Here is a 72089-nt window from a genome sequence, read left to right as displayed (position 1 = left end):
GTGCTTCAGCCACAACTTGAATCCCAACCAGCCTGACTACAAAGGCCTCTCTCATGAGTGAAATAATTTGGGGACAAGATATGATCATTACAGCCTCCAATTACTAAGCATCTAATACCATATAGCTTGACAGTTACATAGTGCTTAGCACAGCTCCTACTATCCTCCAGGCAGTCAATATTTGTTGAATGAATATTTACTTCCTACTTCCAAAAAGCATTTCCTTATATTTTTCTTAACTATTCAGCACAGTGGTGTGGCTAGCCCAGGGTACCTTCCCACCTAGATAAAATGAAGGCCGCAGTGACCAAGGTATTCTTCCTTGGCTCTCCTGGTTCTAGGCTTTATGCAGACCACTCACTGCCCATTTCTTCTGCCAGTGCATTGCTGCAGCAGTATTCTGTTTGGGTGAGTTACAACTTTCTTCACATTAATTACTCTGATTAACTCCTACAAAAGTTGTACTTGTAGTATAGCTCCTCTGACTACACTAGGAAGTCCCCTTCTCCTCAACAAGAATGTAAGTGGCCCTTTCTTGGGGTGGGCTATCTTTACCCTTCCCTGCTCTGACCCATTTATGATGATTCTTTAATTTCAGAGGATTGGCCTCATCCTTAAATCCAAACTATAACCCTTATATGGAGCCTCTAGCCCACTGTAATGGTCTGGGTTTGTTGGTTTTTTTTCTTTTCCTTTCCTTTTTCAAGAATTGGGGTGAGGCTTAGTCATTTACTTTTAAAGACTTAGTAAGTTAGTAAAGTAAAATGGGTGAATTAGTAAATATTAGAGAGAAACACCTAATTTTAAGCAAAGCAGATGACATACAACTATTCTAAAAGAAAAACAAGCAGAGCTGTGGAAAAGAAGGAAATTTAAAAATAGAGAAAGAGGAAGAAGACCAGCAAGAGCCTAAAGAAGTGAAATCTGTGAAACCTAAAAAGGAAAAGTTTTTACGTATTTTTCTTTCTGAAGAAAACCAGGGATTGTGTTTAAAGCCAGACTTTCAAGATGTTTCTGATATACTAAAGAACAAGTAAGAATGGAAAGGAGGCCGGGCATGGTGGCTCATGCCTGTAATCCCAGCGGTTTTGGGGGCTGAGGCAGGTGGATCACAAGGTCAGGAAATCAAGAACATCTTGGCCAACATGGTGAAACCCCGTCTCCTCTACTAAAAATACAAAAATTAGTCCAGCATGGTGGCACACACCTGTAATCCTAGTTACTCAGGAGGCTGAGGTAGGAGAATCACTTGAACCCAGGAGGCAGAGGTTGCAGTGAGCGAAGATCATGCCATTGCACACCAGCCTGGGTGACGAGAGCGAAACTCCATTTCAAAAAAAAAAGGATGGAAAGGAATGGCCAGGCGCGGTGGCTCACGCCTGTAATCCCAGCATTTTAGGGGGCCAACGCAGGTGGATTACCTGAGGTCAGGAGATCGAGACCATCATGGCTAACACGGTGAAACTCCCTCTCTACTAAAAACACAAAAATTAGCCAGGTATGGTGGCACGCAACTGTAGTCCCACTTACATAGGAGACTGAGGCAGGAGAATCACTTGAACCCAAGAGGCAAAGGTTGCAGAGGTTGTTTTGTATGAAAACAAAACAAAACAAAACAAAAAAAGGAAAGGAAATAGAAAAATAGCAGTCTTATCAAAATATAGAAGGCTCGGCCGGGCGCGGTGGCTCATGCCTGTAATCCCAGCACTTTGGGAGGCCAAGGCGGGCAGATCACAAGGTCAGGAGATCGAAACCATCTTGGCTAACATGGTGAAACCCATCTCTACTAAAAATACAAAAAATTAGCCGGGCGTGGTGGCGGGCGCCTGTAGTCCCAGCTACTCGGGAGGCTGAGGCAGGAGAATGGCGTGAACCCAGGAGGCGGAGTTTACAGTGAGCCGAGATCACGCCACTTCACTCCAGCCTGGGCGACAGAGTGAAACTCTGTCTCAAAAAAAAAAAAAAAAAAAAAAAATATATATATATATATACACACACACACACACACACACACACACACGTGTATATATGTATATAGAAGGCTCAGCAGCTGTGTACACCTGTTGAGCTGATGGGAACTGGAACCCTAAATTATTGCAACAGTTAATTCTACTTTTGTATCTTTTTATATCTTTGTCATGGGAAATGAGTTAATGTATATTTTATTTACTTTATTCCCAGATACTTCAATATCATGATATATTTTTCTTCTTAAAGATATCTTATGGCCAGGTGCAGTGGCTCATACCTGCAATCCTAGCACTTTGGGAGGCCGAGGCAGGAGGACTGCTTGAGGCCAGGAGTTCGAGACCACTCGGAAATATAGTAAAACCCCATCTCTACAAAAATAAAAATTTTAATTAGCCAGATGTAGCCAGGCATAGTGGCAGGCGCCTGTAATCCCAGCTACTCGGGAGACTGAGTCAGGAGAATAGCTTAAACCTGGGAGGCAGAGGTTGCAGTGAGCCAAGATCTCGCCACTGCACTCCAGCCTGGGTGACAGAGCAAGACTCTGTCTCAAAAAAAAAAAAAAAACAAAACAAAAAAGAAAATTAGCCAGATGTTGTGGTACGTGCCGGTAGTCCCAGCTACTCAGGAGGCTAAGGTGGGAGGATCACTTGAGCTAGGAAGTTGAGGTGGTTGAGCCATGACTGCGCCACTGCACTCCAGCCTGGGTGACACATTGAGATCCTGTTTCTAAAAATATATACAGATATTTTATTTTAAACGTGTGTGTGTGTGTGTGTGTGTGTGTGCTCTAAACCATTTTTTTTTTGTTTTTTATTTTAGTAATATATTTTTTTCATTTTTACTTTGCAGGAGCAAGATCTAAACCATTTCTAATAAATGAAGCTGAAGAAGACTGTGATTTTTATGCCAAACTCCATTTATCCCTCTTCTTGGGAACTGTCTGGATGGTATTTTCCAGTTGGATGTGCTGCACACGACATGTTCTGGAGACAGCAGAAGTGACAGACGCCACCTCAGCATGGGCACTCTGCTCCCTCTCATCACTTGCAGACCAGACATGACTGCAGACTGTCATTATGCAGATGGTGACAGTCCCTGGGGAGCAGAGCTGCCCTTCTGACTGGACTGCTCCCGTTGGAAGAGTTAAGTGAGAAAGAAAGAAACTTTTTGTTATAGCAGCTTGGCCTAACACAACTATACTGTCTATTCTTGCAAGGTCACATTGCCTTCCAAATCAGTAGAGCCATCGCTACAAATCACATTCTGAGCAGCACTAGCTTCTGCCAACAGTCACGATCAAGAAAATGAACAGGGACCAGGTGGGGTGGCTCACACCTGGAATCCCAACTTTGGAAGGCCGAGTTAGACAGATTACTGGAGGTCAGGTGTCCCAGACCAGATTGGCCAACATGATGAAACTTTATCTCTGCTAAAAGTACACACACACACACACACCACACACACACCCCACACACACACAGAGAAATTAGACGGGTGTGTTGGCAGACGCTTGTAATCCCAGCTACTTGGGAGGCTGAGGCAAAAGAATCGCTTGAACCCGGGAGGCAAAGGTTTCAGTGACCCAAAATTGCACCACTGCACTCCAGCCTGGGCAACAGAGAGCCTACATCTCAAAAATTTAAAAAAAGACAGAAAGAAAAAGAAAAAAGAAAATGAACCGGTAATGAAAAATCAGTCAGAGAATGACTTCATATTGACAAGTTTCACATACATCTTAAATCTCGCTCTTCTTTGACCTAGAATTCTGTGTAAGCAGTTACTGAGGTTTCTGCATCTACTGTTTATGGAGACATGAGCATTGAGATTTAGTAAACAGCAAAAGCATTCACTGTTTACTCCCTTTAGGTCTTGTCAGTGCTTTTCAGCAAGGTGGCAAAGGTAGCCAAGTGACAGCTAAGAAAGAATTTCCTGACCGCAGTTGTCCACTTAACTGTGGCATTTCCATCTTCTTTCATTCCTATTACATCACTAGTGTAGCTCGTATTTCACTGTGAGAAACAAAAAGCGCGAATGTTTCCTGTTTGCCATCAGAACTGAAAGCTTTATTTGAGTTTATTTTACAAATTGACTGAAGTGTCACGACACATTGGTATAAATTCCCTTCACGAGTACCTATTTTGCACACCAGCTTTTTGTACCTATAAGCTAAGAAATACAACCACATTGTCCATCCCTAAAATTATTCAAATAGACAACCACTAATCTATGTGGAACATTTGTTTAGACTCAATTACTACTTCAAGCATATATCATTAAAGCTAAATCTGTGTACACTGACATTCTATTTGCATCCTCACTTGCTAAAATAATTCCAGTTTCAAGTATAAAATGTCCTGTGTGTGCAGGTTTTTTCCCCTACTTTAACTGCTTTAAAATATAAAATTCATAGACCCCACAAGAATTAATTCATTCTTTGCTTTTTTCAAATTGTCAAAATCTACTTGTCAGCATATTAATGCAGGGTATTTACTGAATCTATTAAACACTAATCAATATGAGAAAAAATCTTTTACTCTAATGAAAAAGGAAGTTCAGGAGGAAGACTAACTTTCTTACCTATGTAGATGTAAGGTAATACACATTAAAGAAGTATTAGGGAGAGGAAATTCAAAGAGAACTGTCATATCTGTACTGGACCCATCTGTGCACGCTTTGATTTGGAGTCTGCATGAGGACATAATATTTGAATTCCCTCGTAATTACCGCAGCTTTGTGGACCAGAAAACTAACACCAAAATGTATAAACAAGCTAGGTGTGGTGGCTCACACCTGTAATTCCAGTGACTTGGTAGGCTGAGGTGGGAGGATTGCTTGAGGTCAGGAGTTTAAGACCAGCCTGGGCAACACAGTGAGACCCTGTCTCTATATTTAAATGTATATATGTCAGACATGGTGGCTCATGCCTGTAATCCCAACACTTTGGGAAGTCAAGGTGGGTGGACTGCTTGAGGCCAGGAGTTCAAAACTAGCCAGGACAACGTAGTGAGACCCCATCTCTACAAAATAAAAAAAAATTAGCCAGATGTGGTGGCCCACACCTGTGGTCCCAGTTATTCCAGTGGCTGAGGTAGGATGATTGCTTGGTCCCAGGAGGTCGAGGCTGCAATGAACTGTGACTGCACCACTGCACTCCATCCTGGGTGACACAGAGAAAGACCCCATCTCAAAAATGACGTAATTAAAAATTTATAAACAGGCTAGGAACAGTGGCTCATGCCTAATCCCAGTAACTCAGGAGGCCCAGATAGGAAGATTGCTTGAGCCCAGGAGTTCAAGACAGTATGGGTAACACAATGCCAGCTACTCAAGAGGCTGAATCAGGACAACTGCTTAAGCCCAGGAGTTCAAGGCTGCAGTGAGCTATGATCATGCCACCGCACTCCAGCCCAGGTGACAGGTCAAGACCCTAGCCCTACAAGAAAATGAAAAAAAAGTACAAATAGAAGAAAGACAATGGCAGGGACACACTATGAAGGATTATATATGATAGAGAGGAAACAAAATATTAACTAGGCCATGACAAATCAGCTCCAATCTTGAGATTTAATATAGCCAACCCGTTTGTTTTCTGAGTATGTCACTGTACACACACTCAGAGATCCCTTAATCAGACAAATCCAGGATACCACTAAACAATGAAAAAAGAAGACAATGCAAGCAGCAAATAAGCACTCTGGTTGACCAAACACTAAAGCTTAAACACATTACTCAGAGCAGAGTATCACGGTTCTGAATTAGAAACTCATTTCTAGTACGACAGGTTGTGTTATTTAAAAAAGAGAAACCCATTTCTTATGATTTTAGAGTCAATTCAGACAAGCACATTGATTAGTGTCTCTAACTGAACACAGAAAATCATAGTGGGAATTGAGGTTGGAAAGTGACAATGGTAAGAGCTTTTATAATGCGAGGAAGTAAACAGGAAAAGTATAATCACAAAGATAAAATTCCCAGCACTAGCTGGGCATGGTGGCTGAGGTCAGTAAACCAAGCACTTTGGGAGGCTGAAGGGGGAGGATTCCTTGAGCTCAGGAGTTTGAGACCCCATCTCTACCAAAAATATTAATTAAAAAATGAGCCAGAGAGAGGCATGGGACAGTGGCATGCACCTGTGGTTCCAGCTACTCAGGACGTTGAGATGGAAGGATCACTTGAGCCAGGGAATTCAAGTCTGCAGTGAGCCATGATCATGCCACTGCACTCCAGCCTGGGCAACAGAGTGAGATCCCATCTCGAAACAAATTAATAAAAAAAAAAAAAAGTCCAAACACTCTGAGATCCCTTTAAGTACAAATGAACTGTCACATTTCAGTCATCTGCAAGTACTAAAGTATTAAACCATATTCAGTTTTTTGTGTTTGTTTGTTTGTTTGTTTTTTGAGACAGAGTCTCACCCTGTTGCCCAGACTGGAGTGTAGTGGCACTATCGCGGCTCACTGCAGCCTCCGCCTCCTGAGTTCCAGCAATTCTCCTGCCTCAGCCTCCCGAGTAGCTGGGACTACAGGTGCGCACCACCACGCCCAGCTAATTTTTGTATTTTTAAGTAGAGGCAGGGTTTCACCATATTGGCCAGGCTGGTCTCGAACTCCTGACCTCATGATCTGCCCACCTTCGCCTCCCAAAGTGCTAGGATTACAGGCGTGAGCCACCGTGCCTGGCCTCATATTCATAATACAAGGCCAGGCACAGTTATTTTATAAAGAAAAATCAGTACACCATAAATTACTTTTTTTTTTTTTTTTTTTTTGAGATGGAGTTTCGCTCGTTACCCAGGCTGGAGTGCAATGCTGTGATCTCAGCTCACTGCAACCTCCGCCTCCTGGGTTCAAGCGATTCTCCTGCCTCTGCCCCCCAGTAACTGGAATTACAGGTGCCCAAGACCACAACCAGCTGATTTTTTGTATTTTTATTAGAGACGAAGTTTCACCATGTTGGCCAGGCTGGTCTCGAACTCCTGACCTCAGGTGATCCACTGCCTCAGCCTCCCAAAGGGCTGGGATTACAGGTGTGAGCCACCACGCCTGGCCCATGAATTACTTCTTAAAGGATTTCATCAAATACAGTTATTTTGCTTTTTGTTTCATATTTTACACAAAAAGGAACTGTTCAAATATTTAGAAAATTCAATTGTGAGAAACAAGGCTAGATAAGGTCTTACTGTAAGTTAACTGATGACAGTGAACTCTCTCTGACCTTTACTCATAGAATCATTGTCATTCACCTAATTTACAACAGGAAGAAATACATTTTTTTCCAACAGCTGTTCTGATCTGATTTACACTACCTGCCCTGGTCCCACTGACCAGTGACATAAGCCTGCAGCCACTATTATTGAACACAACAGTCCTAACTGATGCTTGAAATCTGTTCAACATTTCCTTCTCAACCAGGCTACAGAGAAAACAATCATCAAACTAGGAATTGCTAGAGACTGGATGTGGGATGGCAGTAACCCGAAAGCAAAACACAGCAAGTCATTTTGGAGAAGGCAGTATCTTCAAGATCACAGCAGATTAGTGAAGTTCTATTTTTAACTAGTTACAGTTGACCTGGTTTCTCAAGATGTTTTGAAGATGACACATAAAATCAATGAATTCTCATTTTTGGTTTCAAAAACCATTTTGTCAGTCATAGAATTCAATACTGCAATATCTTTCTCTATTATTTTAGTTTAAAATGCGCATAATTACTTTGTTATTAATAATTCCCAGTACCTTTAGAGTCAAGTTATTTTCATTTAATTTCATATCCTCCAACTAAGTATTTTCCAAAGCTCCATTTCTCTCCAATTAATTCCTTCATTCAAAAATTTGGCAGGGCGTGGTGACTCATGCCTGTAATCCTAGCACTTTGGGAGGCCAAGGTGGATGGATCACTCAAGGTCAGTAGTTCGAGACCAGCCTGGCCAACATGGCAAAACCTCATCTCTATAAAAAATACAAGGCCAGGAACAGTGGCTCACGTCTGTAATCCCAGCACTTTGGGAGGCCGAGGCAGGTGGATCACGAGGTCAGGGGATTGAGACCATCCTGACTAACATGGTAAAACCCTGTTGCTACTAAAAATACAAAAAAAAAATTAGCTGGGCGTGGTGGCACGCACGAGTAGTCCCAGCTATTCAGGAGGCTGAGGCAGGAGAATTGCTTGAACCTGGGAGGTGGAGTTTTCAGTGAGCCGAGATCATGCCACTGCACTCCAGCCTCGGTGACAGAGCAAGACTCCATCTCAAAAAAACAAATAATAAATATACAAAAAATTACTTGGGTGTGGTGGTGGGCACCTGTAATCCCAGCTACTTGGGAGGCTGAGGCAGGAGAACTGCTTGAACCCGGGAGGCGGAGGCCGCACTGAGCCAAGACCACACAATTGCACACCAGGTTGGGTGACAAAGCAAGACTCTGTCTCAAAAAAAAAAAAAAAAAAGCAATTTACTGAGCACACACTCTGCTAGGTACTTGGGTTGGAACCCAGAGATTCAACAGGGAATGTGCCTATTGAGCTGAGTACATTTGGGGAATCAAACTGAATTAAATGTCATCTAGTTTCTCAGTGCCTCTTTGAGATAGCTGTAGACACTCTAGAGATGTACAAAAAAAAATGAGGTCTGAACTTAGGATGTAACAAATAACTGTCTATTTAATGTGAACATGCTACATACTTGAATTTATCCAGTACATTTACCTACATATCAAATTATCAAATGTCCAAAGGATTACAATCTATTTTTCTCCCCAAATGCCTTTCTTCCACATGAGCACTAAATGTCATGGTAAAGTGCTAATGATTCTCAAAATGCAAAACTTGGGGAAAAAATTGTAAAAGATTAACTTTCTTTTAGGAAAAGAAAAAGGACATAAGATAAACTTGAACAAAGTAATGAAATTATCTCCAGATTTTTTTTTTCAAGGCTGAGTGTGGTGATTCACACCTGTAATCCCAGTACTTTGGGAGGCTGAGGTGGGAGGATTGCCTGAGGCCAGGAGTTCAAGACCAGCCTAGGCAACATAGGGAGATCCTCCCCTGCCCCCGATCTCTATGCAAAATAAAAAATTAGCTGAGCATGGTGGTACATGCCTATAGTTCCAGCTACTCAGTAGCCAAGGTGAGAGGATAACTTGAGACCAGAAGGTAGAGGCTGCAGTGAGCCATGATTGTGCCACTGCACTCCAGCCTGGGGGACATGACAACACCCTGTCTCAAAAATAATAAACAAAATTTTAAAATTAAATTTGAAAACAGTTCTGGGCATGGTGACTTAAGTCTGTAATCGCAGCACTTTGGGAGGCTGAGGCAGGAGGATCAGTTAAGCTCCGGAATTTAAGACCAGCCTGGGCAACATAGTGAGACTACATCTCTACTAAAAATTTAAAGAAAAAAAAAAATTAGCTGGGTGTGATAGTGAACGACTACTGTAGTACCAGTTACTTAGAAGGCTGAGGTGGGAGAATCACTTGAGCCCTGAGGTTGAGGCTGCAGTGAGCCATGACTGTGCCATCGCACTCCAGCCTGGGTGACAGAGGGTGACCCTGTCTCAATAAAAACATAATAAAAAAGAAAAAAAAAATCAGGACTTGGAATCCTAATTTGAAAATGAAACAGAACACAGAAGAACCTATCTAAAACAGTAATAGGCTGACAGAAGCCTTTTTAGGAATTCTTGTGTATTCTACTCACACTTGTATAAAATTGTAAGCATCTCCAAATGTTATACAGCTCTAAATAAAGTGGAGAAAAGGGGTAGCCAGGTAATTCAAATAACAGAAATTTTTTCTTCCCAAATTACTTACTGAAGCCATGAAGCAAAACTTACCTACACAAAAATCTAGAGATCTGTGATTAGTAAACATTTAAACCGTTGACAAATTCTTTCCTTGATACTCAACGGCATCCTTCCAAGAATGTGGTTAACCAATGAACTCAATCAAGTTCAGTTGTGTCTATGACTGTGCTGTCTAAATGACTAACTGAAAAGTAAAATATCCAAAATAGCTGCTTTTCTTATGCAGTAAACATACCCCAACACTATGCACACAGGTGCGCCAAATTAGTCTATTTGTGCTGCTGCAACAAAATACCTGTAATTTATAAAGAACAGAAATTTATATTTCTCACAGTCTGGAGGCTGGCAAGTCCAAGATCAAGGCGCTTGCAGGTTCCACATCAGGTGAAGGCCCCTTCTTCACAGATGACACCATCTAGGTGTCCTCCTGTGGCAGAACAAGAGAAGAGCAAAACGGGCCTAAGCTAGTTCCTTCCAGCCCTTTATAGAAAAGGCACTAATTCGTTCATGAAGACAGGGTGCTCATGTCTTGAATCACTTCCCCAAAAGCCCAACCTCTTAATACCACCATAATGGGGATTAACACATGAATTTGGGGTGGTAGGACACATATATTCAAACTATAGCATGTACTTTCCAACATCTTAAAACAGATTCCCGTGATCTCAAGAGGCCAGACTAGACAAAAATTAGGGTATATCTTTGGTTAATCTTTAAAACGTTAAACTCTATATTGAGAGTGAGTGGAATACACAAGTATGACATTAAATTAGACATTCTGCTGACACAAAACTCGCACTTCCTTTTTCATTAGCCAATAGGTACAGCTATAATTGTAGACAGAAATTATAATTAGAAATAATGAGAGCAATTTCTTGGATTCTCCACCTTTAAATTATATTTTATTCAGACTTATCCTTTGAAATTACTCATGATTAGCCTATCTTCTTTATGTGAGAATTTAGGAAACCTATTGCTGTGGCATCTTTACGGAAAAAAAAATGCATCTTTACATGCATACGTGTAAGAAAGTTTCCTACAAACACTACAATTTAAAAACCACTCTATCCAAAAGACATTGTAAAAGTATAATTTTGCATTTTATTCATTCATTCCATCAGCTGGGAATTGCTCTATTGTACAAATACAGTTTTGTACAAAAAAATCACAAAATGTTACAAAATAAAAAAAGTACAAACTGCATTACTTAATAAATATGACTAAAAGTAGTTAAAGTGGCAATGAGATAGATTTTAAGTTGGAAACATTGTTTGACCCAGCAAACCATACAAGCTCTGTTTACAGACATTTCTACATTAATACAGGGCAATCCTATTTCACCTTCTGAAAGAATGTAAAAGAAATATTAAGACAGTGTTCTCCTGCTCTAACTGCCAAGGGTGGCTCCAGACATTTATGCCATTAGTTTATAAATCTCTTAGTTGGATCCAAGAAGTTAAAGCAGGAGGCTTATCTTGTCACAGAGTTTTATACCATATTAACATTCTCTTTATAACAAAATAACAAATGTCAATAAAAACAATTGAGAGCACCAGACGATCTACTCTACATATCAACCAGGGTACAGAATAACCATTCTGCCATCAGCAAATATCAGACTTTCATTCAAGTAAGACCTGGTACTATCCCTTAAAACAGGAAAAAAAAGAAAAAAAACACCTTCCCACAACCTTCCATTAGATAATTTTCTTTAAAAGATTCACCATTTCTAGAAAAATAATGATTTCCAAAACAACAGCTCTGTTTCATCAAAATGGAATGGGCCAAACATCTGGTAACAAGAATGTTTCAATATCCATTTGAAATAATTATCTAAGAATTGTGAAATTCAAATTTCAACAACATAAAATAACTACCAAATCACAAATTCTGTTCAAAATAATACATTTCATATAAAGCACTTCTCTGGATTTATGCCTGAACACATCATAGATGAAGGTACACCAGTTTTTAAAAATGTTGTGCAAAAATACATTTTTATAGAAAATAGACTACCAGGAATGAACAAATTTACACTGTGAGAAATCAGCTTGCAAATTAAGTAGTGCTCACTTTATACAGCAAATTATAAATAGCAATAAAATCACCCAAAGCTATCATGAAACATCATTTAGGTGGCCCAGCAACCTTCAGCTCCGAGAAAACATTCAAAAAGATGATTAAGGCATTACACCTACAATAAAATCTACTAGCAAGTTTGAAAGTGCTATTACCCTGATTAGAGTTCATGTGATTCTCCAAACACAAGTTATGTATGCAATTATTCCCAGGGTGTAAGGTTTTGAGACATTTCAAGAGCATGCATTTTGTTCAATATACATTTTGGATAGGGATATGGCCATAGATTTGGCAAGTTCTTCGTCGCGTTTCCTTTGCACTTGAGTTTGTTTGCACCAGTTGTCGTACTCTGGGTTAGGATAGGAGTGATCAAATACAGCATCATAGTGTCCGTTACTGAGCCAACTGAGCCAAATACTAGGCCTCAGGGAATCCTCTGGGCCCAAATAATGAATCATAGTAGACACCGTGGGGCTCTCCAGCCTCCCTCCAGTAGTTAAGTGGATATTCACATTCAGCATCTGCCCCATGGCCAGCAATTCCGGGTACCCAGCCCATGCCCCGTCTTGGGCAGCAGCGATGATAAACTCCCCCACGTCGCCCTCAATCAGGGGGCTGAAGTGGTCGAGATGGTCGGCGATATAGTGCACCGTCTGCTCCCTCAGCTCCCGGTGCAGGCTCTGGTCCCCATACACCGTCTTGCTGACAGCTCGGTAGAGGCAGTTGCCGTCGGGAATGATGTGGAATCGGTACTTATTCCTCTGCCGCAAGTACTTGTCCTGCTTCTCCACCTCGGCCAGGTACAGGGCCAGCTTCTCGTCTCTGGGATCTGACCTGGAGACGATCACCGGCTCCGCCGCGCTGCTCGGGGCGGTCTCGATGCTCCGGGCTGGGGGTGCCTCGGCCTCTGGGTCGGGCCTCCGCGCCGCGTCCCCACCGGGAGCGTCGCAGCGGTCGCCGCCCCTCTCCCAGCCCCTAGGGCCCCTTTCCACCAAATGCTCTTCGCCCCACGGACCGGGGTCGGGGCTCCCCGGGGTCGGCGCGGGGCCTCGGTGCTTGGCGGCGGCCAAGGCCTGGCGGTGCTCGCTCAGTCGGAAGTTCCGATCGGGCCCCTCCCGTGTCGCGTCCAAGCCCGCGGACTCGGGGCAGTCGGGCCGCAGCAGCTCCTCCAGGAGCCAGGCCGAGGAGCCCCGCCGCGGCGGGACCGGGGCTGCGGGCGCTGGGGCCAGCAGGAGGCAGCGGCCGCGCGGGGCAGCGGCGGAGCCCGCGGTGCCGGGAGCGGGCTCGGGCCCGTGCAGCAGGAGCCTGTCGGCGCCCAGGGCCCGCACGGTGATCTGCGCGGTGGACGTGTAGTGCGGCGGCAGCGGCGGCTTGCAGGACGCGCCAGGCGGGCCGGCGGCGGCAGAGGCGGGCGCGGCGGCCCCGGACACCACCTCGAAGCAGGAGGAGAAGGCGGGCATCTTGGCGGCGGGGACAGCGGCGGCTTCACGGTGCTCGGCGGCCGCGGCGGGCTGGCACTCACCGGTCTCGGGCTCGGGCGCGGCGCCGGCGGCTCCCGGGGGCTGCAGCGAGACCTTGAAGGTGGGGGCGGCGGCGGCGGGTGGCGCGGGGGCGGCGGCCGTGGGACCCGGTGACCCGGAGGGGTAGTGGGTGCAGACGCTGCTGTAGAGCTGCATGTCCCTGCCCGCCGCTCGGCCCCTTATAGGCGCGGCGAGCCCCGGAGCGGGGGACACACCCTCCGGGCCCGGGGGAGGGGGCCGGCGGAGCGCGGTGACCCAACGGCCCCAGAATAGAGATGAGCGCAAGGCCGCTGGCCGCCGCGCGTCAGCAGCCGCGAATAGCGCCCGGGTCCCGGCCAAATTCCTGCTGCGCCACAGCGTGGGGGGGGCGGGGACGGGACGCGAGCTCGACTCCTGCCGGTGCGCTCAGCCCGCAGACCCGGGGCGTCGCGCCCGCTGCAGCTGCTCCGGCCTGCGGCGGCCGCTGGGGACTCACGGAGGAAGCCGCCCGCCTCGTTGGAGCGCGTCCTGCCGGCGAGGAGGAGCGCGGTGCGCGCGGAGGCCCGGGAGGCGGGGCCGCGGTTGTTTACCTCAGGCCTCGCGGCCGCGTCACGTGGACTCGCTGGAATGCGCGGCTTGTCTCGGCGCCCGATTCAGCCGCGTCGGCTCGCCCCGCCCACTCCGGCCCGCGCCCCGCCCCCTGCTCCGCTCCGCCGACGTCACGGGCGTGGCCCTCGTCGCGCGCGCGGGCGGGGCGAGGCCGGGGGCTCGGAGGCCTGAGCAGTCCGGGAATTCCTGGCTGGGCCTCCCGCCCACGTGACTCCCGCAGACCGCTTCCCCGACCTGGGCACGGGTTTCTGCGCTGCACCACTCTCCGCAGCGGCTGCAGTGGGTGCTGCGGGATGGGCGCTTCTTGGAGCGAGTTAGCATGCTCGGAAAGCTTGCTTGGCAGGAAAGCTTCTGGCATGGGTGTGGAGAACAGAATGCTGTTTGGCCTCTGCATGGTCATGGGCTACCATCCCTCCTTGCATCCACTACTGCCTCTTTTATCTTTTTAGAGATGAGGGTCTCACCTATCTCCAAAGCTGGAGTGTAGTGGCGCAGTCCATAGCTCACTGAAGCTTTGACCTCCCGGACTCAAGCGATCCGCCCACCTCAACCCAGGTGTGCACCACCGCCCCCGGCTAATTTTTTTTTTTTTTTTTTAAGGCGAGGGTCTCACTATTACAGTTGCCCAGTCTGGTATCGAACTACTGGCCTCAAGTTGTTTCCCGCCTTGACCTCCCAAAGTGTTGGGATTACAGGCCCTAGCCACCAATCCTGGCACCACGAGTCTTTTCCTCTTTTTTTTTTTTTTTCTTTTCCTTTTTAAGGCAAGGTCTTGCTCTGCCTTCCAGGCTGACTGCAGTGGCGCCATCATGCCCCACTGCGACCTCCACCTCCGAGGTCCAAGCGATCCCCCTTCCTCAGCCTTGCCTTGGGCAGGGATTACAGGTGCCCAGCTAGTTTTACCACTGCGTCTTTTCTATGCACTTCCTTGGACCCACCTGTTAAGGGTGAGTCCTCTAGTGGATTCTCCTGCCCTGCGAAGACAAAACCAACTTTTCTGCACCTCTGACCTATGTCACTTGGCAAATACCTGCTTGGGCGAAAGCAAGGAAGCCTTTTAGCCCTTTATAAACAGCCTTTCTCAGAATACCAAATGCAGTATCACCTAGGGCCTTTTGAAAATAGATGCGATTGCTAGCCAGAGGTCAAAAGCGGTAGAGAAAGTCGTGACCTGCCTTCTGGGGCAAGATAGGCTATAGAAAATACTTCTACCGAGCCTTTTTGTAATACCCACCTTTGTAAGGGAAAGCCAGAGGTAGTGGGAGACTTTTGCTGTATTCTGAGCTTTGATCAAATGCTAAATTAACAGGCTCCAAACATTCAAATTGAACCTAGAGGTTGTCCTAACATTTTAGAGATAGGGAGACTGAACCTGTAGGTGATGTAGGCTGTAATCCGGTCCCCAACCTTTCCAGTAGAATGTGAATTCCATGAATTGAGAGACTTGGGTCTTGCTCTTAAATTTCCATTCCCTAACACAGTACCTGGCACGTAATTGGACCTAATTAATATTTACTAAGTGAATGAGTAGATGGAAAGCGAGTTCCCAAGGTTCGTCAGATAGTGGTGAAGCCAAGATTACTATCCAGGTCCCTTGACCGTAGCCAGGGCTTTTAATTATTTTTGGGCGGTATGACTGGCAGGGTCCCAGCTCAGGTCACTCCAGCCGGTTAGGTAAATTAACTCAGAAGAAGGTAAATGACTGTCTAACTTTTCAAATTCTGGTAACTACTCCTTTGGGAGCTTGAAGCGCTCATGGCTAATTAGGAAAAGGAAATTACCATGCTTGGATTTCATCACTGATTTGTTGAGCATCTATTGCTCTGTGCATGAAGCACTTCACGCTTAACTCTTTCATTAGCTGGTGTTCTGAAACGGAAGACAAGACTATTGGCAAGGCCATCATCAAATAACATTTACCATACCCACTGTGTGCCTAGCAGGGCTAGCATAACTGGAGCCTGAAGGGAGATAAGGAAGATATTATCATTTAAATCCTAAAGCAAGAATAGATTTTAACAGGTTGGGGTAAATGCAGAAAACAACACTAACAACAACAAAAAAAAAAACACTAGGTCCACAGAAGACACACTACCTCTGATGTACCAAGTTAGCAACAGACTAAAACAAAGAGGTGAAGATTTGAAACATTAACATATGAATGCATTTTTAAAAATCTTTTTAGTTGGTCTGGGGGCAGTGGACTATGCAAGACTGCGTATTGACAGTAGGAATCCTTGTCCACCCTGTATCTCAATATGGAAAGACTTCCTAGAGGGGGTGATACTTCAGGAAACCTTCACAGCAGAGATGATGGCAGCTTTGGAACTGGATGTTGTTTTTGGCCCTTGGAAGCTAAGAGAAGACAAGGCCTTGCAGGTGACAGCAAAGAGATTAGGGAGGCAAATCTGATTTCTCGTGAGTTCACATAATTATCTATAATGTAATTAATTAAAATTAATATGCAGGAAAATTGCTACATGATCAGAACGATTGAAGAGTATAAGCTTTCAGGAGGTGAGTTGTTTTTATTCTGATGGTTTACATGACTGTTTTCCCTTCCTCAACTATAAACTCCTCAAAAGGGTCCCAAAACTTAACACAGAATAACTGGTAAAGTTTTTGCTATATACAGTACATTAAAACGTGGGAAGACTATAGATGTGATTTTTTAAAAAACTGTGCAAAGAAGCTGAATCCTGTGTCTTTAGATAAACATTAAATACATCCAATTAAGCTAGAAAAAAATTTCCTAGACTAGGAGCCATGGCTCATGCATATAATCCCAGCACTTCGGGAGGCTGAGGCAGGAGGATCACTTGATCCCAGGAGTTTAAGAGCAGCTGAGGCAACATAGCAAGACCCTGTGTCTGCACAAAATTAAGAAAAAAATTAGCCTGGCATGGTGCCACATACCTGTAGTCCCAGCTACTTGGGAGGCGGAGGGGGAAGAATTGCTTGAGCTCAAAAGTTTGAGGTTGCAGAGAGCCATGACCACACCATTGCACTTCAGCCTGGGTGACAGAACGAGGCCCTGTATCAAGGCGAGGGGGAAAAAAAGACAGCAAGTAGCAAGTGTTGGACAAAATGTGAAGAAGTTAAAATCCTCATATGTTCCCTGTGGGATTGTGAAATGATGCAAATACTTTTTAAACAGCTTAGCTGTTCCTCAAAATGTTACACATAGAGTTACCATATGATCCAGGTAATTCCACTCTTAGGTGTATATAACCAAGAAAAATAAGAACATATCTCCATACAAAAACTTGTATATCACTGTTCATAGTAGTAGTATTCATAATATCCAAAGGGTGAAAACTATCCACATGTCCATCAAATGATGAATGGATAAACCAAGTGTGATATATTCAGACAATGGAATATTATTCAGCCATGAACAAAATGAAGACACATGCTACAACATGGATGAATCTTCAAAACATGCTAAATGAAGAAAGCCAGATACAAAAGGCCACACACTGTATTATTCCAGTTATATGAAATGTCTAGAATAGACAGTAGGCTGAGATGAGGAGGGAATGTGGAGTGACTACTAATGGGCATGGGGTTTTTTTTGGAGTGATGAAAATGGTTTGAAGATAGCTTATGGCTAGTCGAGGGGCTCATGCTTATAATCCCAGCACTTTGGAAGGCCAAGGTGGATAGATCACTTGAGTGCAGGAGTTTGAGACGAGCCTGGGGAACATGGCAAAACCCTGTCCCTACACAAAATACAAAAATTAGCCAGTCATGGTGGCACACGCCTGTAATCCCAGATGCTTGGGAGGCTGAGGTGGGAGGATCCATTGATCCTGGGAGTTCGAGGCTGCATTGAGCTGTGATTGTGCCGCTGCACTCCAGCCTGGGTGACAGAGGAGACCCTATCTCAACAACAACAAAAAAAAAACAGAAAGAGAAAGGAAAATGGGTTATGGCAGGGCAAGGTGGTTCGTGCTTGTAATGCCAGCACTTTGGGAGGCTGAGGCAGGAGAATCACTTGAGTCCAGGAGTTTGAGACCAGCCTGGGCAACATTCAAGACTTCATCTCTACCAATAATAATAATAATAAATCAGTTGAGCGTGGTAGTGTGCACTTGTAGTCCCAACTATTCAAGAGGCTGAGGCTGGAGGACCACTTGAGCCCAGGACTTTGAGACTTTGAGATTGCAGTGATCCTGCCACTGCCTTCCAGCCCAGGTGACAGAGCAAGACCTTGTCTCTGAAAAATAAAAAAGAAAGAAAATTATGGTGATCATTGCACAACTCTGTGGATATACTAAAAACTACTGAATTATGCATTTGAAGGATGAATGATTCCTATGGTATGTAAATCATATCTAAATAAAAGCTGTTTTCAAAAACCGTACCATGAGCCAGGTACTATGCTCATTGCTTGAGATAAAAAGATAATTATGTTTTAACCATAAATGTCTCAGCAGCAACAATACTTACTTTGTGATATTATTGCATATATCATGGACAACATTTTATATATCTTAATTATTTTTTCTGATGAATTCACAGTACTCTGTATGATAGCTTAAATGTAATTGTTTAAATGGTATAAATGAGCTGAGGCCTACTAAAGCCAAATCATTCATGCCCAGATGAAACGAATATTTAGCGCTCTAGACTAGTAGAAATGCTATTTGAATTTATAATTGTTTAATAAACTTTTTGTGTAATCTTCATGATATAAAAAATACTTTTACATTTTGTAAAGTAAACATGTGTTGAGCATTTCACAAAGCATATGGGAATTGTACACAGATATGTCATATTTTTAGTTTTGTTGGTTCTGTGTATGGCTCTGTGAGATTCTGAAAAGCGCCCAGAACGTAGCAGCCTCTCAATATTTTCTGAATGTTGTCAAATAAAAATGATACCTCAGCAATAAAGGCAGGCGTCTTGGAAAGTGATGTGTGGAGTTGATATATATTCATTCTTTGTGTTCTATTGAACTGACAATTTAAAGTGAAAAAATAAATAAATAAAGAGCATCATGTCGTGCACACATAACTCAGTATTCTTTCTCCAGCTCATCTACCAAGGCTGACACGTCACCAGCTGGAAGTGAAATTACCAGGCAGAAGTGAAAACTACCCTTAATTATTTAAACCTATGGCTCTTCTGAAATTGTGTTTATGTATTACTTGCATAACTTGAACATTATACTAAAGAAAAGAATCACTGAAAATTCTATTACGTAAAGACCTCTTAACTCCAGAAACTTTAAATCAATATATGATAACAAGATCAAATAATCAGTAGGTGTTTGGTTTGTTTGTTTGTTTGTTTTTACATATATGTGTGTATATATATATAGAGAGAGAGCTGCTTTTTTTTTTTTTCCCGAGACAGTGTTTCACTCTTGTCGCCCAGGCTGGAGTGCAGTGGCACGATCTCAGTTCACTTCAACCTCTGCCTCCTGAGTTCAAGCGATTCTCCTGCCTGAGCCTCCCAAGTAGCTGGGATTACAGGCACCCACCACCACGTCCAACTAATTTTTGTATTTTTAGTAGAGACAGGGTTTCACCATGTTGACCATGTTGGCTCTCAAACTCCTGACCTCAGGTGATCAGCTTGCCTCGGCCTCCCAAAATGTTGGGATTACAGGTGTGAGCCACCGTACCCAGCCTATAATTTCTTATTTATTTTCTTTCTTTCTTTCTTCTTCTTATTTTCAAATAGAGATTGGGTCTTGCTCTGACGCCCAGGCTGGAGTACAGTGGCATGATCTCAGCTCGCTATAACCTCCACCTTCTGGGCTCCAGTGATCCTCCCAACTCAGCCTCCCAAGTAGCTGGGACTACAGGCATGCACGACTATGCTGGGCTAAGGTGTTTGGCTTTTGTAGGAGAAAAAAAGTAGGAGAAAGTTTGGGGAAAAGACTGTGATGGATGGATAATCATTGACTCTTGAGTTTAGGATTAGAAAAGGTGCAGATCCTTTTGATAATAGTCCAAGGGGTCATCTAGTAATTAGCAATAGGGTTCAAATCTCTACTCACACAATAGCATTCTTCATCTTGTGGATCCAATTGACTATTGAGAGAAGTCAAGTCTGTTACTCAACAGGGAGGTTTAAATGACATAATTTAAACAGAATGATCATTTCCCATACACAGCCTTGAATCATTCCAGCATATGGTGGAAGGGAGGAGCCCCAAAACCACACGTGTTCCCTGAATTCAGTTAATTTCTATTAGAAAAGAACAGTAGTTAGACTAGAACCATTTTGTTCTGTGCTCTGTTGCCTGCTTCTAGTTGCCTTAACCGATACGATGGTCAGGTCTGCTAACAGTAACTAGGCCTGCACAGGGATAAATAGAAGTATAATCATATGTCCCTTGTTTGTAAAGAGCTTAACATAAAGTAGGAAAAACAAGACACCCGCATGCACAGAAACGTTGAATAACAGCAGTAAATGCAGAAATCTGTTACCAAGGATGTTTCTAACATAACTCAGTTGACTGTTTGTGTGGCAACATTTTAAAAATTCACAATCTTTGTAATGTTTACCTAGTAGCTAAATGTCTGTAAGTAAGTGAATGTGATAACAGTATGACTTACCCCTCCTAGAGACCATAAGGGTGTTTCTGTGGGGAGCAGGGAACAGCCACACTCCACCCTCCTTCTATATGGGTAGAAGGCCAGACGGAGAAACACACCCTTCTTGACTAAGAGCTCAATTGTAAAAATGCCCAGATACTATAAAACTATTTTGCCAAGACTTAAGGGAATGAAAAAAGAGGACCAGGCACAGTGGCTCATGCCTGTAATTCCAGCATTTTGGGAGGAAGAGAGGGGAGGATTGCTTGAGACCAGGAATTCAAGACCAGCCTGGGCAACATGGCAAAATCCCATCTATACAAAAAATATAAAAATTAGCCAGGCATGGTGATAAGTGCATGTAGTCCCAGCTACTCAGTAGGCTGAAGCTGGAGGATTGCTTGAGCCCAAGAAGTCGAGGCTGCAGTGAACTATGATCATGCCACCGCACACCAGCCTGGGTGACCAAAAAGAAAAGAAAAGAAAGAAAACGAAGAAAAAATAGGAGAGATATTAAGTTACTTTAATATTGCTTTTTATTTAATAAAAAAAGTGTGTTAAAAAATTAAAGTAATGCACGCATGTAAAAATAGAAGTAAAATTCCTTTACATCCCACCCGTCTCCCTCATCTCCCACTCCAGTGGTAACTACTGTTAACATTTATTATATATATATTTTCAGACGTTTTAATATGCACGTATAGATTATATGTATCATATACATATGAGCAAAAATTTGGCATTACAGAATTATATGGTACATATTTTCTCTGCATTATACCTTTTTCTTAATTAGTATGTACTGGACATGTTTCATGTCACAATATGTAGCTCCACCTTATTCTTTTTTAATTTTTAATTATTTAATTATTTATTTATTTATTTATTTATTTCCAGACAGGGTCTTGCTCTGTCGCTCAGGCTGGAGTGCAGTGGTGCAATCATGTATCACTGCAGCCTCAACCTCCTAGGCTCAACTGGTCCTCCCACTTCAGCCTCCAGAGTAGCTGGGGCTACAGGTGTGTACCACCATGCCTGGCTAATTTTGTTTAGTTTTAGTAGAGAGGAGGGCTCTCTATGTTGCCCAGGCTGGTTTCGAACTCCTGAGCTTGACTGATCCTCATACCTCAGCCTCTGAAAATGCTGGGATTACAGGCAGAGTTTCTGCTACTGAGGTGACTTAGGGTGGGACCCCGATTAGCCCCAGGATGGGGCTGATCACCAGAAAGACCAAGTGATTAGAGGATTAGAGGGTCAGAAGTTTCAGCCCCCTCACCCATCAACTTCCAGCAAAGGGGTTTTGGGGGGCACTGGAGATTAAACTTCATAAAAACTCTTGGACAATGAAAGCTCTATTCTCTCTCCTTCATACTTCAGCCTCTGTATCTTTTCATCTCTATTCTTTGTAATACTCTTCATTAGTAATAATACACTAATAAACGCAATTATTTCTCTGAGTCCTGTGAACCATCCTAGCAAATTAATCAAACCCAAGTAGGGAATCATGGGACTCCCAGATTGTAACCAGTTGGTCAGAGGTATAGGTGACAACCTACTACTTGCAATTGACATGTGAAGTGAGGTCAGTCTTGTGGGACAGAGCCCTCAACCTCTGGGAACTGACTCTTAACTCCAGGCAGATAGTGTCAGAATTAAATTGAATTATAGGACACCTAGTTGGTGTCCACCGCAGAACTGCTTGGTGTGTAGAGAAAAACCCCTACACCTGGTCACAGAAGTGTTCTATGTTGAGTAGAGATTGCAGAGAAAAAATAACTTTTTCCCTTTCACAGGAATGTATTTTTTTTCCTTAAGAATCTTCTTGATGGTTGAAATTATAAATGTAACTAGTATGAAGCCTATACATTGTTTTAAATGTAAATAGTTTTTATGTGATTTCTTATTATGAAAATAATACATGGTAGTTACAAAAAAGTCAAAACCTATAAATAAGCAAAAGAGAGAGAGAAACAAATTTTTAAAAGTAGTCCTCCTGGAGCTGGATGTAGTGGTTTATGCCTATAATCACAGCACTTTGGGAGGCGGAGATGGGAGGATTGCTTCAGTCCAGGAGTTCAAGGCCAGCCTGAACAATGTGGCAAATCCCTGTCTCTACAAAAAAACCTTAAAAATTAGCCAGATGTAGTGGCATGAGCCTGTTGTTCCAGCTACTCAGGAGGCTGAGGTGGGAGGATCCCCTGAGCCCAGGAAGTCAAGACTTCAGTGAGCCATGTTCCTGCCACTGCACTCCAGCCTGGGCAACAGAGCAAGACTCTGTCTCAAAAGCAAACAAAAAAACCCACCCAGGGCTCGGCGCAGTGGCTTACATCTGTAATTCCAGCACTTCAGGAGGCAAAGGCAGAGGATCCCTTGAGACCAGCAGTTTGAGACCAGCCTGGTTAACAGAGCAACACCATGTCTCTACAAAAAATTAAAAAATTAGCCAGGCATGGAGTGGCACACCCATAGTCCCATCTACTCAGGAGGCTGAAGCTGGAGAATAGCTGGAGCCCAGAAGCTGAAGGCTGCAGTGAGCTAGGATCACACCACCGCACTCCAGCCTGGCAGATAGAGCCAGACACTACCTCTTAATAACAAAAACAAAACAAAAAAAACACCGCCTATAAATGTGACAACTTCTTCAATTATATCTGTATCAGCGGTTCCCAACCACAGCAGTTTGGCAAGGTCTGGAGTCATCTTTTGGTTGTAACAACTGGAAGGAGAGCTGTTCCTGGCATCTTGTGGGTAAAGATCAATGATCTACTAAAGATCCTATCCTGTATAGGACAGCCCTTTACAAAAAAGAATTATTTATCCCAAAATGTCAATAGTACCAAGGTTAAGACACCCTGATACCCTGATACACACATACACACACACACACATATGCTGACTTTAAAAAAAAAAAAGGGGATACTCTTCTGTCATCTGTTTTTTACTTGATATGTCAAAATATCTTTTGTGTTAAAAATACACTTCAACATCTTTAATAGCATTTAAATAAATGAGTTATTCTTGAGTATTTTAGAAATTTTGAAGCATCCTTACGTAAAGGCATGTGTATGTATGCAAAACTGAGATGTTTCATAAAATAACATGTATTGTTACTACCTATAATGCATTCTATTTTATCTTCCATTTTATTCCTTATTTTAAATGTCAGTTATTACTTAAGTTCATTTCATGGCCAACTAATGACTGTGACTTGGAATTTGAAAACTAATGCATTACAGCTTCAGTTTTACTCTGATGGATTATTGTATTTACAGTATCGGCCAACTCTTGCTTCAATACATTTTCTGAGCAAATGGAATCATTGAAAAAAATGCAATTTTTTAGTGTGTTTCATTAAGTAACCTATAATTTATGTTCTGAACCAGTACATTTTTAGAGTAAAAAGGATTCCTATTAATTATTTCAGATATCAGGTGTAAATTGGGAGTTTCTAGAAAAAAATAGGATATATGGTCAACCTATTAATAACTGAGATAGCAAATGGTTATTTTCATATTTTTCTCTGTTTCCTCTTATAGCATTTATTCCTCTATCACACCCATGAATACCTAGGATCTCTGCTATTTGGTGAATGTCTTATAATTTACTAATGTAAGCTAGAATAGGGACCTGCAGATTCTACTCCCAGCCTCAAAACTAACTGTTTGACTTAGAACAGATCATTACATCTCCCTGGCTCTTAATTATCCCACCTATAAAAGAAGGTTTAATGATCTCCATGATTTCTTTCAACCTAAAATTTGTATGACTTTTATGCTATAGGAAATGATATGGAAACAACTTTTAAAAGCTTAGAGTGTAAATGGGATAACTAAATTATGAAACATACTGGCCTTCACCAAAATACAATTTCTTAGAACTTTTAGAACATTTCAATACAAATGCCTGCATAATACCCGGGCTGGGCTCAAAGAGCAAGCAGCCAGATCACTAATAACTTTGGAGACCTCGAAAGTATTCCCTTCCTCTGTCTACCCAGCCACAATTCCATGAAAAGATAAGAGTACCCTGATGATAAGTAAGAGTAAGTTTACCAGATGAAACACATAAAAATACCGAGAAAGAGAGAGAGAAATGGAGAGTCTAGGATTGGAGGACACTATGCAAAAAAGTTAAGTGAGAGGTTGACTTCACAATTTTGTTAGAAGTGGACCCTAAATAAAATCATGACTGCTGAATAGATTAATAGTCATACTCATGTTGAATGACACACAGCACATACAGTTGTTGTTTTGGGGTTTCAGGGGTTTTCTTTCTTTTTCTTTTTTTTTTTTTTTTTTTTTTTGAGACAGGGTCTCTGTCACCCAGGCTGGAGAGCACTGGCATGATCATAGCTCATAGCACACACAGATTTTTTTTGTTTTGTTTGTTTGTTCGTTTTGAGACAGGGTCTCACTCCGTCACCCAGGCTCCAACCTCAACCTCCTGGGCTCAAGTGATCCTCCTGCGTTAGCCTCCCAAGCAACTGAGACTACAAGTGTGTGCCACCATGCCCAGCTAATTTGTTTTTGTAGAGACGACGTTTCTCTGTGTTGCCCGGACTGACCTTGAACTCCTTGGCTCAAGTGATCCTCCCGCTTCGACCTCCTAAAGTGCTGGGATTATAGGCATGAGCTACTGTGCCAGGCCTAATACACAGAGTTTTAAGAGTTACTGACTATGGAGGGCATTTTTCATGTTTGTCACTGCCCAGGGTGTTTTTAAACAACCTTTCCTCATATTAAGAGCCCTTCTTCTGACAGATAGGAGCCTGGATTCATTCTCCCAGGTACCCATGAAGCAATGTCCAGGATTCAACTGAGGCTCCATCAGTCAAACACACCCACTCACCCAGGTTTTAAATCCTGCAGTGAGTAACAGGAAGAAGCTGAAGTGTGGTCCATCTTGTGCCAGAGTCCCCAGCAATATCTATACAAACTGTTCTGTCCATATGCATTGGCAGGGGGATTGATGTCTTCCCTGGAGCCATCCCTGCTACAATGTAGGGTTGTTCCAACTCGACTCTCTGGAGAATTCTCTGAACTTTCAAAGATCATTTTATATATTTAAAGCTACTGAGACAGAATGCTATTGCTTACAACTAAAAACTTGGACAGATTCAATATCTATAGTATGTTTTGTCTAGTAAAGTTGCATAAAGGAGATATGAGGTTAATTTTGTCCTAAAGGATAGAAGTCTCGTTTGAAGCGATGAAGACCCTATTCTGGACTTGAAATTTGGCAGAAGCAGGAGAGTCAGGAATCTGGCCATGGGAAAGTGGAAGCAGAGTAGTGAGAATAAGCCAGCCACTAGAAGACTTTGAAACCCAGGGTTAGATGTGTGTTTTCATTGGAAGAGCAAGAATTAGCCCTAGTAGAGGTTTTCTTAAGTGTGAGGTGCTTAGAGCTGCTTGTAGCATCAAAGACATGAACATTTTCAGGATTAAGGGTAAAACCTACCTTAATAGGTGGTCTCCATATTATCATCTCATTAGATTCCCAGAAAGATAAATCTAGAAAGAACCTCAAAAGAAGAAATCATAGTCTCTTAGGAATAAAGGGAAGATTGGGAAGAAAAAGGATAGCAAATTAGAAAAAAAAAAAATTGGAATAAGGCTAAATAAGGCCAGGTGTGGTAGCTCACGCCTGTAATCCCAGAACATTGAGGGGACAAGGTGGGAGGACTGCTTGAGGCCAGGAGTTCAAGACAGGTCTGGACAACATACCAAGACCATGTCTCCGCAAAAACAAACAAACAGGAACTTTAATTGAAGTCTTCTTTCTAAGGATATGGGAATAAAATAATAAAGCTAAATATAGTGAACTCTGTTGTGCAATTGGAATCTGTGCTTGAAATCATTATGGTCAAGCTAATTACTTGCCCGTTTTAATAATTAATGGTTCATCACATGACTGATACTTATATCAGTCATAACCATTACCGATTATTACCAGGATGCCTAAGTTAGGTATCCCTCAGTCTTCGTGATCGTATGTAGATTCTGCTCATACACAGTGACGGTCACTGTGGATAGGAAAAATGGGATATATTATAGAAGAAAGTATATTTCATATGTGAAATTTCATTCATTTGTTCTAAGAATGGTTTCTCAATTAATATTTACTTATTGATCATGGTATGTATAACTTTCACAAATGTTATACTTTCACATATATACTGAGATTTGGGGTAATTGTGAAAATGTAAAAAGTAAACTTGTTATCTCTACGACTTTAATGGTGCACCTGCAGGAATTGTTCACAGATAAGGCGGGTTGTGGGTCATTGGTGTTTCTGTCTTGCAGCATGCAAAAAAAGTCCTTTCCCTTCCATTCATGAAAGCAAATTGCAGTGAATTACTGGGGAGGATTGTATGGATAACTGTGAATTATATTTTAAAAAGAAATAATTCCTAAAGAACTTTAATGTATTACTGGCTGATGGCAATACACCAATGTGTATCATCTTTCTGTTGAAAACTGCTTTGCATTCCATTTCCCTTCAATTTCTTTAGTGCATTTTAATTGAAAAATAGCAGTGATTCACTCAGGAAAATGCCCAACAAATACAATGGGAGAACATTTGAGAAAAGAAATACATAACAAATGATATGGTTTAGCTCGGTGTCCCCACCCAAGTCTTACGTTAAATTGTGATCCCAAGTGTTGGAGGTGGGACCTGGTAGGAGGTGATTGGATCACAGGGGCAGATGTCCCACTTGCTGTTCTTGTGATAGTGAGTTCTCAGGAGATCCGGTTGTTTAAAAGTGTGTGGCATCCCCCCCCTTTGCTCTCTCTACATGCTTGCATCCCCTTCACCTTCTTTCAAGATTGTAAGTTTCCTGAGGCTTCTCACCCATGCTTCCTGAACACCCTGCAGAACTGTGGGTAAATTAAACCTCTGTTCTTCATAAATTACCCAGTCTCAAGTAGTTCTTTATAGCAGTGTGAGAATGGACTAATACGACAAGTCTAGCAAAATAGAGTAAAAATCAATAGCATATTAATTCTTTATTGTTATGTAACAAATCACCCCAAAACATAATGACTTAAAATGACAATACATATTTGTTGTCTCTTCAATTTTTACAGATCAGAAATTCAGAAAAGCTTGGCTTAGTGGCTCATGAGAACAGAGTCTGATGTCAGCAGAGGCTGCAGCCATTGGAAGGCTCGACTAGGGCAGGAGGTTCTGCTTCCAAGGTGGCTAACCCCAACAAGTGTTGGTTGTTGCTGGCTGTTGACACATGGGTTTTACCAGGACTGCCTGAGTGTTTTCATGGCATGGTGGCTCACTTCCCTGAGAGCCAGGGATTCGAAAAGGAGCAACGCAAAATATTTCATGCCCTTCGTGACCTAGTCTTGGATGTCACCCTACATCAATGCCACCACATGGGTCAGCTTTGACTCAGTGTGAGAGGAGGCTATACAAGAAAGTGAGGGGTGAGGGGAAAATGTAAGTGAATGCCATGAGGTAAAGATTATTGGGCGCCATCTTGGAGACTAGCTATTATAAAAATAAGGAGAATAAACAGGGTGAATCCAGTCATAATGACTTAATTGTACATTTAAAAATAACTAAAAGAGTATAATTGGATTGTTGGTAACACAAAGGATAAATGCCGGAGGGGATAGTATCTTCTTTTCCATGACGTGATTATTACACATCACATTGCATGCCTGTACCAAAATATCTCCTGTACTCTGTAAATATATATATGCCTACTACATACCCACAAAAATTAAAAATTAAAATAAAAAATAAGGGGAATACAATTAGAAGGGAAACAGGACTTTTCCTTTACATAATAATGGATGAAGTATATCTTAAGTCTGATATATTGGGGTTGCTCAGAAAAGTTGGGAGATACTACACAAAAGGTCTCAGGAACCTAGGACCTAGGTCTGGATAGAAAAGAAATGTTGCCAAGAGTGGTGGCTCATGCCTGGAATCTCAGCACTTTGGGAGGCTGAGGTGGGAGGATTGCTTGAGGCTAAGAGTTCAAGACCAGCCTGGGCAATATAGTGAGACGCTGTCTCTACAAAAAAAAAAAATTTAATTAGGCCGGGTGCAGTGGCTCACATCTGTAATCCCAGCACTTTGGGAGGCCAAGGCCAAGGTCAAGAGATCGAGACCATCCTGGCCAACATGGCAAAACTCTGTCTCTACTAAAAATACAAAAATTAGCTGGGCATGGTGGCATGCCCCTGTAGTACCAGCTACTCAGGAGGCCGAGGCACGAGAATCACTTGAATCCGGGAGGTGGAGGTTGCAGTGAGCCGAGATCGCACCACTGCACTCCAGCCAGGCGACAGAGCAACACTCTGTCTCAAACAAACAAACAAACACACACACACATTTAAAGTTAGCTGAGCATGGTGGTGCGCATCTGTAGTCTCAGTTACTCAGGAGGCTGAGGTGGGAGGATTGCATGAGCCCAGGAGGCACAGGTTGCAGTGAGCTAATGTTACACTACTGGAATCCAGCCTGGGTGATAGATTGAGACCCTGTCTCAAAACAAATGAAAAGAAAACAAAGGGTGATGGCCCCCAGGAAAGGCTAGTTCCTTGGGATATATTTTGGGAAAGTGGATGGTGGAGAAGAAATAGCTGGAGGGAAGGCAAGGTAGGATTTGGACCAGGCTCTGTTTGTTTGTTTGTTTGTTTGTTTGAGACAGAGCCTTGCTCTGTCGCTCAGGTTGGAGTGCAGTGGCGCGGTCTCAGCTCACTGCAACCTCTGCCTCGTGGGTTCAAGCAATTCTCCTGCTTCAGCCTTCCGAGTAGTAGCTGGTACTAAAGGCGCCTGCCACCACACCTGGCTATTTTTTTTTTTTTTTTTTTTTTGTATTTTTAGTAGAGACAGGGTTTCACAGTATTTGCCAGGATGGTCTCGAGCTGCTGACCTTGTGATCCGCCTGCCTCCACCTCCCAAAGTGCTGGGATTACAGGCATGAGCCACTGCGCCTAGCCAATGGACCAGGTTCTTCTTCAAAGCTTAGATCCCAATGGGATACTTCAAATTTCCTAGATACTCTTCCTTTATGTCTTTAAGTTCATTTTGCCAAAATAGAAGGAGATTCAGGGTCCCTTCAGTACTACTCAGATACTACTGAATAGTAAAACATGAACTAGTAAAACTTGTGAATACATCTTAAGGAGTGTGGCACAGAATGAAGAACAGCAACTGAACTGGCACCACAAGGCTGTTCCTTACGCCAGGTTGCATTTTTTTTTTAATTTTTTATTATTATTATACTTTAAGTTCTAGGGTACATGTGCATAACGTGCAGGTTTGTTACATATGTATACTTGTGCCATGTTGCTGTGCTGCACCCATCAACTCGTCAGCACCCAGCAACTCGTCATTTACATCAGGTATAACTCCCAATGCAATCCCTCCCCCCTCCCCCCTTCCCATGATAGGCCCCGGTGTCTGATGTTCCCCTTCCCGAGTCCAAGTGATCTCATTGTTCAGTTTCCACCTATGAGTGAGAACATGCGGTGTTTGGTTTTCTGTTCTTGTGATAGTTTGCTAAGAATGACGGTTTCCAGCTGCATCCATGTCCCTACAAAGGACACAAACTCATCCTTTTTTATGGCTGCATAGTATTCCATGGTGTATATGTGCCACATTTTCTTAATCCAGTCTGTCACTGATGGACATTTGGGTTGATTCCAAGTCTTTGCTATTGTGAACAGTGCTGCAATAAACATACGTGTGCATGTGTCTTTATAGCAGCATGATTTATAATCCTTTGGGTATATACCCAGTAATGGGATGGCTGGGTCATATGGTACATCTAGTTCTAGATCCTTGAGGAATCGCCATACTGTTTTCCATAATGGTTGAACTAGTTTACAATCCCACCAACAGTGTAAAAGTGTTCCTATTTCTCCACATCCTCTCCAGCACCTGTTGTTTCCTGACTTTTTAATGATCGCCATTCTAACTGGTGTGAGATGGTATCTCATTGTGGTTTTGATTTGCATTTCTCTGATGGCCAGTGATGATGAGCATTTTTTCATGTGTCTGTTGGCTGTATGAATGTCCTCTTTTGAGAAATGTCTGTTCATATCCTTCACCTACTTTTTGATGGGGTTGTTTTTTTCTTGTAAATTTGTTTGAGTTCTTTGTAGGTTCTGGATATTAGCCCTTTGTCAGATGAGTAGATTGCAAAAATTTTCTCCCATTCTGTAGGTTGCCTGTTCATTCTGATGGTAGTTTCTTTTGCTGTGCAGAAGCTCTTTAGTTTAATTAGATCCCATTTGTCAATTTTGGCTTTTGTTGCCGTTGCTTTTGGTGTTTTAGACATGAAGTCTTTGCCCATGCCTATGTCCTGAATGGTACTACCTAGGTTTTCCTCTAGGGTTTTTATGGTATTAGGTCTAACATTTAAGTCTTTAATCCATCTGACTTCAAACTGTACTAGAAGGCTACAGTAACCAAAACAGCATGGTACTGGTACCGAAAGAGAGATATAGATCAATGGAAAAGAATCGAGTCCTCAGAAATAATACCACACCTCTACAGCCATCTGATCTTTGACAAACCTGAGAGAAACAAGAAATGGGGAAAGGATTCCCTATTTAATAAATGGTGCTGGAAAAATTGGCTAGCCATAAGTAGAAAGCTGAAACTGGATCCTTTCCTTACTCCTTATACAGGTTGCATTTTTAAAACCTCTGGAAACAAGAATCCTATGAACAACATCAGAGCTACTATTGCATAAAGATAGGAAGGGAAGAACTAACTACTACTGAGCGCTTAATATGCTCTGGGCGCTGGACTAGGTGGTTTCTACAAACTGATCATTTGATACAATTCTCCACTCTCCACACTTCTTCTCTTCTCCCTCTCCTTTCTTTCCTTTCCTTTCCTTTCTCCTTCCTTTCCTTTATCCTTTCCTTTCTTTTTTCCTTTCCTTTTTCCTTTCTCCTTTCTCTTTCCTTTTCCCTTTTCCTTTTCCTTTTCCTTTCCTTTCCTGAGACAGGGTCTCTCTCTGCCACTTAGCCTGGAATGCAGTGGTGAACAATTATCAAACCCTGCCGCCTTTAACTACTCTGACCAGTTTCCACTATTTCAAAATGTGCAGCCTGGGCAACATGGTGAGACCTCATCTCTACAAAAAAAATATGTAAAACATTAGCCAGGTGTGGTGGCCATACCTGCAGCCCTTGCTACTCAGGAAACTGAGGCAGGAGGATCACCTGAGCCCCAGAGGTCAAGGCTGCAGTGAGCTAGGATTGCACCCGTGCATTCCAGTCTGGGTGACACAGTGAGACCATGTCTCAAAAAGAAAAAAAAAAAAGTCCCCAGAAGTGATTATAATTTGTAGGTCATACCTTTTAAAGGAGTTTCTTCCACTTCCTTATATTTTCCCCATACCCAGCAGACAGGAACATTGTTTGTGGTGTTGAATCAGCTTCGATAATGTAGATAAGAAACATAATTTATGACATGGAAAACCCAAGTCTGCAGATGACCACATGAAGTGGCCTACTTAAAAGTTCTCACATGAACTTTTAAGTGAGAGAGACATAAATTAAGGTGTTCTATTTAAGCCACTCTTCTTTGATCTGCATTACAGAAGCTAAACTAGTACTCTAATGCATGAACTTGTCAAAGGTCACGCAGTAACAAGGAGCAGTCCTGACATATCCTTGCTTTCCAAGCTCTACTCTATCACCTCCCACCATACACCTTGACAAGGAGATGTACTTGCCAAAAAAAAAAAAAAAAAAAAAGAGTATTATTTTGGCTCCCAATATTCTTATCTATTCAGTTTAATAAATATCTGAAAATGATAGTTCGTTCTGTCAATTTCATATCCTATAGAGTGGAGAACCAAAACTATGCTTCTTCCAATGTTTTAATACAATAAATCCCCATTATGCTAAATGTTAAACAGTTTAGATTTGAGTTCTGCTTATGCACTCTTTTGAGGTTCTGACTCATATTTTTTCTTTCTCCCAATCTCTCTCTCTCTTCCTCTCTCTCTTTTTGAAACAGGGTCTCACTCTGTTGCATAGGCTGGGGTGCAGTGGCACGATCATGACTCACTGCAGCCTCAACCTCGTGGGTTCTCAAGTGACTCTCCCATCTCAGCCTCCTGAGTAGCTGAGATTATAGGTGCACACCACCATACCCAGCTAATTTTGAAATTTTTTTTTTTTTTTTTTTTTTTTTGAGACGGAGTCTCGCTGTGTCGCCCAGGCTGGAGTGCAGTGGCCGGATCTCGGCTCACTGCAAGCTCCGCCTCCCGGGTTTACTCCATTCTCCTGCCTCAGCCTCCTGAGTAGCTGGGACTACAGGCACCCGCCACCTCACCTGGCTAGTTTTTTTGTATTTTTTAGTAGAGACAGGGTTTCACCGTGTTAGCCAGGATGGTCTCGATCTCCTGACCTCGTGATCTGCCCGTCTCAGCCTCCCAAAGTGTTGGGATTACAGGCTTGAGCCACCGCGCCGGGCCTAATTTTGAAATTTTTTGTTGAGATGAGGTCTCACTATTTTGCCTAGGCTGGTCTTGAACTCCTGGGCTCATGTGATTCTCCTGCCTCGGTTTTCCAAAGCAGTGAGATTACAGTTGTGAGCCACCATGCCCAGCCATGATTCATCTTCTGTGCAACACAATCTATTTGTGGGATGTAAAATTTATTGATTGTTTTCAAATGCAGTGTTCTCTGAGTATATTTTTCTTGTAACCTTATACATATGATTACCATCATGCCATCTTTATATAATTCTTCCTATTCATACTAAAACCAGAAACATATACAGCTGATAAGGCTGGGCGTGGTGGTTCATGTCCATAATCCCAGCACTTTGGGAGGCCTAGGCGGGTGGGTCACGAGGTCAGGAGTTTGAGATCAGCCTGGCCAACACAGTGAAACCCCGTCTCTACTAAAAATTTAAAAAATTAGCCAGGTGTGGTGGCGGGCACCTGTAATCCCAGCTACTCAGGAGGCAGGAGAATGGTTTGAACCCGGGAGGCGGAGGTTGCAGTGAACCGAGATTGCACCATTACACTCCTGCCTGGGCAACAGAGCAAGACTCCATCTCAAAAACAAACAAACAACAACAACAACAAAACATATACAGTTGATATTCAGCTAATAGCTACGGGTATAGTCATACAGATTGGAAATAAAATATTGAAATACTTCCATATTCCTTGGTGAACAGCCAACATCCTATGGCTTCCAAGGTTCCCAGATGTCCTTATGCCTGTGTGGTCCCTCTCTTAGATCTCTGAATCTACACAGCACCCAGAAACCAGCAGGGAGCCTCCAGCTCCATGACCTGAATTCATTCTGATATTCATAAATATTTAAAATATTTAATATCATTTCTGGGAGCATATCTAGCCTGTGGCTTGCAAAGTAACTTTATGAGAATTTCCATAGCTAATCATTTCAATAATACCTTTGAAGAAGCTATCAGTAAAAGAAGCTATCCTTCTGGTAGTTTTATGTCTTTCCAAAACCTTTATGTATACCTTGATGACTTAAGGTAAACATTTGTAGTATTCTTTTTTTTTCTTTTCTTTCCTTTTTTTTTTTTTTTTTTGAGATGGGGTCTCACTCTATTTCCCAGGCTGGAATGCAGTGGCATGATCTCGGCTCACTGCAACTTCTGCCTTCCAGGCTCGAGCGATTCTCGTGCCTCAGCCTCCCAAGTAGCTAGAACTACAGGTGTGCACCAACAAGCCCAGCTAATTTTTGTATTTTTAGTAGAGATGGGGTTTCACCATGTTGGCAAGGCTGGTCTCGAACTCCTGACCTCAGGTGATCTGCCCACCTTGGTCTCACGAAGTGCTGGGATTACAGCCGTGAGCCACCACACCTAGCCCATTTTTAATATTCCTCCAAGGACTTTCCACTGAATCTCCACTAACCTCAGTACACACACACACACACACACACACACGCACACACAATAATTAAGCTAATATAGTTATTTCCCTGCATAAATCAAAATCATAAACATAAATCAAACCTACTTACTATAGTTTAACCATTTTTTCCCAAAGAATTCTATGTTCCCAGAATGAAAAATTCCCTGTTTGTTTACATTGTCAAATCATCATCTCTTTAGCCAACATTCACACTTCATATAAGCCATACTTGTGCTGGTAATTATAGAGCAAAGCTCTATTTAAGCAAACAAAAATGTTTCTCTCTTCTGCTTTCTATTTTAATTTATAAAGCTTTTGTTGTCAGCCACAGTGATCTTACTTGAAAAATATGTTACAAAGTGTATGATGTAAAATATTTAGCAAACTATTTGGCATTTTCTTTACAAGGGAATGTTGGCAATCATTATTGTTATTATCATTATTATTATTATATCTCTTAAGTGCAAATCTCATACTGTTATCCTTCTGCTTAAGATCCTATGTGACTCTGTCACCCAGGCTGGAGTGCAGAGATGCAATCGTAGCTCACTGCAGCCTGGAACTTCTGGGCTCTGGAGTTGATCCACCTCAGCCTCCTGGGTAGCTGGGACCATGGGCAGCATGAGGAACCACCGTGCCAGGCACCATTGCTTTTCTTAATGCAGTTTGCAGTGTCCTTGGCGACCAGGTCCCAGCTTCCTGTTCAGTCCTCTTCTCTCATCACTCAACCCTGTGTCTCCCCTTTATCTTTCACTCATAGGAAACAACTTTATTCCCCCTAAATAGGCCCTGTCTCTTTAATCTCTAGGCTTTTGTACATACTGTTTCCTTTGCTTGGACGTTCTTCATCTGGGTAATGCCTGTTCACCCATAAGGTCTCAATTTCAATGATGCTGCTTCCTTGCAAGTCTGCCTCCCATCTGCGTTTGGAACAGCCTGTGCTTAACAGTCCGTGAATGTACCAAGCGTTATAAATGCATCACGCAGTTACTTTCCCATTTCCTAGTTTACAGACTGTTCAGGTAAGGAAATGATGGTTATCTTTTCCCTGTTGAATCTTCATTTAGGCTTTCCATTAGTACAGTGATTGTTGAATAAATCAACATTTAAATCATATAAATCAACGAACTTGCACTTTCTCATAAGAACAATATATTATTTCAGCTTGAGGAAGTTTACATATATCTAATAAGACTCAAATCAAAACAGAAATATGCAATTACTATGTGTAAATATATGAATGCCTCTTACATCTTTGTTTTCATTTCAGGGCCTACAAAATGGCGAAAAGGATATTTATTCAATTGTGTTGAATTTTGAGGGCTGGAACAAAGACATGATTATACATGTACAAAAGGCAAATAAACCTGGGACACCAAAATCACTGAGCTAAAGGGAAAAGTCAAGCTGGGAACTGCTTAGGGCAAACCTGCCTCCCTTTCTATTCAAAGTCATCCCTCTGCTCACTGAGATAAATGCATATCTAATTGCTTCCTTTGGAAAGTCTAATTAGAAATTCAAGATAATGGCCGGGCACCGTGGCTCAAGCCTGTAATCCCAGCACTTTGGGAGGCCGAGACGGGCGGATCGCAAGGTCAGGAGATCGAGACCATCCTGGCTAACATGGTGAAACCCCGTCTCTACTAAAAAATACCAAAAAATAGCCGGGCGAGGTGGCGGGCGCCTGTAGTCCCAGCTACTCGGGAGGCTGAGGCAGGAGAATGGCGTAAACCTGGGAGGCGGAGCTTGCAGTGAGCTGAGATCCGGCCACTGCACTCCAGCCTGGGCGACAGAGCGAGACTCCGTCTCAAAAAAAAAAAAAAAAAAAAAAAAGAAATTCAAGATAATGCAAACACTTTTCTCTTATTTACCCTATGCTGTCCTGCCTTTGCTTTGAGTTGTCCCACCTTTCTGGACCTAACCAAGGTTCACCTTACATATATTAATTGATGTCTCAAATCTCCCTAAATTCTATAAAACCAAGCTATGCCCTGACCACCTTGTGCATGTATCATCAGGCCCTCCTGAGGCTGTGTCATGGGCATGTGTCCTTAACATTGGCAAAATAAACTTTCTTTCTTTCTTTCTTTTTGAGGCAGAGTCTTATGCTGTCACCGGGGCTGGAGTACAGTGGTACAATCTCGGCTCACTGCAACCTCCACCTCCCAAGTTCAAGTGATTCTTGTGCCTGAGCCTCCCGAGTAGCTAGGACTACAGGTGTGCACCACCACACCCAGCTAATTTTTTAATTTTTAGTAGAGGCGGGGTTTTGCCACGTTGGCCAGACTGGTCTCGAACTCCTGGTCTCAAGTGATCTCCCCACCTTGGCCTCCCAAAGTGCTGGGATTACAGGCGTAAGCCACTGCACCTGGCCAGATTCCAAGATTTTCTGGTTGGCAACTGGTTGAAAGAGTCACTATCTAAAGACCTGGGATCAATAGAAAGGAGTATCTGGGTTAAGATGAGGGGTTGTGGAGATCAAGATTTTATAACACAGAGGAAGCCTCCAGGCAGCAGGCTTCAGAGCTCTTATCACACCTAAAAAGGTGCCAGACTGTTAGTTAGTTATCTTCTGGATCGGGGAAGAAAAATCCAGAAAGGGAAGGTGATTCTCTACAGGATGTAGACTTTTTCCCCACAAGAGACAGCTTTGCAGGGCCATTTCAAAATATGTCAAAGAAATATATTTTGGGGTAAAATATTTCAGTTTCTTTCAGGGCCTGCTATCTGTCCTGTGATGCTAAACTGGAGTCAGGTTGGAATTTGCTATCTTATTGCTATAAAGAGTCTGCTTTGTCAGTCTTAAGATCTCTGTTTTATCATTAATGCTGGTCAGTCATGCCTGAATTCCAAAGGGAGGAGGGTGTCATGAGACATGCTTGATTCTCTTGCCATCATGACCTGAACGAGTTTTTCAGGTTTCTTTGGAATGCCTTTGACCTAGAGACGGGCCCATCAGTTGGTTAAGGGGCTCAGAATTTTATTTTTGGTTTACAATTATAATTAATTTTTAGTAGTACAGTAATAGGCATCAAGTTATGTAAACTTGATGTTCTTTCTTCACTAAGCACATCTTCAATAAATGTATTTGAGCTTTTTTAATGCCCAGCTTATGAATTATATATTATTATATTATTTATTTATTTTAGAGACAGGGTCTTGCTCTGCCACCCAGGCTGGAGTACACTGGCATGATCTTGGCTCACTGCAGCCTCCACCTCCTGGGCTCAAGTGATCCTCCTACCTCAGCCTCCCAAGTAGCTGGGACTACAGGTGCGTGCCACCAAGCTGGTGAAGTTTGTATTTTTTTTGTGGATGTGGGGTTTTGCCGTGTTGCCAAGGCTGGTCTCGAACTCCTGGGCTCAAGCAATCTGCCCACCACAGCCTCACAAAGTGCTGGGATTATAGATGTGACCCACCATGCCTGGCCTGAATTATATAATTTTTTAAAAAGATCATCCATAGTTAGTTTCCCTCTTTCCTAAATATTATAATCATAGTATCCCTAATTAATTTTGTTATTAATAAAGTAACCTTGTTTGAATGTATCTTGTCATAGGGGAGAGACAAATATTTGTAGGTACGTTTAGAACTACATGGGACAGATGAATAAGGAAGTGGAAATGGACTATTACACTGAAAAAATAAAATAAAATGAATAGGAAGGGTTGCAAGTAAGGATGCTGAAGTTTGAGGAATAAGAGGAGAATCAGATTAGTAATTAGTATGATTAACTGCATCATATCTAATTTAGAAATCTTTAAATTAACTTATATATACCATATATGCCTGGTTATGTTTCTATTCTTTGGTGGTAAAAATTATTCAGTGTCCTTGTTTTTAAAAAAAAAAAAAAATGTTACAAGTACTCAAATAAAGATTTAGTTCAAAATTAAAGCATAAAGAAGAGAAAAGGGACCTCAGCCTTCTGATAATGTTTTTGGACCAAATATCTACAATCTTTTCCCAAGTAGAAAATTGAATACATTTCGTGTTACAAATAAAGGAGCGTTGCTGTTTTTAGACTGTGTGCCTCCACACTGCACTCTGCGCTCCTAATTTCTAAAGGAATCTAAGGCTTTAGAGCAGGTGAATTTATCAGTACTACTTGTTTTTGGAGAAAAAGAGGTATAAGGAAGTGGAAATTGACTATTAGACTGCCTACCTGAAAAAATAAATCGGAAGCGTTGCAAGTAAGGATGCTGAAGTTTGAGGAATAAGAAGAGAGTCAGATCTGCAGATGTGGCCTCAAGCTGGACCGAAGAGGTGGAGTTGCCAGGAATAATAAGGAGTGTCAAAAGAATACATTACTAAGTAAAAAGGAAGTCCACAGAATGGGAGAAAATGTTTGCAAACTAAATTTGATAAAGGACTTACCAAAATGTATAAAGAACTCTTACAACTCAAAAAGAGGATTGCTGGGCAAAGTAGCTCACACCCACAGTCCCTGCCCATTAGGAGGCCAAGGTGGGCGGATCTCTTGAGCCCAGGAGTTTAAAACCAGCCTAAGCAACATAGTGAGATCCCATCTCTACAAAAATGTAAAAATTAGCCCGGTGTGGTGGTGCATGCCTGTAGTCCCAGCTACTTGGCAGGGCTGAGGTGGGAGGATTGCTTGAGCCCAGATGTGAGAAACCACCCTGAGCAATATGGTGTGACTCCATCTTTACAAAAAATAAAGCAGTGTAGCCAGACATGGTGGCACAAGCTTGTAGTCCCAGCTATTTGGGAAGCTGAAGTGGGAGGATCACCTGAGCCCGGAGAGGTTGAGGCTGTAATGAGTTGTGATAGTGCCACCGCACTCCAGCCAGGGCAACAGAGTGAGACCCTGTCTCAAAAGACACACAAAAGCAAACAAACAAACACCAAAAAGACAACCCAATTTTTAAAAATAGGCAAAATATCTTAAGAAGCATTTTTACAAAGGAAATCCAGGAGTGGCTAATATGCACATGAAAAGGTGCTCAGCACCATTAATCTCTATGAAAATGTGAATGAAAACCAGAAGCTACTGTGTCTTACCCATTCAACTGCCTATAATCAAAGCCCATAATTAAAAGTCTATAGAAAGGGAAAGTAGGTTAGTGGTTGCCTGGGGCTGAGGAATGGGAAAGTTGGGGGAAATGGAAAGTGACTTCTAATGAGTACAGGTTTCTTTTTGGGACAATAAAACTGTTCCAAAATTGCTTATGGTGGTGGTTGATAATTCTGTGAACATATTAAACACCTTTAGTGGGTGAATTGTGTGGTATGTGAATTATGTCTCAATAAAGTTTAAGAAATAAGACAATAACAAGTGCTGGCCAGTATGTAAAGAAATTAGAACTCTCATATAGTACAGGTGGGAATGCGAAGTGGTGCAGCCACTTTGGAAAACAATTTGGTAGTTCCTCAAAAAGATAAATAGAGAGCTACCATATGACATAAGAATTTTGTTTGTTTGTTTGTTTTTGAGACAGAGTCTTGCTCTGTCTCACAGGCTGGGGTACAGTGGTGCGATCTCAGTTCACTGTAACCTCTGCCTCCCAGGTTCAAGCAATTCTCCTGCCTCAGTCTCCTGAGTAGCTGGGATTACAAGCGGGCACCCACCATGCCCAGCTAATTTTTATATTTTCAGTAGAGAGGGGGTTTTGCCATGTTGGCAAGGCTGATCTCAAACTCCTGACCTCAGGTGATCTGCCCAGCTTAGCCTCCCAAAGTGCTGGGATTACAGGTGTGAGCCACCGCACCTGGCCGGACATAAAAATTTCACTCCTAGTTATACACACAAGAGAAGTGAAAACAGCTACACACAAAAACTCAGGCACAAATGTTCATAGCAGCATTATTCATAAAACCCAAAAATTGAAAGCAACTCAAACATCCATCAGCTGATGAATGGATAAATTAAGTGTGACTAAGGCACAATGGAAAATTAGCAATAGAATAAGTAGTGATATAGATTACAATATAGATGAACCTCAAAAACATTGACCTAAGTGAAAGAAGTCAGTCAAAAGTAACCACAAATATAAGATCTTATTTCCATGAAATGTTCAGAATAGTCAAAACTACAAGAGACAGAAAATAGATTTAGCAGTTGCCTAGGGCTGCAGGGAGAATGGGGAAGTAAGAAGTCATTGCTAGTAGGTACAAGTTTTCTTTTAAGGACAATAGAAATGTTCTAAAATTAGATTATGGTGACGGTTGCACAATGTTGTAAATACCTTTTACAACACTGAATAGATGCCTTAAACTGGTGGACTTCATGGCATGTGAGTGACATCTTTTTTTTTTTTTTTGAGATGGAGTTTTGCTTTTGTCGCCCAGGATGGAGTGCAGTGGCGCGATCTCAGCTCACTGCAATCTCGGCCTCCCAGGTTCAAGTGATTCTTCTGCCTCAGCCTCCTGAGCAGCTGGGATTACAGGCACGTGCCACCATGCCCAGCTAATTTTTTGTATTTTCAGTAGAAACGGGGTTTCATCCATGTTGGTCAGGGTGGTCTTGAACTCCTGACCTCAGGTGATCCGCCCCCCCCCCCCGGAGCCTCCCAAAGTGCTGGGATTACAGGCATGAGCCACCTCACCCAGCCCTGTGAGTGATATCTTAATAAAGCTGTTAAAAAAGAATGAGCAGGCATATTATATTCAGTTGAAGTAGTGACCAGAACAAGTCTCTGCTCTCTCGGGCTCCATCCCCTCTTATCCTTTTCCTCTTTCCTCTGGGTCTCTTCTCTGTCATTTCTTTTTCCATGACACAACACACTCTCTTCTCCAAAACTTTTTTATTCTCCTACCTCCTTCCTCAAAATGCGGCTCCTTCCTTTAACTGGCTGTATTGCTTTTTTTCTTTTTCCTTTAACTTTTGAAATTGACATGTAATAATCGTGTATATTTATAGGGTACAGAGTAATATTGCAATACAAACAATGTACAGTGATCTGATCAGGGTAATTAGCATATCCATCATCTCAAACATTTATTATTTCTTTTTTTTTTTCTCTTCTTTTTTTTTGAGACAGAGTTTCGCTCTTGTTGCCCAGGCTGGAGTGCAATGATGCAATCTCGGTTCACCGCAACCTCTGCCTCCCGAGTTCAAGCGATTCTCCTGCCTCAGCCTCTAAGAATAGCTGGGATTACAGGTATGCACCACCATACCCTGCTAATGTTGTAATTTTAGTAGAGACGGGGTTTCTCCATGTTGGTCAGGCTTATCTCAAACTCCGGACCTCAGCTGATCCGCCCACCTCATCCTCCCAAAGTGCTGGGATTACTGGCGTGAGCCACCGTGCCCGGCCTCTATTTTTCTTTTAAATCTGAATGTGATCTCTCCTTCCCATTCTGGGCACTCACGCTCCTCCAGAGCTAAGCTTAGAAAACAAAAGAACACAGGGATAGGGAAACAAATGATCTCAAAATAGTTGATGGAAAATAGCAACTTCTGTTTTTCTGCGGGGCTTCCTTTTGACCGTGATTTTCCTTTTCCTTTTTGTTTTTTCCAGACAGATTTTTCTCTATCTCTGGCTCTTGAAGTGAGGTCAGAGACTCAAAAATACCACACTGTATCATTTACTTGGGCATTTTCTCAGAAGGGGATTAACTTTGGCAAGAGTTTGCGTGGTGACAAATGACTCAGAGATAAAAGATGAGTCAAGAAGCATTGCTAAAACTGTGGTCGCTTCGCATCAACCTTAGGGATATGGGACTTTGCAACTTGGCAACCATTACATTATATTGATTAGTCTAATAGATTCTTTCTGAGTATGATAGCAAAGACAAAGGCAGAATATTCTTAGTATATCAATAAATTCCAACGGTCATTATTTGATACTTAAAAAAAATACTTGTCTCAAGAAGCAAGGTTTTAACCACACAGCAGTTTTCACATTACTGAAAAACCCACTAGGGAGAAAGGCACTCTAGTGGATCTCTATTTACTCAATAATAAAAGTAAAATCAAATAACCATTATTTAAAAACAAAAAAGTTAAAGAAAAATTGGCAGGCAGAGAAGGGAGTCACCTTTTTCTCAATCCACTGCTTGAGAAACTATCTGATTACCGTTAGCTCCGGAATATTTTTATTTTTATTTATTTATTTATTTATTTATTTATTTATTTTTCATTTTATTTTTTTGAGATGAAGTCTCGCTCTGTTGCCCAGGCTGGAGTGCAGTGGTGTGATCTTGGCTCACTGCAACCTCCGCCTTCCGGGTTCCAGCGATTTTCCTGCCTCAGTCTCCTAAGTGACTGAGATTACAGGCACGTTGCCACCACACCTGACTAATTTTTGTATTTTTAGTAGAGACAGGCTCTCACCATGTTGACCAGGTTGGTCTCAAACTCCTGGCCTCAAGTGATCCACCTGCCTCCGCCTCCCAAACTAGTGGGATTACAGGTGTGAGCCACCATGCCCAACCCAGAAACATTATTATTATTATTATTATTATTATTATTTTACTATTTGAGATGGAGTCCTGCTCTGTAAGCCAGGCTGGAGTGCAATGGAGCAATCTTGGTTCACTGCAACCTCTGCCTCCCGGGTTCAAGCTATTCTTCTGTTTCAGCCTCCCGTGTAGCTGGGATTACAGGAGTGCGCCACCATGCCCGGTTACTTTTTTTTTTTTTTTTTTTTTTGTATTTTTAGTAGAGACAGGGTTTCACCATGTTGGCCAGGCTGGTCTCAAACTCCTGATCTCAGGTGATCCACCCACCTCAGCCTCCCAAAGTGCTGGGATTACAGACATGAGCCACCATGCTCAGCTGGAAATATTATTTTTAAAACAACTTTTAGATAAAAACCAACATAATAGTGACTAGTATTTATTGAGCCCTTAGTATGTCCCAGTCACTGTTCTAAGAATTTTACATGTATTCACTTAGTTCAACCTCACAATCCCTTTATGACATAGGTACTATTATTATCACCACTTTACAGATGAAGAGACTGAAGCATAGAATATACAGTAAGTGGCAGGGCAGAAACTTGAATCTAAGACAGTCTTGTTCCAGAGAACACACTCTTTTTTTTTTTTTTTTTTGAGAGGGGGTCTCATTATGTTGCCCAGGCTTGAGTGCAGTATTACTCACTGCAGCCTTCACCTCCCAGGCTCAAGCAGTTCTCTCACCTGAGTCTCCCAAGTAGCCTGGACCACAGGTGCAAGCCATACGCTTGGCTATTTTTTAAAGCATTTGTGGAGACAAGGTCTTGCTATGTTTCTCAGGCTGATCTCAAACTTCTGGGCTCAAGTGATTCTCCTGCCTCAACCTCCCAAAGTGCTGGGGTTACAGGCCACCATGCCCCACCAAGGACATACTCTTAATTGGTATGTCATACCTACTGCCTTTTTCAGTCTAAAGACTTGCCTGGGAAGAAAGTAAATTCCATTTGGTCTCATGAATACATCTTGAGATCTATTCTCAAGATCTATTGTGATGAAGATGAATCTAATTCATGTCGATTCTGAAGATCTTTTAGTGCTTTTTCTGAGTGAAATTTCTAGGACCCATCTGGAAACCTTGTCAGTTAAAAGGAGAGTGTATTAATCTATAAATATTGTATTTATCCAGTTGAGAGAGATCAATCATTAATTGTTTGAATACCTAAGTGAACTGTAGTAAGCATATTTGCGAAGATTAGAAAGTGGGGTCTTGGGCTAGTCATGGTGGCTCATAGCTGTAATCCCAGCCCTTTGGCAGGCTGAGGCAGGAGGATTGCTTGAGCCCAGGAGTTCAAGACCAGCCTGGGCAACATCATGAGACCCTGTCTCAAGAAAAAGAAATTTACAAAAAAGAAAGTGGGATTTTAATACATAAAGTTCTTAGCATGCTAGAGTTTCAACAACCCACATTTTATCAAGCTAACACATAATTAACATCACACAAAAGCATAGAGTGACTTAAATTTCAGTGCACAATAATAGCAGTGAACTGTGCTGGAGTGTCTGTATATTACTTACATTTAAATTACACCACTGATAATGAAGTTTTGCATGCAAAACCATCTTAAGAAAAACCTCTGTAAGAACTTTACCATGTGGGATCTAGTTTGACACTTACGATCACTTCGCTCCCACTATACAGGCAATACCACTGAGTTCAGAGATGTTTTGTAACTTTAAAATTGTTTATATTTCTCCTCATTTTATAAATTATAACTGAGAGTTTTGCATATATAATCTGCGTGTGTGTGTATGTGTGTGTGTGTGTGTGTGTGTGTGTGTTTTGTTTGTTTTTGGGATGAGATCTTGTTCTGTCACTCAGGTTGGAGTGTAGTGGTGTGATCATGACTCACTTCAGCCTCTACCTCCCAGACTCAAGCAATCCTGCCATCTCAGCATTCTGAATAACCAGGAATACAGGTGTGTACCACCATGCCTTGCTAATTTTTTAATTTTTTTGTAGAGATGAGGTCTGAGTTGCCCAGGTTGGTCTTGAACTCCTGGGCTCAAGCGATTCTTCTGTCTTGGCCTCCTAAAGTGCTGGGATTACAGGTGTGAGCCACCGTGCCCAGCTTTAATAAATTTCTACATCCACAGGCATAATAAAAGTGAAAATGGAGATTGACTTGCTGACACATTGGTGTCAGTGTTGTTGAAGCTTGTGCATAAGCAGCAGTTCCCACCAGGAGTCCAGGATGAGAGACATGGAGATTTAGAGCTATTTTTAATATTTGCAAAAGATGAATAAAACCATAGTTTCATAAGGTTATACAAACTAGTTAAATACCAATTCCTTTGCTTGGAATATGTTAACAGTGTGGTTATCACCCCGGTAATTCACTATGAGCTCTCCAGAAAGGCATTCATTCGTCTTTCTTGGGGCAATGCTCAGTGCGTACCAAGCATACGGTAGGGAGTAAACAGTTATTTCGCGCAGTGACTGCATGCCAACAGATGCTCTCATTGGCTGCTGATGACATCATAGAGACGTCTGGGGTTTATTAGATCAACCAGATGGTTAGAGTGTTATGACATGCTAGAGTTTTAACAACCCAAGTTTTATCAATTTAACACACAATTAACATCATACATAAGCATCGAGAGATTGTTAAATTTTAGTGGGCAATAATAGTTGTGAATGGTCCTAAAGTGCCTGTATATTACTTACATACTTGTTTGTTGGTATCAACTAACATTTTATTTATTAGCATGACATTAAAACAATGACACTGATATGTGCAATTTTAACAATATTTATTTATTTATTTATTTTGAAACCGACGTATGAGACTGGCTGGTTGTTTTTTTGTTTTGTTTTGTTTTTTGTTTTTTGTATTTTTGATAGAGATGGGGTTTCACCATGTTTTCAAGGCTGATCTCAAACTCCTGGGCTCAAGCAATCCACCTACTTCAGCCTCTTAAAGTTCTAGGATTACAGGCGTGAGCCACCATGCCCAGTCTGATATGTGCAATTTTTATATTGTTAAACTTTTGATAAGGGATAAAAGACTACACATTGAGTGCAGGGTACTCTGCCCAGGTGATGGGTGCACCACAATCTCAGAAATCACCACTAAAGAACTTAATCATGTAACCAAACATGACTTGTTCCTCAAAAACCTATTAAAATAAAAAAGAAAGAAAGAATGAAGGGAAAAAAGCAATTAAAAAGCTTTTGATAATTATTTTTACCTGATAAATGGATGGCTTGATTTTGCAAGAGAAAAAAGAGATACACAGTTGAAAGAAATGCCTTCCAATATATGCATTTTAGCCAGAAGAACTCTTTCAAAGGAGTCCAATTCACTGGGAAAGCTAATGAAAGGAATTTCCATCAAGGACGGAAAAGGAGCCTTTGGTGGTGAAAGGTGGTAAAAATCCAGGAGTAGAAGGGGGAAAAAAAAAAAAAAAATATATATATATATATATATATGCACACATATATACACACATATACATACACACATTTATATATAAGCATATGCTCTCTCTCTATATATAGCATATAAATACACACACACACACACACACACACAGACTATACCATTCCCCTTTAGTCCCCTCCCCCACCCCTACCTGTCCCATTTCCCCAGCCTAACTGCATAGTTGAATGCAGCTTTACCAGGGTTCTCTGAAACTCAAGCATAACAAACAAGGAGAAATCTTGTTTCCTGTGGCCATTACTCAAGGTAGGTGGAGGGGCCCTAAAAGTCAGGAAAAGGTGATAGGATACTGGCAAGGCAGGACTCTGGCATTCCTGGGTCCATTCACCAAATAACCTTCAAAATTTCTTTTTTAACCACCTAAGTACTTTGCATTTCTCTGTAAATCTCTAAATACTGAAATACTGAGCCTTAACTTTCAAACCAGGAGGTGGCTTAAACTCAATTTGGGGAAAAAGGAATCTGCTTTGAGAATAGAACGCCAGTTTATTTTCTTCTTCCTTCTTTTTTTAAGTTAAAAACAATTTTTTTTTTTTTTTTTTTTTTTTTTTTTTTTTTTAGAGATAAGGTCTCACTATGTTGCCCAGGCTGGTCTCACACTCCTGGGCTCAAGCAATCCACCTGCCTCTGCTTCCCAAAGTGCTAGGATTACAGGAATGAGCCACCACCCCAGCCTAATTTATATTTATCTATATTTATATTTGTCTATATTTTTCAAAGGTTCCAAATACCAAATTACAAATACCAAAATATGTAGGTATTGCCTTTGTCATCAGAGAGCAAAACAAGAAAACTTATTTTTTAAATGATATACTATAGAACAGGGAAATAGGCAAACATCTTCACAGCAGTTTGGGAACAGTTGAAATTCAAACTTTGGAGGCCAAATTGTCATTGCCACTAAGAGTAATGTTACAGTAAGATTAAGTGTGGTTTACAAAGTGCTTTTATGTACCTTTTCCAGTGTACATTAATAGTTACAAGCGGCATGTTCCTCCCCACAGCCAGATTACTATCTAAATGCTAGCTTCCTGGATATATAAGAGAGATGTGAGGAAACCAGGGAATATGAATTCCCCCTGACATGGTTTGGGTTTGTGTCCCCACCGAAATCTCACATGGAATTGTAATCCCCAGTGTTGGAGGAGGGGTCTAGTGGGAGGTGATTGAATCATGGAAGACTCCCTATTGCTGTTCTTGAGATAGTGAGTTCTCACGAGATCTGGTTGTTTAAAAGTGTGCGGCACTGACGGGCACGGTGGCTCACGCCTGTAATCCCAGCACTTTGGGAGGCCGAGGCGGATGGATCACGAGGTCAGGAGATCGAGACCATCCTGGCTAACACAGTGAAACCCCGTCTGTACTAAAAATACAAAAAATTATCCGGGCGTGGTGGCGGGTGCCTGTAGTCCCAGCTACTCGGGAGGCTGAGGCAGGAGAATGGCGTGAACCCGGGAGACAGAGCTTGCAGTGAGCCGAGGTCGCGCCACTGCACTCCAGCCTGGGCGACAGAGCCAGACTCCATCTCAAAAAATAAATAAATAAATAAAAATAAAAGTGCGCGGCACCTTCCACTTTGCCCTCTTCCTCCTTCTCAAGCAGTGTAAGACGTGCCAGCTTCGCCTTTGTCTTCCACTATGATTGTAAGTTTCCTGAGGCCTCCCCAGTCATGCTTCCTGTATAGCTTGTGGAACTATGAGTCGATTAAACGTCTTTTTTTTTAATTACCCAGTCTCAGGTAGTTCTTTACAGCAATGCAAGAACAGACTAATACACCCCTCATATTCATTTATTTATTCAGAAAACCTTGAACATTCACCATATTCCAGATAAAGCTATGAACTTCGAATAAAGTAGAGAACAGGATAGACATGGTCTCTGTTCTCTGAAAGGTTACCTGCTAGTTGAGCGGTTGCAAGGAAAAGTAAACAGATAAAATAATTGAAACATCTATTACATGCTCTGAGGAGGTCAGTTCCCTCCAGCCAAAGACCACCAGGAACACACCTGTAGTTAAAGAAGTTGGATTATTGCTCGTTGCATCAAGAACACACACCATATAGAATTGTGGGTTGTGTCACTAAGAGGGTGTTGGAAAGAATCTGGTTGGAAGAAGCGAGCTGGATGATTTTGGAGGAAGGCCTAAGGTCATGGTGGTTTGCCCTAAATTAGATAACTGTCAGAAAGAGGGGACAATTCTATGACTGGGCATAGAAGCAGCAGTCACTCATTTTTATTTATTTTATTTTATTGTTATTATTTTTAGAGTCAGGGTCTTGCTCTGTCACCCAGGCTGCAGTGCAGTGATGTAATCATAACTCACTGTGGCCTCAAAGTCCTAGGCTCAAGCAATTCTCCCACCTCAACCTCCTGAGTAGCTGTGACCACAGACACTATTCCCAGCTGCAGTCACTCATTTAACAAGAGAGGAGAAAAAGTCTGGTGTTTTGTGGATCGTACAGTGGCCTTGCTTTTGTAAGTCTTAAACAAACTTATGAAATAGGCTTATTTTGTCTCATTCTGTCATGGTCTCAGGATAACTTTGTCAGAGTTTGCTATCTGTGAGATCATCTATGTCTAAGAGCAGGGAAACAGAGCCCAGCTGTTGCTGCCAGGACAGCTTCTGAAAGCCAGGGACTCCTCTTTGTATAAAGCTCCTCCCTTACAGCTGATGCTAACTTTTTTTTTTTTTTTTTTGAGACAGGATCTCATCCTGTCACCCAGGATGGAGTGCAGTGGTGCTATTTACAGCTCACAGCAGCCTCAGCCTCCAAAACTGAAGGGATCCTCTCATCTCAGCCCCACAAGTAGCTGGGACTGCTGACGTGCACCACCATACCCAGCTAATTCTTGTATTTTTGATAGAGGCGGAATCTCACTATATTGTCCATGCTGGTCTCGAACTCCTGGGCTCAAGAGATCCTCCTGCCTTGGCCTCCCAAAGTGCTTGGATTACAGACACGAGCCACTGCTCCCAGTCCTATTTTATGTTATTTTTTCCTGTGATTCAGAATCAGTTGTGGCCAGGCATGGTGGATTGCTTGAGCCCAGGAGTTCAAGACAAAAAATAATAATAATTAGCCCAGGCTGGTGGCATGTACCTGTGGTCCCAGCTACTCGGGAGGCTGAGGTGGAGGCTACAGTGAGCTATGATTGCACCACTCACTGCATTCCAGTGTGGGCAATAGAGCAAGACCCTGTCTCAAAAAAAAAATAAAAATAAAAACAAAAAAACAAAATCAACAGACAAAACAAAACAAACACAAATAAAATAAGTGAAATAAAGTCCTCTCTCAGCCAAGCTGTGACATTCCCTTCTGTACCCGACAAGACAATACTTGCATGTTTAGTGACCGAGCATTTGCTCTATGTAAGTAGTCAATAAGTAGTTTTGAGGATCATCTATTTATAGCTAACAGTAACACAGGCCCCAGATGCTCCCAATAAACAGAAGCAAATGCCAGTCCTGTGACTAGAGATGATGACAGTTATGATATTGGCAGCAGTTGGAAATGATGGTTTTGAAAACAGTAAAAAAATCACGAAGTGTGTTCTATTTTTTTCATCCCCTCACCCTACCTGAATTCACTGCCTGCAGCTTTCTATTGTAATTCGAAACAACTATATTAGGAATATGTTTGTGTGCTGTAGATGCTGTCTTGAATACCATGGCAACTATGTGCTCTTAGAGTCAAACATTTTGTCTAGATTATACATTTAGAATTTTTAAAAATGATATTTAGAAACAATGGGTATATTTCTGTAATAGCTTTAGACGTGGAATTCTTGCTCAGAGACACAAAGTTAAGCTTAAGTGAAAGAAGGGTGGGAGATCAGGAACTGACAATGCTCAGGAGGAAAAGCTTAGTTTCCAATAATGGAAGGCTTGCAAACATTCTTTTTTTTTGTAATCTCAACAGTTTGAGAGGTCGAGGCGGGAAGATCGCTTGAACCCAGGAGTTCAAGACCAGTCTGGGCAACATAGTGAGACTCTGCCTCCACAAAATAAATAAATAAATAAATTAGTCAAGTGGGATAGTACAAGCCTGAAGTCCCAGCCACTCAGTAGGGTGAGGTGGGAGGATCCCTTGAGCTTTGGAGGTCAAGGCTGCAGTGAGCCGAGATTGCACCACTGCACTCCAGCCTGGGTAACAGAGTGAAACTCTATCTCAAAATATATATATATTTTTTTATAGGAATGGGGTCTTGCTATGTTGCCCAGGCTGGTCTCAAACTCCTGAGCTCAAGTGATCCTCCCACCTCAGCCTCCCAAGTAGCTGGGAGTGCAGTTGTGCACTACTGCACCTAGTTCACAATCGTCCTCTTGTTGGCAGGTACACACTTCCAATGTATACAAGCACAGAGAGGAATGGAAAAACAACTGGCTTGTGAGTCAGGAAGTTCTGCTCAGGCTTCCTGGCTCTACTGCTAAGTGTGTGACCAAGAGTTTTGTGCCTTAGTTTCCCTATTTGGATGATCAAGTTGTTCTAGAGATCTCCAAGGTCCATGCAGCTTTATGCTTGTGAAATGAGGCTCTCTCTTCCTGAGGCCATGCATACTTGAGAGCCCTTCCTTTGTATTTCCTTATACGTAAAGCAGGAGTTCAAGCTTAGAGTTATAACAAACTTTAGTTTAGACTCTGACTCTTCCCACCTATTTGCTATGTGTCCTTGGGAAAGTTCTTTATTTGTGAAATGGTTCTTATAATAGTAACCACCTCATAGGGTTGTTGGGAGGATTGACATGAGTTTAATATTAGTATCTAGCTCATATGTTACACAGATTATATGAGACAATACGCACACAATTTGTTTAGTACTGTGCTTGGCCCGTCAAAAGCAATCAGTAAATGTCAACAAATATAAATAACAACCTTAAAGGACATTTTTCCCTTTTGAGCGCCTTTGGTGTAACTCACAGCCAGCCAGCATTATGGAATTAAAACAGACAAATTATTTTTTTAAATCCCCTTATGCTAATCTTTAATTTAATTTTTTTTGACACAGGATCTCACTGTTACCCAGGCTGATCTCCAACTCTTGGCCTCAAGCCATCCTCTCGAATCAGCCTCCCAAAGTGCTGGGATTACAGGCATGAGCCATCCGACCTGATCAGGAAATCCTGGGATACAAAGTGTCCCAAGTAAAATAGTAATTCAGATGCACATTTCTTGAATAATCATGACACAATTTAATATCTGTTCCCTGGGACTAACTGGTTCATGCCACTAACCCTCACCACACTGGGATTTTTCAGGCCTGGATTTCAGGTTAAGAGGGCTTTCTGCATAACTATCTAAAAAATACTGTGCCCAGGTCTAAGCCTTTGGGGAGAATTGCCTCTGGTCAGTGAAAGTTTACCTGCCCGCCCCTCCAGCTTTTCACTCTGTATCTTAATCTTATTATTTAGTTTATCTAAAAGGAGCTGTCTCTTAGTATTGCTTTCCTATCGGTGACTTACACATACGGATGCAGTTATATTTGCATGTTTTGGCCTCAGTTGTATACTGCCTATTAATCAGCTATCATAGCAGTAGCTACTAAACCCATATTAACATCAGAGTTACTTCTGATCCCTCTGAATTTAGTTTAAGAAGATGATTTGGGCTGGCTACAGTGGTTCAAGCCTGTAATCCCAGCACTTTGGGAGGCCGAGGTGGCTGAATCACAAGGTCAGGAATTCGAGACCAGCCTGACCAACATGGTGAAACCCCATCTCTACTAAAAGTACAAAAATTAGCCGGGCATGGTGGCAGGCGCCTGTAATCCCAGCTACTCAGGAGGCTGAGGCAGGAGAATCGCTTGAACCTGGGAGACAGAGGTTGCAGTGAGTCGAGATTGTGCCATTGCACTCCAGCCTGGGTGACAGAGGGAGACTCTGTCTCAAAAACAAAAAAAGAAAAAAGAAAAAAGAAGATGATTTGGTAGGGCACAGTGGCTCACACCTGTAATCCTGCACTTTGGGAGACCAAGTTGGAGGGATCATTTGAGGCCAAGAATTTGAGACCAGTCTGGGCAACATAATGAGACCCTCATCTCAAAACAATAAAAAATGACAATTAGAAATTAAAATAATAAAACAAATAGCTTGGTAATTCCAGCTATTAGGGATGGTGAGGCAGGAGGATCGCTTGAGGCCAGGAACTATGGGTTGCAGTGAGCTATGATTTCACCACTGCACTCCAGCCTGGGCAACCTGTGAGTGAGACTCTATCTCAATTGAAAAAAAAAAAAAGACAATTAGAAATGTGCTATGTACATATATATCCAGCCACAAAATTATAAGTAATCATTAAAAATTCCAACATTTTAAACCGGGCATAGTGGTACACACCTATAGTCCCAGCTACTTGGGAGGCTGAGGCAGGAGGATGCTTGAGCCCAGAAGTTCAAGGATGAAGCCTGTGAATAACCATGGCACTCCAGCCTGAGCAACATAGCAAGACTCTCCCTCTAATTTAAGTAAGAAATAAGTATCCTAAGTGATAGTACTTCATAATCCCATCCAGAGATAATATCCCTATTAATGTCTTCTAAATTTTCTCTATATGTGTTCTATACATACTTCTTCATTGAAATGGGATAATAATTAAAATCATTTGAATATTTTGTCATTGGTTTCTTTTGTAATTTTATTTTATTTTATTATTTTTTATTTTTTGGAATCTAGGCCTTTTTCTGTCACTCAGGTTGGAGTGCAGTGGTGCGATCACAGCTCACTGCAGCCTCAGTCTCTTGGGCTCAAGTGATCCTCCCACTTCAGCCTTTTATTTTTTTGTAGAGAGGGGGTCTCACTCTGATATACAGGCTGGCCTCGAATTCCTGAACTCAAGTGATCCTCCTTTTTTTGGCTTCCTGAAGTGCTGGGATTAGAGGCTTTGTAATTTTAAATTAAACGTGTAATAGTCAAAAATTGTGTGATTCATATTTTGATAATTATGTTTCCAACTGGCATATAGACATTCTAAGAGTCCTCCAAAGCTGGGACTGCAGCTGTCTTGGTCACCAGTAGTATGTCCCCAGAACCCAGCCCCCCACACAGCAGGTACTCAATAAATATATGTCAGCTGAATGTTGAGCGTATGAATGACTAAATAACAAAAATGCTACAGATTTCTCAGTGTCTTTCTGGGATAATTCTTCTTATTATTATTATTTTCGATGACTTCACTTCCAATGATATAAAATAATTCTTAAGTATAGTTGCTTGATCAAATTCATGAACATTTTACATTTTTATAGAGAGCTCCAAATTGATCTGTGAGGAGTTTATACTAATTTGTACTCCATCAACAGTGAATTAGAGAGCCTAGTTTCCCACACTTTCCAAAACATGTGGAATTGTACAACAAAATACATATGACTAAAGAGAGGATTATTTTGAAACTCGATTTGTTACATCTCTGTAATTGTGAGATGACAAATGTTATTTTTGTTTTTGGAGGGAAGGTTGGGAAAGATAAAAATAGAGTCCCCTTTAAATGGGAGATTTAGGTCTATCGTACTTTGCGATAGTTTCAAAAATCGTTTGATCTTGGATATAGCTCAAATATGGATTGTCATATGTATATGGTATACTGTTGCAGTTGCTCAAGTTTTTCCTCAAAAAACTTAAATTACATAGTAAATGTTTAAAACTCCTTGTGGAAGTATAACGTAACACAGAAAAGGGCATATATTGTAAGTCTTTGTTCCAGTGAATTTTCACACACTGAATGTATTTATGGAGCTGGCACCCAGAACAAGAAACTGAATATTCTTAGTACCCCAGAAACCCACTGAATAAGTTCTCATTTATACAGGTATCTGTCTCGATTACATCCGAAAATTGATCGTATGTATAGCAGTAATAATAGTAATGTACATTTTCTATTAATATATTTAAGTCACATTTGTATATACTTACATGTGTATTGTGTAGGGATTCATATTGAAGTTTTTCTGTGGAATTTCTCTCATCATTATACAACGTGTTTTAAAGACAGGTCAGTAGAAATACATAGAAGATCCCTCACGTCACGCATAGCTAAAATTAAAATCACTGATTACTCTGCACATTCTTAGAGGTTTCCAGATAGTGCTGAACACCAACCATGCAAGTCATAGAAACAGCTGAGGATTCCATGTAATACTCAGTGACGAGGGTGATTCAGGCCCATGGCTATTATTAGAGCAAGCAAGTGCTAAACAGACTACTAAATAACGCCCTTGGAAGAGGGGAAGAAAGTGAATCTGAGTATCTGGCCCTTAATCTCTCCAAACTGTACCAGTCCCAATCCAAATGTCACGTCAGTCCCTATTCCCGTTGCTCTTGGCCTTGGACTCTGCATGTCTGCTGCCAAGGCAGAGTCGAGCTCCATGTGGCTGTGTCTATGAGTGACCTGGGCTCACCTCTCTTCGTCAAGTGCTTCTCTAGGAAGAAAGGGAGAGATGTGTGCCACGGTCAAGAAACAGTTCAGAGACTCCAGTAGGCACATTTCTCAGATCTTTTGTCACATTTTACTGTGACTTCAATTGAAATTGTCTTATTGGGCTTTTTAAAAAGTGCCAGAGATCCTTTGGTAGTTCATAAGCATGAATGACTGGGTATTCACGCACATGTGTGAGATGTGCCACCCTGGCAGGTGTAGTGGCTCCCACCTGTAATCCCTGCACTGTGGGAGGCTGAGGCAGGAGGATGGCTTGAGCCCAGGAGTTTGAGCCCAGCCTCGGCAACAAACTGAGAACTTGTCTCTACAAAGAATATAAAAATTAGCCAGACGTGATGGTATGCACCTGTGGTCCCAGCTATATAGGAGGCAGAAGTGGGAGGATACCTTGACCCAGGAGGTGGAGGTTGCAGTGAGCCATGATCTCATCACTGTACTCCAGCCTGGGCAACAGAGCTAGACTCTGTCTAAGAAAAAAAAAAGAAAGAGACCTACCACCCTTGAACCTTGTTATGACATCAGCACATTAGCTGTCTGACATGAAAGAAAAGAAAGAAAGTGCCAGAAACAACACAATAGTTGTACGATTTTGTGTGGGTGATAATTGCATTTTACATTTGAAGGCCCAAGTCCGAAAGGTGAGCACCAGCCATACAAATGGAATCAAAGCCGAAGCTAACACAACTCTCTCCAGTGAAAAATAAAATCAGTCGCACAACGAGACAAACTGGTATAATGTGAAATACATTTCAGCTTTGTCCCCAGTTCCTGACATGGAGCGCCTAAATGCCTTGTAATTGCCCAAGCGATAATGGTGATAGGTGCATCTTCTGTTAGAATATTTGGTGCTTGTAGAAAGTTGTTGAACACCTCCGAATTTCCTGAGTGATAGGAAACTCACCACTGCTGGGTGTTTTTTGAGACAGGGTCTTGCTCTGCCACTCAGGCTGGAGTGCAGTGGCACAAACAGCTCCCTGCAGCCTGGAACTCCCAGGCTTAAGTGATCTTCCCACCTAAACCTGCCAAGTAGCTGGGACAACAGGTGCACATCACCACACCTGGCTAATTTTATTTATTTATTTATTTTAATTTTTTTATTTTTTTAGAGACAAGGTCTCACCATGTTGCCCAGGCTGGTCTTGAACTCCTAGGCTCAAGCGATCATCTCACCTCGGCCTCCCATAATACTGGGGTTACAGGCATAAGCCACTTTGCCTGGCCCCCCAAGCACTTTTGATCACACCTGAGTTTATGCTAATGAGGTGACTTATGACGGGGTCCTTAGATAGCTTCAAGATGGGGCTAATCAGTCACTAGAAAGAACAAGTGATTAGAGGACTAAAGTATCAGAACATTCAGCTGCTCCCACCAACTGTAAAGTATAAGAACATTCGGCCCCTCCCACCAACCTCCAGCAAAAGGGTCATCAGGGGCACTGGAGATTAAACTCCATAAAAACTCTGGGACAATGGAAGCTCTGCTTTCTCTCCTCCAAAACTCACCCTCTGCATCTCTTCATCTGTATGCTTGGTAATATCCTTTATAAGAAACTGGTAAACCCAAGTGTTTCTCTGAGTTCTGGGAGCTGTCCTAGCAAGTTAGTTGAACCCAAGTGGGGACTGTTGGAGCTCTGGTTTGTGGCAATTGAGTCAGAATGGGTGGCCTGTACTTGAGATTCTAAAGAAGCGGTTGTCTTTGGGGACTGAGACCTCACCCTGTGGGCTCTGACACTGCCTCTAGGTAGATAGTGTCAGAATTGAATTGAATTATAGGACACCCAGTTGGTTGGTGTGTTGGGAAAAACCTATGTCTGGTCACAGAACTGTGTTCTATGTTTCATTGAGCAGGTGAGTAGAAAGGAAAAAAGTATTTGTTTTTCCCTTAATGCAGAAAAATTTTTAAAAATAATTCTAAATGTACCAAATAATTACAAATTTCACCTTTTTTTGTTTTTGAGACAGATTCTCGTTCTGTCTCCCAAGCTGCAGTGCAGTGGCGTGATAATGGCTTACTACAACCTGAACTCTCAGGCTCACGCAGTCTTCCCACCTCAGCCTGCCCTGAGGAGCTGGGACCACAGGCAGGTGCCACCACACCGGGCCAATAAAATTTCACTTTCACTCAGCAACATTCAGAATCTCAGTAAATCAGAGAAATAATTTAAAATAGAATGAAGTTCAATGTAAGTTTGAGGCACAACACTTGGAGAAAATCATCAACTTGGTGGGTGACATTTTTGTGTAGTTTTCTCATTTTATCCTTATAATGGTACAGTGATTTAGTTACTGCTATTACTGCCGTCTTACAAGTGAGATTGCTGAGATAAGTGACTACCCCTCACGACCCACCTGGTCCTGGTCAGGGATGAAGGGAGAAGAGCACCCTGGTCTCTTTGACTCCAAAGTTTGTTCTCCTAAATAGAATATTCTATGAAGTGACCACATATTCCTTCGGCTCAATGATTCTACAATCTTTAGCCTAAAATGTGAATATGGAAATAGGTCAAAGACAGAAGTGGATTTAAACGCCACTTTCATGGATACCTGCTGTATACCAGGCATGGTGCAAAATGTGCCTCAAGGATGTTATCTTTTTTTCTTTTTCTTTTGTATTTTTTTGCAGACAGCATCTTGCAATGTTGTAGGTTGCCTGGGCTGGTCTTGAACTTCCGGTGTCAAGGGGATCCTTCCACCTCGATTCCCAAAGTGTTGGGATTACAGGTGTGAGCTGTCACGCCTAAGTGAGCCAAGGGTGTTCTCACTTAATCCTGTTACAACCAGTTTTCCGATGAATCTTAAGACAGCTGAAGAAGCTTGCCCGAGATCAGGCAGGTAAGAGGCGCGGAGGTGGGGTTTGGCAGCAGGTCCGTCAGTCAGACTAGAGACTACAGTGCTTCCTCAAGGGGACTTCTGAACAGATGAAACATATCAGAAAAGTTACACTCTAGCTTCTGTCTTTAAGGATAATCCTTAGGCATCTCGGAGGCACATGGTTCTGTTTGGTCAAGTGCATGGCTGTCCCTGTTATTTGTGGGTCCAAGGCACAAGTATGGGTGGAGGCCCACATACCATATGACTAAATATGTAAACACAAACCAAGTTAACATGCTGCTAAATAGATTATGTTCGATCTTTCTACCTAGATAAACATATCTTTAGGATGTGTGGAAGGCCAGGTTTCAGTTTCTAATTCTCCTTAGCATGACAAGCCGGGGGTGACAGCATGAGGCACTCCTCTTCCTCCGCAATGAAGGATCATGTGCTGCACCTCCAGCCCTCCAACCCACAGGAGCTCTGAGCTGTGCATCACCCTCTAGGGTCTTGGGTGCATGCCTGACTGCACCATCTGCTCTTAAGAAGAGGGCCCCCAGGAAGAAGCTGGAGCAAGGCCTGTAAATCAACCTGAGGCCATTTGGCAGGGAAGTCAGGGGTGCTGCGTACTTTGAAGTTTGATCTAAACAGGGGCCATGTGACTGTTGGGTAGGGCATGGCACCTGAGCTGCATCTCCCTATCCAGAGGCTACAGTGGAGAAAGTTCAGAGCAAGGCCCCGCTATGCTCAGGGCTGCTCCTGCTGGGCCTAAGGGCCCAGAGTACTGCTTGTGGCACAGAGGCAAATTCAAAGAAGCATCCTTGGCCGGATGCAGTGGCTCACGTCTGTAATCCCAAGCACTTTGGGAGGTCAAGGCGGGTGGATCACCTGAGGTCAGGGGTTCGAGACCAACCTGGTCAACATGGTGGAACCCCATCTCTATAAAAATACAAAAATTAGCCAGATGTGGTGGTGGACAGCTGTAATCCCAGCCACTCAGGAGGTTGAGGCACAAGAATCACTTGAACGCAGGAGGTGGAGGTTGCAGTGAGCCGAAATCGTACCACTGCACTCCAGCCTGGGGGACAGAGTGAGACTCTGTCTCGGAAAAAAAAAAAAAAAAAAACCCAAACAAACAAAAAAAACAAAGCGGCATCCTTGAATCAACCAATATTAGTTTGTTTTTTGCTTTTTGTTATGTTTTTTGTTTGTTTGTTTTTGAGACAGGGTCTTGAGACCCAGGCTGGAGTGCAGTGACACTATCACAGCTCACTGCAACCTAGACCTCCTGAGCTTGAGCAATCTTCCCATTTCAGCTTCCAGAGTAACTGAGACCACAGGTGTGTACCACCACACCTAGCTAATTTTATTTATTTTATTGTAGAGACAGAGTCTCCCTATGTTTCCCAGGCTGGTCTCAAATGCTTGACCTCAAGCAATCTTCCTGCCTCAGCTTCCCAAAGTGCTGGGATTACAGATGTGAGCCTCCATGGCGGCGCCAATATTAGTTTTTAAAACTATTTCCCATCCTTTAACCTTGCCTAGACTCTAAAACATTCAAAGTCATCCATTGCTGTCTGGGTGTGGTGACTCATGCCTGTAATCCCAGCACTTTGAGAGGCCGAGGTGGGAGGATCACTTGAGGCCAGTAGTTCCAGACCAGCCTTGGCAATATAGTAAGACCCCAGCCCTATACAAAAATTTTAAAAATTAACTGAGTGTGGTGGCTTGCATCTGTAGTCCCAGCTACTCAGGATGCTAAGGCAGAAGAGCTACTTGAACTCAGGAGTTCAAGACAGCAGTGAGCTTGATCACGCCACTGCACTCAATGTGGGCAACAGAATTAAAGCCTATCTCTAAAAATAATAAAAATAAAAAATTTTTACAGTTATCCAGTAAATATATCCCAGAAATAATTCTTCAATCCTCCTCTTTTCACAATTTTCTACCATCTCACTGGCTCCAAAGGCCCTCCAACCACACATACCTCCTAATCAAGAAAGATAGTCTCTCCCTGTAATACCCAGGTCAATTTCTCTGGCCTCCCTACTTCCCTTCCTCCTCCTTTCCCTTTCTTTCTTTTTTATTTTTCTCACTTCCTTTTCTTCTCCCAGCTTTTAATTATGTGAACCCGCTTAGCTTTCCTTAAGAAAAATTCCTTGTTCCTCTTCCAGCCTAGGTTTCATGTATTCTTAGATTTTTGCATCACAGATATTTTTAACCAAGGAAAAGAGGAGCACTTGAGGGATGAGGGTGGGCAGGGTGTTAAGAGAAGGTGAGTGGACAACAAGTAGATTCCCTGGGTTGAGAGACTGGGTGCATAGAGAGTTGATATGCTGAGAAAGACCAGGTTCCTTGGGCGGAAACTAAAACAAACAAAAAACAAACAAAACCTGCGAAAATGAGAGTCAGGTAGGCACCAAATAAACTGTATATATTTTATCTTTTGTTTTGTTTGTTTGTTTGAGACAGGGTCTCGATTTCACTCAGGCTGGAGTATGGTAACATGAACCTGGCTCACTGAAGCCTCAACCTCCTGGGCTGCAGCGATCCTCCCACCTCAGCCCACCAAATAACTGGAATTACAGGTGTGTGCCACCATGCCCGGCCAATTTTGGGGGATTTTTTTTGGTAGGTACATGGTCTCGCTGTGTTACCCAGGCTGGTCTGGAACTCCTGTGTCAACCCATCCACCCATCTCAGCTTCCCAAAATGCTGAGATTACAGGCATAAGCTACCATACCTGGCCATATTTTGCCTTTTCTTTTAGAAATGTGTACACTAAAAGACTAATTTTTGACATTAAAATTCAGGGAAATCACTAAAAATATATATGATGACTTTCAGGAATTTTTTTTTTAATGCTTAATTTGATTTCTTGAGTACTGTGTGTTTTTCTATATTTCTTTTGCTTAAAAAACAACAACAATAGAGCTGGGCATGGTGGCTTGAGCCTGTAGTCCCAGCTACTTGGAGGCTGATACAGGAGGATTCTTTGAGCCCAGGAGATGGAGGCTGCAGTGAGCAATGATCACACCACTGTACTCCAGCCTGGGCAACAGAGTGAGGCCCTGTCTATAAAATAAAAATAAAATAACGACAATAAAAAATCATTTGTAAAAACCAGATATACTCCCAACACATCAGGATATACAGTTTTGGCAACCCAATATATATATTACTAGCTCTGCAACATTGGGGAGACAGTATTAACAGAAACTGCAGTCCACATCATTGAGTTCAAATGATTTATCGATGATGGTTTTTCCTTTGAATCTAGAATATTTTTCTAAATCTAAGAAATACCTGCCAGATTGATTGTATTGTACTTAGCTTATATGAATGTTAACATTTTATTTTATTTTTTATTTTTAGAGAAAGGGTCTCACTGTTGCCCAGGCTAGAGTACAGTGACATGATCATAGCTCACTGCAGGCTCCAGCTTCCAGGCTCAAGCCATCCTCCCACCTCAGCCTCCTGAGTAGCTGGGATCACAGGCATGCATTACCATGCCCAACTAATTTTTTAAATTTTTTTTTGTAGGGATAAGGGTCTCCCTACGTTTTCCAGGCTAGCCTCAAACTCCTGGGCTCAAGCAGTCCTCCTGCCTCAGCCTCCCAAAGTGTTGGGATTACAGGCCTGAGCCACCACTTCTGGCAGAATGTTAACATTTTAAACAAGAAATAGCATATTCCTTAAGGAATATGCTTTCAAAGGTTGATACATTCATAAGTGAGCTTGTTTTCCTACTAAGCTGTATTTTCCTTCCTTGAATTCCATTTTAAATTATAAACCGAAAGTAGAATTTTAAGCCCTCCTAACCATCTGAATGGACTCTCCTCTTGGCCAAGGGCATTCCAAAGTAAACCTGAAAAACCTAGTTCAGGCCATGATGGGAAGTGGGAGCCAGACATGCCTCATTATACCCTCCTCCTTTTTGGAATTACTGGTAGAACAGACTCTTTAAATCTGATAAGAAACATTTGCAATCTATTCTTTCTGAAGCCTACTACCTAGAGATTTCAGCAGCATGATAAAACCTTGGTCTCAACAACACCTTATCATAGCTCATACATTCCTTTCTATTGACAATAATTACTTCAACCAATCGACAATCAGAAAACTTTAAAATCTACCTATGACCTGGAAGCCCCCTCCCCACTTTGAGTTGTCCCACCTTTCCGGACTGAACCAATGTACATCTTACATGTATTGACTGATGTCTCATGTCTCCCTAAAATGTATAAAATCAAGCTGTATTTGACCAACTTGGGCAGTTACCACCTAAGGCCATGTCGTAGGCATGTCCTTAACCTTGGTAAAATAAAATTTCTAAATTGATTGAGATCTGTCTCAGATACTTTTGGGTTCACAGAATGATACTGAGAAAATAAGAACGGATCTACGTTTTATCAATAAATTTTAAGCATATATTAATTTATAAAATAAGGTATGGTATATCTGCCTTTATTTATAGTGCTTGTTTTTTCTTTTAAGCTTTTAATCTGTGTTTTGAAGGAAAATGCATGTATTTGTCGCAGGTTTCTTATGAAGCATTGCTGGCAAGGGGACATTTGGCTCTTATAAAATGAAATGAAAGGCAACATTTTCTAGCAATTTTAAGTATCAAGTACTTTGGAGTAACTTCATCAGGATACGATTGCTGTTGTGGGTTGCTTGTTTAATTCTAGAGTAGGCAGTAATGTAAATTTATATCAGCTATTTTGAACCTGTAATTTTGCAATAACTAGACCTTAAGACATGAAAGCATAGTGGTTCAAATATGAATCATCATTACACTTCTTTCTAAGATCTGTTCTACAGTTTGAGTAGCTTTTCCACTAGAAGTGACACTCGGCAGGTAGGTAGGCTTTGAGTCCTTTTGTCTCACTAAAGTGTATCATAGCCATAAAAATTTTGTTTTTTTGTTTTTGTCTTTTTTGTTTTTTTGAGACAGAGTCTTATTCTGCCACTTAGGCTGGAGTGCAATGGTGCAATCATTGCTGACTGCACCCTCGACTGCCTGGGATCAAGTGATCCTCCTGCCTGGACCTCCCAAACTGCTTGGGAATACAGGAGTGAGCCACAATGTCCAGGCTCAAAAAGTTTTAAAATATGACCATATACTATTTAAGATTACTCTTTGGAACGTGCGTTGTTGTTTAGAAAATCTGATAATTTTTTAAACTATCAACAAAAGAGCTTAGAGCTCAGAATGTAAGAACTGTGCAGTAATTGTCTCCTAAATTTGGTACTAATCATATCCTTTCACATACTATATTTAATTCTCGGCTTTCCTTCGAAAAGAAGACGAAACACTTGGAGAGAGTTTAAAGGAAAGCCATAAAAATGATTAAAGGTTTGGAAAACAAGCTCCATGAGCTTCGGCTTAAAGAGGCTTTGCTTATTCTGCTGGTGGCACAGAATGTGAGCCCAAATCGGAGGAAAGCTTTCAAAGGAAGGACAGCTAATATCTTTGCTACCATATAGAAAGAATTTAAGTTAAATATTAAATATCCTCACAATGGGATGATTTACCCAAAAGACCATCGAAAAGCACTGTGCAAAGGACCATCAGAAATAGGGTAGATTTTTGGCTGGGCATGGTGGCTCACACCTGTCATTTCAGCACTTTGGGAGGCCAAGGCGGGAGGATCACCTGAGGCCAGGAGTTTAAGATCACCCTGGCTAACATAGCAAGACTTTGTCTCTATTAAAAGAAAAAAGAGTAGATTTTCAATTGGTGGTGTTACAGTACACAGGTGGACATGAGCAGGGCAGGAGAGGGCCCCTCCCACCCCCAAAGAGACTGTTAGGCAACCATCAGTTGATGATCAGATAGTTGTTAAGCTGGCTCACTAAAGTAATAATTGGTCACAGCTGGCACCAGGGAACGGCAGTCTCCCAGTAGACAAACACCTGAAACTGGTGATCGGCAGCTTCCTGATAAGACCTCAGGAGCTAGGCAAGTGGGCTCCAGCATGCCCACGAAGAGGCAAAATGGTGGAGTATAACTGGTATATGACCTTCTTCTAGAAGCACTCAACTAGTAAGGAGAGGATGCCTCAAGCGAGCATGTGTACAACTCCAGTAAAGGTACTGTTCATGCGGCCCCTCCCAAGTGCTGGCAGGGCACTGTGCATGTGCACAGCCCACTCCACGGGAAGAATCAGGGGAGAAGAGACACAGACCCCAGAAGAATGCTAATGTAGAAAACCCCAAGTCAAAAGTCAAATCACCCACTTGAATCTCTCAAGTCACCTTGGCCCTCTTCCAAGTGTACTTTACTTTCTTTCCTGCTCTAAATTTTTTTTTTTTTTTTTTTTTTTTTTTTTTTTTTTTTTTTTTTGAGACGGAGTCTCGCTCTGTCGCCCAGGCTGGAGTGCAGTGGCCGGATCTCAGCTCACTGCAAGCTCCGCCCCCCGGGTTTACGCCATTCTCCTGCCTCAGCCTCCCGAGTAGCTGGGACTACAGGCGCCCACCACCTCGCCCGGCTAGTTTTTTGTATTTTTAGTAGAGACGGGGTTTCACCGTGTTAGCCAGGATGTTCTCGATCTCCTGACCTCGTGATCCGCCCGACTCGACCTCCCAAAGTGCTGGGATTACAGGCTTGAGCCACCGCGCCCGGCCTAAATTTTTTTTTATTTTTTTTTTATTTTATTTTTTTTTTTGAGACAGAGTCTAGCTCTGTCACCCAGGCTGGAGTGCAGTGGCGCATTCTCGGCTCCCTGAAAGCTCTGCCTCCCAGGTTCACATGATTCTCCTGCCTCAGCCTCTCAAGTAGCTGGGACTACAGGTGCCCGCCACCACACCCGGCTAATTTTTTTAATTTTTAGTAGAGACAGGGTTTCACCGTGTTAGCCAGGATGGTCTCGATCTCCTGACCTCATGATCCACCTGCCTTGGCCTCCCAAAGTGCTGGGATTTCAGGCATGAGCCACTGCGCCCAGCCTCCTGCTCTAAAAATTGTTAATGAACTTTCACTCCTGCTCTAAAACTTGCTGCCGTCTCTCTCTCTCTCTCTCTCTCTCTCTCTCTCTCTTTCTGCCTTCTGCCCCTTGGTAAAATTCTTCTGAGGAGGCAAGAATTGAGATTGCTGCAGACTCATCCAGATTCACTGCTGCTAACAGTAGGTAGGAGAGAGCTTTGGCGTATTTGACGCCAAGTAGAATGTAATCAATAGCCTCTTGAAATTTCTTTTGGTTTCATGATTCTAGGATCATTTTCATTTGTGTAAGTGAATGGCAAATGTTATGCTACAAATGGTGAGATCACAACCTCAAAGTGGTGTTCAAGGTCTCAGTCAAACTCTGATGATATGGAGGAGTATTAAACCTGTTGGTGATCCAGTAAATATGACTGGATAGTGATAACGACAATATTGACAGAGTCCAGTTCTATTGTTGCTTAGGCCAATTCATTAATGATTAGAAAATATAATCTCCCCAGCTGGGTGAGGTCACGCCTGCAATCCCAGCACTTTGGGAGGCTGAGGCAGGCCGATCACCTGAGGTCAGGAGTTTGAGACCAGCCTGGCCAACATGGTGAAATCCTGTCTCTACTAAAAAGTACAAAATTTAGGTGGGTGTGGTGGTGAGTGCCTGTAATCTCAGCTACTCTGGAGGCTGAGGCAGGAGAATCCCTTGAACTCGGAGGCACAGGTTGCAGTGAGCAAAGATTGTGCCATTGCACTCCAGCCTGGGTGGCAAGAGTGAGACACCGTCTCAAAACAAAACAAAGCAAAACAAACAAACAAACAAAAAAACAGAAAAGAAAAGAAAAAGAAAATATAATCTCCCCAATTGCAGCTTGGCTTCATTGATAACTCTATAAAATTCGAGGGAAATCATAGGAAATCATGCTTACTATAGGTTTAATTGTTGCTATGGTCTGAATGTGTGTGTCTGATATAGTTAGGCTTTGTGTCCACACCCAAATCTCATCTCAAATTGTAATCCCCATGTGTTGAGGGAGGGACCTGTAATTCCCGTGTGTCAAGGGAGGGAGGTGATTGGATCATGGAGACAGTCTCCCCCACACTGTTCTCGTGATAGTAAGTGAGTTCTCACAAGATCTGATGGCTTTGTAAGCACCTGGTATTTTCCCATTGCACTTCTCTCTCCTGTCGCCGTGTGAAGAAGGTCCTTGTTTCCCCTTCACCTTCCACCATGATTGTAAGTTTCCTGAGACCTCCCTAGCCATGTGGAACTGTGAGTCAATTAAACTTCTTTCCTTTATAAATTACCCAGACCCAGACCCAGGTGGTATATTTATAGCAGTGTGAGAACGGATTAATGCAGTGTCCCCCCGCCAAATTTAAATGTTGAAATCCTAACCCCCAAGATGAAGTTATTAGGAGGTAAGGCCCTTAGGAGATGATTAGGTCCTGAGAGTAGAGCCCCTGTGGATGGAATTACTGACTGTGGTGTAATATGAAATGTATTTGACCTTTGTCTCTGGTTCCTGTCAGAGAGCTCTAAAACTTAGAGTTTCCCTAGTGTCTTTTGTTATTTATAATGAGGCCCTTTGATAACACCTGAGTTTATACTGACAAGATGACTTAGGGTGGGGTCCCCAGATAATTTTATCAGGGGGCTGCTCCCCAAAAAGAACACACGATTAGAGGAGTAGAGGGTCAGAACTTCAGCCCCACCCACCAACCTGCAGGAAATGGGGGCCACTGGAGATTGAACTTTATTTTAAAAACTCTTTTTTTGAGACAGGGTCTCACTCTGTTGCCCAGGCTGGAGTGCAGTGGTGCAATCAGAGCTCACTGCAGCCTCAACCTCTTGGGCTCAAGTGATCTTCCTGTCTCAGCCTTCTGAGTACCTGGGACTAGAGGCATGCACCACTATGCCTGGCTAATTTATGATTTTTTTGTAGAGATGAGGTCTCCCTAACAGGTTGCTCTTGAACTCCTGGGCTCAAGAAATCCTCCTGCTTGTGCTTCCCCAAGCACTGGAATTACAGGTGTGAGCCACTGCACCTGGCCAAAAAACTGTTGAACAATGATATTTGATGAGTTCCAGGTTGCTGAACACTTGGAGGTGCTGGGAGTGAGGGTGCTCAGAAAGGCCACGGAAGTTCTGCACCCCCTGCCCCATACCTTGCCCTCTGCCCTTCTTCATCTGACTGTTCATGGTATCCTTTAAAACAAGCTGGTAAACGGATCTAGAACCAGAAATACTGTTTAACCCAGCCATCCCATTACTGGGTATATACCCAAAGGATTATAAATCATGCTGCTATAAAGACACATGCACACGTATGTTTATTGTGGCACTATTCACAATAGCAAAGACTTGGAACCAGCCCAAATGTCCATCAATGATAGACTGGATTAAGAAAATGTGGCACATATACACCATGGAATACTATGAAGCCATAAAAAAGGATGAGTTCATGTCCTTTGTAGGGACATGGATGAAGCTGGAAACCATCATTCTGAGCAAACTACCTCAAGGACAGAAAACCAAACACTGCATGTTCTCACTCATAGGTGGGAACTGAACAATGAGAACACTTGGACACAGGGTGGGAAACATCACACACTGGGGCCTGTCATGGGGTTGGGGAGGAGGGAGGGATAGCATTAGGAGATATACCTAATGTAAATGACAAGTTAATGGGTGCAGCACCCCAACATGGCACATGTATGCATATGTAACAAACCTGCACGTTGTGCACATGTACCCTAGAACTTAAAGTATAATAAAAATAAAAAATAAATTGTAAAAAGCTGGTAAACATAAGTAAAGGGTTTTCTGAGTTCTGTGAGTCACTTAGCAAATTAACGAATCCTGAAGAGGGGGTGATGCGACCCTCTGACTTATAACCTGTCATTCAACAATACTGGAGGCCTGGACTTGAGATTGGCTTCTGAAATGAGGCCAGGCTTCTGAGACTGTGCCATTAACCTGTGGGATCTCACACTCTTTGAAATAGTGTCAGAATCAAATTGAATTACAGGACACCCAGTTGGTGTCCACTAGAGAATTGCTTGGTCTATGAGGAAAAACCCCACATATCTCTGGTCACAAAAGTGTGCCATATGGAGTATGAAAGTAGAGATAATTTTTTTTTTTTTTTTTGAGATGGAGTCTCACTCTGTCACCTAGGCTGGAGTGCAATGGCACACTCACTGCCATCTCCACCTCCTGGGTGCAAGCAATTCTCCTGCCTTGGCCTCCCCAGTAGCTGGGATTACAGGCATGTACCAGCATGCCAGGCTAATTTTTATATTTTTAGTGGAGATGGGATTTCACCATGTTGGCCAGGCTGCTACCAAATTCCTGACCTCAGGTGATCCACCCACCTTGGCCTCCCAAAGTATTGGGATTATAGGCATAAGCCACCGTGCCTGACCTCTTTTTCCTTTATAGTGGCTTTATAAAAATGATTTGAAAGTGCTCCCTTGCCCTCTTCACCATGTGAGGACACAGTGAGAAGGTTCTCTCTATAGAGCAAGAAGTTGGCCCTCACCAGACAGCAAGTCTTTTGACCACCCAGCCCTCAGAACTGTGAGAAATAAATTTCAGTTGTTCATAAGCCACCCAGTTAATGGTATTTTGTTATAGCAGCCCAAATGGACTAACAATTATGAAGAAAAGCACTGTTATGGAAATTTTAGTAACTAAGAAAAATTGCCTAAGATCGGAATGTCATAAACTAACATGTTTCTTTATCTGCAGAGTCCTTTACTTGATATTAACTTTGACCATGTATTCTCTTGGTGACTGCGACGGCTCACCATGATACAGATGATAAGCTGTACAAACATGCTCATAAGTGTTCACTGTGTGAGCAAGAGTGAGGACCTATCTATATTCAACATTTTCTGGATTTGCTTGGTATTGGAAATATTGGGGGTTTTTTTGTTTGTTTTTATTTTTTCTTAGAGACAGAGTCTCACTCTGTCACTCAGGCTGGAGTGCAGTAGTATGATCATAGCTTACTGCAGCCTCGACCTACTGGCTCAAATGGTCCTCCCACCTCAGCTTCTTGAGTAGCTGGGACTACAGGCACGCACCACCATGCCTGGCTAATTTGATTTGTTTTTTTGAGACAGGGTCTCACTATGTTGCCCAGGCTGATCTTGAACTCCTGGACTCAAGTGATCCTCCTGTCTCAGTCTTCCAAAGTGCTGGTATTATGGGTGTGAGCCACTATGCCTGGCGGTTTGGTTGCTGTTGTTGTTGTTGTTTTCCCTTAGAGACAGGTTCTTGCTCTGTCGTTGCCCAGGATGGAGTGTAGTGGCCCAGTCATAGCTCACTGCAGCCTTGACCTCCTGGCTCAAGAGATCCTCCTGTCTCAGCCTCCTGAGTAGCGGGACCACAGTCAGTGTTAGAAAGTTAGGTTTGAAATGAAAGTCTGCAGACACATCTCCTGTCCTCAAAAGAACAAAATATACTAAAGAAACATATATTGTATTTGCTAGTAGGACCATACTGTTTATTATATAGATACTTTTTTAAACCAAAGTTTCTATACACTAGAATTTGGGGGAAGCCATAATATCAAGCAAAGAAAATTCAAAGTTTCATTTTAAACATTACTTTGACAGTAATATAAGTATTTTGCCAAACTTTATTAACCTTAACCTAATAATGAAAAAAGTAGAAAAATCAAGAATGTGGGACATTGTTTAAGACTATTGGGAAAAATGTCATTATTATAGAAATATTTTTAGACAGAAAAATTGTTGTAGATTAAGAATTAAAGAGAAATAATCAAATGCAATGTACAAATCTTGCTTGGAACCCAGATTCAGAAAAATAAAACCCAGCTCTAAGACATTTTTTAAATAACTGGAGAAATTCAAACATAGACTGTATATTAGATAATACACAAGTAATGTTAATTTTCTTAAGTGTGATATTATGATTGGTTATATAAAATATATCTTTATTCTTAGACAATCTCTCTCCCTCTCTTCCTCTCCATATGTGTGTATATGTATAAATAGCCAGCTGAGGTTGGGTGCGGTGGTGCCTGCCTGTAATCTCGGCTGCTTGGGAGGCTGGGGCAAAAGGATCACTTGAGCCCAGGAGTTCAAGGGTGTAGTGCACCATAACTGCACATGTGAATAGTCACTACACTTCAGCCTAAACAATATAGCAGGAACCCATCTGTTCTTTGTTAGGCCACCACGCCCGGCCTATAATTTTCTTAATAACTTGAATAATGCATAAAGTTAATCTAAACCAATTGCCCACTGAGTCCATCCCAACTGTAATAGAGACGGGGTTTCACCATGTTGCCCAGGATGGTCTTGAACTCCTGAGCTCAAGCAATCTACCCCATCTCGGCTCCCAAAGTGCTGGGATTACAGATGTGAACCATTGTGCCTGGCCTACCATGAGATTTGTAATTGGTTAATCACAATCCTTCCCGTGTTCATTTGTGATTTGCTAGATTGGTTGGAACTTACATAATTTATATTTGGATTAGAGAATCCCTTTGGAATGCCACAAACCTGTTTTGCTTTGCTGATTAAATTCTTTGTTGCATGTTTTGCAAAAAGAATCCAGCTAGATTACAAAATGCTACACACCCACTAAATGCTTCAGAAACACAAGTTGGACAGAGCATTTTATTTCTTCTCAGGAGCTGCCTGAGTCACCACATGACTTGTTGGGTCTTGAGAACCTGCTTGAATAGAACAGGCTTGAGCTGTCTGAGAAATTATTTGTGGCATGTTATTTCAAATAAGATTCAACATGTGTTTTATGGATTTTTTTCTTTTAATACGAATATTGCAAGGTATTTTGGGAAACTTTTATTATTGAAACAATATTCAGATTATTTTGCTTTGTCATATAGGGATTGAACAATTTGGAAAAGTTGGCACTGTTAAAATATTTCGGGGAGCATGCAATGTATTCTTGCAATAACAGGCAAAACATCATACAATGTCAAGAGAATGCCCCTCTCTATTCTGTGAAACACAAGTTCAAAGGTTTTCTGAATAATCACCAAGGACACCTAGCAATTATGATGTGGTTTCTTTTCAGGGGCAAAAGCAAGAAGCCTCGTGCCATGGATACATTTGTAGCTAATTATTTGTTACATAACATGATATGATATAAATCAGATTGGAGTATACAATTTTCACAGAATGTATTCGGAAAGGCCCACTCTTATACATGCAGGGCTTTGGTGCCCCATATTGTTGAAAGGTTGCAGGGAATTGACTCATTAACTGAACATCACTTCACCCCGTAGGTCATTTGACTTTAGTGGATTAGGAACAACTTGAGAATTAATCACAGTAAACATACTGAGTGGAATTCTCACTCCCCTTGTCTCTACTTCCATGGTTCTTTGCCCTCTGTTATTAGGTATTGTGTGGGTTTTATTAAAAGTTGTAAATGTGTCAACCTCCCCCTCGGGATCACACAAAATCAGGGACAATGGTCTATCAGTGTTTTCTTTATCAGAGGCTCTTATATGTTACCTTGTACAGACAGTCGCTGGCTTATCATGGTTTGATTTAAATTTTTCAATTTTACAGTGCTGTGAAAGCAATACACGTGAGTAGAAACTGTATTTCAGGGACCCATACAACCATTCGGTGTTTCACTTTCAGTATAGTATTCAAAACATTACATAAGATATTCAATACTTTATCATAAAATAGGTTTCGTGGTAGATGATTTTCCCAACCATAGGCTAATACAAATGTTCTGCACATGTTTAGGGTAGGCTAGGTTAAGCTATGATGTTTGGTAGGTTAGGTGTATTAAATGCATTTTCAACTTACGGCATTTTGATGGGTTTATCAGAATGTAACCCCATCTTAAGTGGAAGAGCATCTGTACATACAAATGCCTCAATAAATGTTTATTGGATTAATTGTTTGGGGGTAGAAATATATGAAGGAGTCAAGAATGATTACATTTCAGGCAAAATACATTGACTAGGCAATTGACACAAAGATGGGGTAAGATAAATGCATTCCAGTACCATTTAGAGCAGATTTAATATCATTCACATTATTTAGGAGCCCTTTGGTTCTTTTTACCCTTTAGTGCCCTTTTACCCTTCCCTCTCTTGTTCTCTTCATCTTTAAGCTTTGTACTTGTGGAAATAATTGACTATTGAGTTTCTGAGGCTGCAGGAAATGCTTAGAAATGACTGAACCCGTAATCCAAGTGAGCCCAGAGACCTTTGGAAGAAATATTTTTTACTCATTTGTTTTTGAGACAGTGTCTCGCTCTGTTGCACAGGCTGGAGTGCAGTGGCACAATCAGGGCTCATGGCAGCCTCTACCTCCTGGACTCAAGTGATCCTCCAACCCCAGCCTCCTGAGTAGCTAGGACTTACAAGCAAGCACCACCAGGCCTGGCTAACTTTTACTTTTTTATTTTCTGTACAGATGGGGTCTTCCTACATTGCCCAGGCTGCTCTCAAATTCCTGAGCTCAATCAATCCCACCACCTCGGTCTCCTAAAGTGCTGGGATAATAGGCATGAGCCACTGTGACAGACCTGTCCATGTTTGTTTGTTTGTTTTTAAATGAGCTTTTACTTAATCATGGCTTCTAAACTGTTTTGGAAAAGTCTGAGCTGTATTTCTAAGAGAATAGCT

The 72089-nt window shown here is 42.1% G+C and overlaps 1 protein-coding gene, 1 long non-coding RNA gene and 1 pseudogene across 2 annotated transcripts; 2 read left to right on the top strand and 1 right to left on the bottom strand.

Moving 5' to 3' along the window:
- Positions 1–10853: 10853 nt before the first annotated feature.
- On the bottom strand, positions 10854–13924 carry OTUD1 (OTU deubiquitinase 1). The gene has a single exon (XM_001097857.5). It carries the CDS (start codon positions 13525–13527, stop codon positions 12085–12087), a length of 1443 nt encoding a protein of 480 aa, XP_001097857.3. The 5' UTR covers positions 13528–13924; the 3' UTR covers positions 10854–12084.
- Positions 13925–41401: 27477 nt separating this feature from the next.
- On the top strand, positions 41402–61867 carry LOC107000066 (uncharacterized). The gene is made up of 3 exons (XR_013398484.1): positions 41402–41522; positions 57313–57521; positions 59973–61867. It is a non-coding gene; the product is annotated as an uncharacterized LOC107000066 (long non-coding RNA).
- On the top strand, positions 54815–54885 carry LOC114670250 (small nucleolar RNA U13; annotated as a pseudogene).
- Positions 61868–72089: the final 10222 nt, after the last annotated feature.

This window comes from Macaca mulatta, chromosome 9, assembly GCF_049350105.2.
Source record: "Macaca mulatta isolate MMU2019108-1 chromosome 9, T2T-MMU8v2.0, whole genome shotgun sequence".
Classification (NCBI taxonomy): domain Eukaryota; kingdom Metazoa; phylum Chordata; class Mammalia; order Primates; family Cercopithecidae; genus Macaca; species Macaca mulatta.
This window is presented reverse-complemented; position numbering and strand designations above follow the sequence as displayed.

Excerpts from the sequence above, each read along its gene's own strand:
- OTUD1 (XM_001097857.5), bottom strand. The coding sequence starts at position 13,527 with ATGCAGCTCTACAGCAGCGTCTGCACCCACTACCCCTCCGGGTCACCG.